This window comes from Falco peregrinus, chromosome 16 (genome assembly GCF_023634155.1).
Source record: "Falco peregrinus isolate bFalPer1 chromosome 16, bFalPer1.pri, whole genome shotgun sequence".
In the NCBI taxonomy this organism is placed as follows: Eukaryota; Metazoa; Chordata; class Aves; order Falconiformes; family Falconidae; genus Falco; species Falco peregrinus.
Window position 1 is genome coordinate 1915550 of NC_073736.1, and position 66751 is coordinate 1982300.

The following is a 66751-nucleotide window of genomic DNA, read 5'->3' on the forward strand; positions in this document are numbered from 1 at the left end:
CCCACCGCCCCACCGCCCATCGCTGGGTCGGTGCTGGCCGTGCCACCCCATCCCCGTGGTGGGACATGATGCCTTCTGCCATGCCCAGAGTACAGCTCTTGGGCATGTGCCTTAGAAAGCCACTCACCTTGACGAAGATGATGACAAGGGGGTTCCCAAAGGATTTTTTTGGAGCTTTCTTCTGCTGAGGCATCATCTGGGTGCTGGATGGAGGAAAGCAGTGCTGGCTGTAGCCCAGGGCTGGTCTGAAATGCAGCCAGGAGATGCAGCAGTTGGGAGGTGCCGTTCCCTGTACCAGTGGTCGCTGCCACCCCACCAATCTCCTGCAGCTTCCCTGGCTCCTTTTCCCTGGCCGCAGTGCTCAGGGTGGCTGCAAATCCCACTCAGGATTGGGATGGGGATGTGTGCGTGCCCACCCAGGTGCCAAGAGCCTGGTGCCCTCAGCCCCATCCCCAGAACCTGCTTCTGAACGGGGGCTGCCTTTCTCAGCTCATGCATTTGGCCAGCTCGGGGGGCTGCGAGGTGTGATGGAGGTCTTCCTTGGCTGCTGATTTATGCACAGCCTGCTTAAATAGGGCCATAAAGCCGCAGGGCCATACGCCACAGCTTGGTGATTTGCTGGACCCCACCACCCTTGCACTCCCTGGGGAACTTGCCCACTTCTGGAGCCAGGGCTGAGCTCTGGCTGTTTGGACTGCACGTCTGGAGCGCTGCAAATGGACCCAGGATGGTCCAGTTGGAAAGGGAAAAAAAGCCTGGGCACTCATCTCGATGGTCCCCGTTCCAGCAGGAGGCAGGATTAGCCCCAAGGATGGTGGGGCAGGACATCTCAAAGGACGTGTGTCAGGGGGAGGAAAGTTTGGGAATATGCCATTGCCTTCTCCGGACACCCTCTGCTTTTACAGCATCAACTGCATCCTTGGCCTGAGCTCCAGCTCTGAAAATCCCCAGCGGGTGATCGGGTATTTTAGCAGGAGAGAGTGGGGCTGGGGGGGATCTCTGGGGAGAGAGTGAGGGTGGACGATGCTCCAACACTTTTCCCATCCTCTTCCAGCCATCCGGCCGTGGCGTCCGCCTCCCTGAGGTCTTCTGCATCATCAGCTGCCTGGGCTGCTTCGGGCTCTTCTCTAAGGTAGGGATGTGGTGGCACCACCTGGCACGGCGCTGGCCCAGGCTGCCACTCTGTTGCCTGCTGGGATTTCCCAGCTCATTTTTTTTCTCCCCCAGATCCTGGATGAGGTGGAGAAGAGGCGCCAGATCTCCATGGCTGTGATTTACCCCTTCATGCAGGGCCTTCGGGAATCACCCTTCCCAGCTCCAGGGAAAAGTGTCACCATTAAAAGCTTCATCCCTGAGTCAGGCACAGAGGTTGGTAGGGGTCTCGGGGGCTCAGCGGCCCCTCCCGGGCTGCTCTGATGTGAGGAGCCTGGGCTATCTCTGGGATCATCCTCCCCATCTGCAGCACCCATAGGTGCTCACTGGAGCAGTGGGTGGTGGGTCAGGCTGCTGGGGGCCTCCTGCCCTGGGAACATGGGTGCCACCTCCCTCCTGGTCCAGGAGAAGAGCAGCAAGCAGTGAGGATGAGGATGGAGCCCACCCACAGGTGATGCTGCCCCATCTTTGCAGCTCCCTCAGCCTCGGGCTGGAGCCGCCAGCACAAAACTTCCCGGACGCTGTTTCCGAACGTGCCGGTGCTTGTCCGAGCGGGGCAGCACGCCGGGGCTGGAGCGGAGCTGGCTGCACCCCGCTGGACCCCGCGTTCACACCTCGGGGTGCAGCAGGCAGGGCTGCTGGGGTGCGTGGGGGTGCCGGGGCTGTCGTGGGGGTGTCATGGGCTGCAGCCTCCCCTCGGCACCGTGGTGCTCAGTTCTCAGCCTCGACACTCACCCCAGTTCAGCATGATGAGCGAGCAGCCGCAGCGGCACAGGCATGCAGCGAGCCCAGCCCTCACCTGTGGAGAGGAGATCTGACACGGGCACAGCGCCCGCGGGGCTCCTCTCGCCCACGCACGGCCCAGGCTCGCACGGGCAGAGCCTTTTACTTGGCTTTTTCTTCCTCTTGTGGCAAAGCTGGGGTAGAAAAATGGGTAGGGTCTGCCCCGGCACTGGACAAAATAACCTCAGTGCTGAGCACCCCAGGGTTGCATCCTGCCAGGGTGGGTCTGAGAGCAAGACCCCTCTTCCTTAGTACAATTTAGCAGCCAGCTGTCGAATTGCAAGAGATTTCTTCATCCAGGAAGGCTTGTGCAAGGGTTTGCAGGTTGCTCAACGCCCTGGCTGTGGGCCAGGCCGCGTGGATGGCGGCTGGGGGCGATGGGGAAGGAGGCTGCACCAGGGCATTCTTCGAAAGAGCTGCACTTTGGGGCTCTGGGTGGGGGTGAAAGCAAGTCAAGGAGATCAGTGAGAAAACAGGGAAAAGGGGTGAAAATAAATCCTGGGTACTGTATGGGCTGGGAGCTGGGGATTGTGCAGGATTTGTGCTGGAATGGGGCTGCGGAGCCCAGCCAAGCCTTATGCTGTTGGCTGGGAAGATGCTGCATTGCTGGCAAGGTGGCCTGGCACGTGGAGGGGGGGGATTTCCCCCCTCTACAGCTGAGGAGAGGGGCCAAGGCTTCGTCATGAGCTGCACAGTCCTATTAACCCTTCAGCGGTCACCGTCCCAGGGCTGCCTGCAGCACAGCAGATGTTTCAACCAGGTTTGGGAGACTCTTGTCAGCAGGACAGACAGGCCACCTGCAAATACCCGGCAGGTAACTCACTTTTGGGCCATCCTGGCTAGGAACAGGCGAGCTGGCCCTGCCAGGGAGGCTTTTGAGGAAGCTTTTGTGGTTTTCATAGCAAAAGTCATGCCCTCATCCCTCCTGCCTTTCCTGGAAGCTGCTGCTCACAGATGAGCTGGCAGACACCAAGGCGGGGGTACGTCCCTCTCCATCTCCTACCAGGGACTTGTGAGCGCTGAAGAAAAGAGGCATTTTGGTTAAAAATGCAGAGCCCAAACCAGTAAAGCCCACGGCGCACATCACTGCTGGCTTCCCCTGCATCCTCAGCGCTGCACAGCCCAAACCTCCAAGCAGGACAAGATGAGGTTTGTCCCTTCCAGAGGGACAAACTCTGGGTCATTAATTACTCCCACATCACCCTCGTGGGGGGCCAGGGGGGCGCGGGGGGGTGTTGTACCTCCTAAGCTGGGTTTTGGTGGCTCTCCCTTGGCAGCTCATCGAGCTCACGCGGCCCGTGGATGCCCACCTGGAGCACGTGGAGTTTCAGGCTCTGCTCCAGCGGCTCAGCCCCCACCTCATCCTGCACATCTTCGCCTCCGCTGTGCTGGAGCGACGGCTTATTTTCCTGGCAGAGGAGCTGAGGTGAGTCCTGATCTGTTTATTTAAAAAAAACAACCAAACAAACAATAAAACCCCTTGAAGGAGCGCAGGATGCAGCTCAGGTTGGGGTGGGATATTCCCTCGAGGGGTGAAATCACCTTTCCTCATGCAATGCCCCCATGGTGGCTCCTTGTCCTGCAGCGTCCTGTCGCAGTGCATCCACGCAGTGGCTGCTCTCCTCTACCCCTTCACCTGGGCTCACACCTACATCCCCGTGGTCCCCGAGTGCCTGCTCGACACTGTCTGCTGCCCCACACCCTTCATGGTTGGCATCCAGATGCGGCACCTGGAGCGGGTCCTGGACCAGCCGATGGAGGAGGTATTTCAACCGGGTGGGGGAAAGCATCTGGATGGAGCCAGCGGTTAGTCTGTGACGCTGGGTTTGGGTTGGCTCCGAGGCTGGAGGCTCTGGTTGTGCCCTTTCCCCATCCAGGAAGGCTGGAGATTGGGGCTTCTCAATCTCCTTTCCTGCTGGCCCCTGGGGCAACACCTCTGCATCCCCCTGGGTGCTGCCAGCCACCCCAGGACCCACAGCCCTGCCCTGGGGGGCTTGGGGAGCTGCTGTTGGCCAGGCTGCCTGTTGGCATCATCCCAGCCTTGCAGAAGTGGGGATAAGCCACCAAGCCTGCAGCAAACACGGTCTCTGGGGGATGCCCTGGTACCCCCTGCCCACGTCCCTCTCCTGCCACCCTCGTGGGCTGCGGACACACTGGTCTGATGGCAAAACGGGTGGGAGGGAGCCCAGATGCCTTGGTAGGGCTAAACACGTCGCTCTCTGCTCTCTTCCAGGCTCTGATAGTTGACCTCTGCGAAGGGAAGATCCTCCAGGCGGTGGGTCCCCCTGCGCAGGGCGCGGGGCTGCGGGTGGGCTTGCTGGCCTGGGTGGTCCTGGGAAGGGCCTCTTTCCCCTCGGTGCCAGCTACCACATTTGGGGGGCAGACACACCTCAGTGTCACCCATCCAGGGGGAATGTCCCATGAAGGGATGTCTCCGACCACTGCAGCTGCCTTGTCGTAAGCCAGAGCAGCAGGGTCCCTGTGCTGGTCATCCCACTCCCTGCATCGCTGCAGCAGCCTGCAATGATAATTAATTAATGAGTTCTGCAGAAAGCCCCACTGATGGGCTGCACCAGCTGCTGGTCACGGCCACCTGAGCTGGGTTCCCACCGGTGCCGGGTCCTTCATGGCCCCGTTGCCTTCTAGGTCGGCGATGAGGAGGAGATCTTGCCCACCAAGCTGCAGAATGAGATGCTGACATCTCTGAACAGGCACAACAACAACAACAACATACACAGTAAGGACATCCCTTTATATATGTGTAAAACACACACAAGCTGCCCTCCACACATGACTGGGGCCCTCAGCAAAATTATTTTCCTAATAGGACCTGGCCTGGGATGTTTCTGCCCCCATTTGCAACAAAATGCCACCACAGGAGGGAAACCCTTTGGCCTTTCCCGTCCTGCGAAACACGAGAGCAGGAACAACTAATTCTGCTGAAAAAAATCAGGTTTTGCTGATATTTGGCCCACAAAGGTGCCACCACCTTGGAAAGCAAACACAGCCAGTGCTCCCTCAGCAAGATCAGTCTGATCTTTGTTTACTGGCAGAGGGAAGTTTTAAGCCATTTCATGGGATGGAAGCACAGACTGTGGACCAGCCAGGTTAAAATAAGCCTGTCCTTTCTGGTTCAGAGGTCCCACCCCACCTCTTGTGCTCCGTGTCCTCTTCCAGCATCCGAGCAGGTGAACACGCTTGTCTCTGAAGCCTTCGTGCAATTCTTCGTCCGAATGGTTGGCCACTACCCCTCGCACATCAAGTGGAGTAAAAATGGCTCGGGCACCTTCCAGGAGCGAGCCTTCTGCAAAGCCATCACCTCCAAAACCAGCCGCAAGTTTGTGAAGAAATTTGTGAAGACGAACATGTTTTCCCTATTTATTGAGGAAGCAGAAAAGAGCAGGATCCCACAGGAAGGTAAACAGCCCCCTCTCCCCTTCCCGCTTTGGCTGGGTGAGCTCTGCAAGTCCTGGGCTATTCGGGGAAGGGAAAGATGCCCTGTGCCCGGAGAGGGATGCAGCTTGAGGCTGAGGATGCTCAGGGCAGCGAGTAGAACCCATGTGCTCTCACGAGCTGCATTTCTCTGTCCCTGTCAAGCGATCAAAAAAAAAAATCCCTGGGCTCATTTTAGATCTTGTTGCTTGACCAGGAACAGGGCAGGCTTGCTGAGAGCTCAGCATTTCGGCAAACATGCCAGTAGCAGCGCAAATATTTGGCTTGGATGCAGGCAGCAGCTGGGAGCTGGCTCCTGCCTGCAAGCCCTGCCTCATCCCTGCCACCAGCTCGGGCACAGACCTGCGGCCGCTGGGCTGGTCCTTCCCCTTCCCGGGGATGTACAGGGCACTGGGCAGAGCTGAGCCTCCTCCCAGCCCAGGACAAGGACAGACGGGGTGACGGGGGTTGAGGAAGCCACCCAAACCTTCCACCAGTGGACAGGGACATCCTGGCCTGGCACTTGCCACCCCCAAGGTGGCCAAGGTCTCCAGCCCCCCTGCAGCCCGCCCAGGGGGCTCGAAGCCCAGCACGACTTTGGTCGCCGCTCACTCTGCCCTTTTAGGTCAGGTTTGATCAGGCAGACACGGACCTGGGTCTGCCGGGGTTGGGGGAGAGGGATGGCACAACCCCAGCCCTCCCATCGCATTCCCAGCCTCTGTCACCTTCTCGGCTACCCACATCCCCAGGGTCTCCTGCTCTTGCTCTCCCTTGGTGCTTGGAGAGGAACCACAAAAACTGGAGTGAGCACAAGGGTTAAAACCTTACACTAACCCAGCATAATAAAGCTCTTTTTGGGTGGGTGAGAGGGGTGGGAGCGATCGCAACCACCCCCTGGGTGCAGTCACCCACAGCCCAGCCGCCTGGCTCCCGGGGGGCATGCGCACTCCCCAGGACGCAGCATCCCCAGCCCCAGCGCTTCACCAGCAGCCTTCTCTCATCCACAGCGTATTTCCAGCAGAAAATAGCAGAGTACCACGAACAGAAGAAGCACCGACGGGACTCCTGAAGTCCAGCCTGGGAACACGGGAGCAGGGCTGGGACCGTGCAGGTCCCCGCCAGCAGCACTGTGCTGCGCAGGCTCCACAGCACGCCGGACTCCGCTGGGTCTGTCCACCCGTTCTTGCCCATCCGTGACTCATGAGATGCGTGGGCAGCTCCAAACACCAATTTCTACCCTTTCTTTTTTCCTCAGGGCATCGCTGCACTGGAAAACTCTTTTGCACAGAGCTAGCAAGTAGGCTGTGATTTCTTTTCCAATCCTGCTAGCAACAGGGATGAACCGCCACCGGCGGTCCCATCAAAGGTCGTAGAGTAATGGTTAGAGAGAAAGAAAGAAAGAAAAAAAAAAAAAAAGGTAGGAAATAGTGCTGTTTTTAATTAAAACAAACCTAGGTTTTGCAAATAAGTAACACCCTATTGAACAAGCTTCCGAGGTTTCTATTATTAACTGTTTCACTTTATTTTCTATCAAGAGATGTTCATTGTTAAATACCAGCAGGAACGGTTGCGGTGGATTTTAGCAGTTTCCTCTACAGCAGCTGTCTGCTTCACTGGTACCACTTGGAGCCCAGTTTAGCTCTTTAAAGAAACAAAAAAATTCTTTTCCAACAGGTTGTTTATTTGTGCTGTAAGCAAACTGTGAAGGCCACAGGGCTGTGTCGGGTAGGAGAGGGAAACAGCTGAATGACAGCTTTGGGCAGGGAGGAAGTATTTGTTAAATCCAGTAGTAAAACATGTCGACATCCTCCTCATTTCTGGTTTTGACGCCAACTTCTTTCAAAACCCTGCAGTTCATTGAAGCACTGTCTGAAATGTGATGCTTGCCGCAAATATAAAGCTAAATAATGGTCCTCCCCCATTCCTAATGCACTCATCCAGGGAATAAATATTTCAGCAGGGGAGGCTGGTGCTGGCTGCAGCACTGCCCGGTTCCTTCCCACACTAACTGGGGCCAGACACTTCACTCAGCAAGGGCTGGAGGCAAAGGCGAGAGCTTCATCCTCCTCCCCGGGATGTTACAGCCAAGCTGCCACATCACTCGGTACCCACCAGACACGTGCAATTGTTATCAAAAATACAGGTTAACACAACTTTCGCAGTGGTACCAAACGCCGCGGTGAGAGATTTTACATAAACACTAAAAAAGCATCAGGATGTCTGCCAGGCAGCTTCGGCTTTCAGAGCTGTTGAACATCTAACGAAAACAAGACGGCTGTAAAGGGCATTTATTTTAGAAGTAACTATCGGTGCAGTCATGCACAAACGCAACACAAACCGAGGGTGCAAACTGGACAGCAGCAGAACACTCTAGCCCTGCCGAAAGAAAAGGGTTGATTTCTGTCCAGCCCTCCCCGTGTCTTTGTAGGGGGGAACAATAATTATTTATTGGGGGGGGGGGGGGGGGGGAAGGCTATTTTTGGCACTGTGGGTATTTTCTCTGGCTCCACAAGTTCCCCCTCATTGGCAGAGAGAGGGTTAGTGGTTTAACTACAGGAACTTCAAGGTTAGTGGTCTTTTTCTGTGTTGTTTTTTTGTTTTCGTGTTTGGTTTTTTGGTTTTTATTTGGTTTTTTGAGTTTTGTTTGGTATTTGGGGGGGGGGGGGGGGCTTTATTTGAAAAAGCTCACCTGCCAGCAGAAAATTTTGTATGCAAAATCAAGGGCACGTACCAAGAATTGATCCTTTTCAAAAGACTGCTTGCCTCTGCCTTCTCCTGCTTGTTCACTATCGTTTTGAGAAGGTGCTGACCTTTTTTGTTCCAAAGCGTTAAAACGGTCTGAGAAAACTGGAAGTGGTCCTGGCTGTGGTAGTAGCTTTTTAGAAAAGAATTAGAAATCATGTAAGGGACTGGGTTGTGGGGTTGCTTCACTTTCTATTACATTTTTCTCTGGCAGGAAGTATTCTTTAGCTGCTGAAAACATACACAAAAAACCAGCCCTTAACTTTTTTTTTTTTAATAAATGTTCAAATGTAGCCAGTGCTACAGGTGTCAGCAAGGGTTAACTACAGTGAGTTAGAAGGGTTGGTGCTACTGTGAGTGACCACTGGTCAAAGAACAGGTTGAAATAGGATATTAAATTACTTAAAGCACTTTTCCTTTCAGTATTGTTATGGAAAAAGGGACCTAGATCCACTCCCTGTGACCAGCCCAGGGAAGAATCCCTTGGGAAGCACATTGGCTCTTCACTCAGTTTCTCAGTTGGCTACAGGGAGACAAAAGGAGCAGGTTCAGAGCAACAGGAGCAACTGGGCACTTCCCTGGCACTAACTTCACTCCCCACCATCCAGCAGCAGCTTCAGAGCTACAGGTGGTGGCCGAAGATGCTGGAGAGAAAGAAAACAAGCCCAGGGGCATGACCTAGCCCAGGGCCTCCAAATCCCCCCCCACGCTCTTCTCCCATCTTTCCCTTTAATTACGCTGTTGCTCTTCCTGACAGCTCTGTCCTCCTTTCCTAAGCCTGTGTGACTAATGTTGATCCTGATCAGCAAGTTTAAAGGGTTTCTTGAGTTGGGTTGGCCTGAACATTGAAATGCAGCTTGGTATTATCATGCCTGCTTACTCACCTGACTGGTGCAATCTGGCAGGAGCTCTGGTGCCCTCCCTTTAATGCCCAGAGGGTGGCCAGACTGCCTAGGGAAGCATGCACATCACATGGTGAAGAAAGAAGACACCGTCCTGAAAAAGCAGATGCTGAATAAAATACCCTATTTATTTCTTTGAACTCCATCTGCCTCTCTTAAACTACCTGCTTGTCGGTGAGGCACTGCATTTGCTGCTAGAGACACTGGGCTAAAAACTGAGCTGGTGTTGGCGAGGAGCAGGGACGCATCCAGCTGGGCTCAGGTCACATTGAAGCGTATCAGCAAAACTTGCAACGTATTCTTAAATTCTTCTTCCTGTTCAAGATTTGTCTCACACGTGATCTAAGTCTACAACAGTAAATAAAACAGTGCCAAGAAATGTTTCCCTGAACTGGAAAGTGCTCATTTATTCTGCTAAATTGTTAACATGGTTCCCAGCATAGTATTAGTCAGCTCACGCTCGTGCAAACAACTCCCAGGCACTGTTTGGGAGTCAGCTCAGGAATCGCTCCCAATTTGTGGTTCAGTTCCTGCTACGCAGCTGCCCTGCTTGGAAGATAAGTTTCACGTTATGGCATGTGTCACCCTCTGCCACCTGGCCTCAGTGCCAGCAAATAGTCCTGGGCATATTTAACCTCCCAGAGTCAACGCAGTCGTCATTGCTAAGTGCCCTCAGCCTGCTCCCGTGCGGTAACACACACAGCTCCCACCTCAGATCGCCTCCCACCCGGCTATAACCCCTGAAAACTGCTGCAGGCTTCACCTCCTGCTCTCTGGAAATAATTAAATTTCTCTGCAACTCCGTTCCAAACTCAAAGATGGGCACAGCAGCACTGGAGGTACCTTGTGCATGCAGGGTAGGAAGGGAAGAAGAGAAAAATACCAGTAGGAAGCAAAACCAACACTTAGATGAGACAGAAACAGGCCCTGTGGTTTCTTTTCTGTTAAACTCCTTGCCAAAGCAAGGGAATTCCTTCTACCAGTTCCTGGGAATTTCTTTTACCAGTTCCTAAAGAGGCAACAGTCCAACACCAAGTGGAAATTTTCAGCTTGCCTTTAGTTTTAGGGGAAGACTTGCTTAGCAGAGAACAGGTTGTATTTGTTTCGAAGGGAGTACACTCGGACACAGGTGTTCCAGGAAGCTCAACAGGCTGCTGTTGCAAAAGATCTTCCTTCTGAACGCCACAAAGTGAAAAAGTGTGTCATCAGATCAGGCTGAGCCTACAAGAAAACCGTTCACCTTCTCAACTCCTTGAGCAGCCTCAGCCCTGCAAACATATCTAAGATAACCTACGACCACAAACAAGACAGCTCTGCAATGTGCAGGTGCCAGGGGTAAAGTTAATTTACTCTATTATTTATTACAGGCATTTATACAATACCTATATCCACAGCAACACTTTATATGGCTTACGTTACCAGCAGTAACTATTCCCCGGTAACACTGAAGCTCCACCAGGATAGAAATGGAAATTTTTTTCCTGGCTGGCTGAACACGGAGGGCATTCAACCTTTCAGGTGGCAAAAAGCTCAGGAAAAGGTGCCCTACTGCATTTCCTGAACATCAGAAAGCTTTAGCTTAGATATGTTTTGTAAAGGAAAGTTTGGTCTAGACAGCCCTTTAAAGACTTCAGTTCTTCCACCAGTCTCAAGTTATCAGTGACAAACTATTTGGAGCGAGTTAATCTTAAACCCCTGACAACTGAGAGCATGATTCTCTTTGTCTGCATTCCTAGAAAACCACTTACACCCCAGGGAGGGACCCTCCACGCAACTGAGTTTTGCACCCACTTCATGCTGACGAAAAGAGAGATGGTTTGTGGAAGGGGAGAGAGGCCCCCAGCATCATGAAAACACTTCGGTTTTTGCCTTGCAGACTTTGCCTTGCTCATTCACCAGCAGCAGGGGCTGGAGGGTCTAGATCAAACCTTCACCCAGCTGAATACAGTTAAACCTAAACAAACTAGTTACAGTTGTAAGATACAGCTGGAATTTAGGTGATACTATAGAGACAGCTGCCACCTGACACACCGGAGATGCTCCCAGTCCCAAGGCACTTGGACCCCAATGTTTCCAGGACACTCAAGAGCCGTGTCCCAAGGATGCAGGCAGGATGCAGGCAGGATGCAGGAAGAAAACTCTCCTTCAGGCTTCAGCCTGGCAGGGACCCTCTGCAAGCCCCCAGGGCCAGGTCACCCAGAGCTTGCCATAAAATACCTGCTCACAAGCATGCAAATGCCTGGGAGCTCAAGGGCAAAGCGGGAAGCCTTCTTTAGCTTCCTCCTCACCCTGCAGCCGTTTCTCCTCTCCCCAGTGCCCCAATCCCGACACCCTCAGACTCACTCGTTAAAACAGTATCACCCCGTGCGAAGGAACCAAGACTCTTCCACCTAAAGAAAACACAAGAGAGAGTACGTCCACACGCTAAACGCTCAGCTGAGGACAGCCTCTCTGTTCCACTTCCAACACCCCAGACAGGGGCCAGCCCCAGTTCTTCCCTTGCAGAGACAAGGGCCCTGGAGCCGTGCTCCTCCTGCGCTCCCCGCTGAGCCCCAGCAGCCCTGTGTCTTTGCAAGGACAAGGACACAGCTTCGGAAGACTGACCTCTGTCCATGATAGCCTGACCTTAGGGAGCTGGAAGAAGGGGTTTAAAAGATCTCCAGGAGCTGAATTCTCACTCCACTTCCCGAGCACATTTGCTAATCGCTCTGGTATCACAGGAAATACATGTCACCAGTTCCTGTGGCCAACTGGGAGTTTGATTTATTGGTGTTGGGGTTTTTTGTTTGCTTTTTAGCAAGATGTGCTTAATCCCTTCAAAGACAACACAAGCAGTTGTCTTCAGGTACTGCTGTGCTCTGGGTTCTCAGTAGACAGAGCCGTTTTCTTACCGTCTGGAGTGAGAAGCTCCATGGTTTTCACAGATTTCAGCCACCAGGTTCCTAGTGTTCCCCACCATCTCTCAAACAGCTCCTCGACAGCCACAGCAGATCCTGCTCTGGAGACACACTTTGCTCTGTACAGCATGGCCAGGCATTCTGTTCAGGGTCTGAAGCTCCCCTCAGTGCCAGGGCCCATGGCACACATTGCACTGCGCAATTAAACCCTCCATCAAATCTAATTTAGCCTCCCTGATGCAGTTCACCACATTTAAAATGGTATTAAAATAACAACAACAAAAAAAAACAAACCACCCCAAACTTACTGCACTATTTAGCAGGAAAAAAAAACCCACAACCAACCAACTCTTGGAGATCCTGGAATGACACCACTATGCCCATAAAAACACTAGAAAACTGCTTTCTAAATCGCAGGCAGAATTGTACTTCAGAAGTCTAAGTAGGACAGAGCAACACACACATCTGAAGACAACTGTTGCTCTCACAATTCTTATTTATTAAGAGCAGAAAGGAAGTTTTGCTTAAGTTTTGTACATAAAAAAGTAAAGAGTAAAATTTTATTTTTATAGTCTTTCCACTGAAGAAAATTGAGAAATAAGTTGTCTTTTTAGATAATGTTTATTTAAAAAAATAAAATTAATTGACAAAGATACCACACTATTTTGCATGCCGCTCATCCCTTCTGCTTGCAGAACCCTGTTCAGTGTGTCATTCTTTATTAAGAAACCGCTTTATCAGCAATGCATAAGCAAAAAACCCACATCAGTCTGGACTCAAACCTTGACAGCTGCTTCAGCTACACAAGCTAGTGCGATATCTCTGGTTTTACCAGCTCAGGTCTTTAGTAAATAAATTTCAAGTGGACACTAAACAAGTATTTCACTAAGAGATGATGAAATATTAAAATTAAAAGCAAGTTGTATTGCAGCTGTAATCATACTACATTAGAAACTTCAGTTGTTGGGGATCCATTCACCATATATAGATTATTTTGTAATCAAGGTAATTACAAAGACAGAGCATTACTCCCTGCATGCTTTCCTGGGCTTTGAACCAACAGAGTTGACTACATGTAGAATTGACTAGGGTGTACTTGGAATTCACTCTCTCAGGCAGGAGACTAGTTAAGGAGTGTTACTGATAACAAAGAATAAAAGTTATACAACACTGATTATTATAAATTACTTTGTTCTTATCTGCTTTTTGCCTTAGTCTCCTACATATCTTCACATCTGTTCATGTGGAAAACCAACTCCTTATTTCTCCTTATGGTGACTCCCCATTCGCTAATGGTGATTCGAATGCATGGAGGCAGACTTGATTCGGAATACGTGGATGTGCAGGTGGGCAGCAATCTGATTGCACACACTGACACAGTATCGCAGCAAATCAAAGAGAGAAAAGATCTGCCAAGGGAAAAAAACCCCCACAAAACATGTTACACACATTTAGATCTATGTTTTCAGAGTGTAACACCACCCACATACATCAGAATAAAACCACTAGGGTCTTCTTTCAACAAACTAAATCTTCAGCTCTGTAGAAACGATCACTCAGTGACAAAAGAGTTGCTAGGTGTGCTGGGCTTTCTTCCAGCTTTGTAAGAATACAGACTCTTAGTTCTAGAGTCAGAGAAGGGAAAACAGTTACAGTACCTATACAGATACTGTGAAATACCCCATTAACTCTGAATGATGTTTTATGTATGGTTATCACCAATTTTAATAAAATGTTAACACTGCATTTTGGTAGATAACACTTGAGATAAGCACATATGAGTTTAACTTCAGGTATTTTTTCCTAACGGGTGCTGCTAGTACTGACAGACAGACATGCTTTCAAGAACTGAAGGGCACAGCCATACTACGCTTGCACTGCACATAATATATTGCCTTGCTAACAAAAACCCAACACAAACCTTCAAAATATTCTATTCTAAGCTTTGAATATTTGCTACACTGCTTTAGAACTTGTTTAAACTACACAAGCAAACCATGTTTACCTCTTTGCATGGGGTCTGTTTAAAATCAACTCAGTCAAGTAGGTTCCCAGTCCCATCACTGACTAGGCAAGTCAGCTAGGCTCGGCAGCACATCACGATTTGTGAAAGAGCACGCAAACGCCTGCAGCGGTTACGGACAAGCGAAGTGAGCCCATACTCACCAGGGCAATCCAGAGTACAATATACTCATCAATAAAGCTGTTAAAATACTGGTCCAGAAACAATAGCGCTGGGCCTATGAACGCTGTGTCGTGCAGGTGCATTTCGCTTTTGGTCATGTGTGCAACCTACATTAAAGAAAAGGGAAGTTTAAGAAAAAAACATACAGCAGAGCCAAGGTAGAATGATTTCAGAATACAAAGTCAAAAGCGCTACAGTTCAGGCCACGTCACTGTAAGATATCAAGTACTTCAGTCGAAGCAGCAATACTATTTTAACCATGAAAGTCTACAGCTACATGAGATGCAAGGTTTGCAGAGAAGTATCTTTTACTAGAACAAAGAATGTAGCTACAGGGAAAAACCTAACACATTTTCCAGCCCACAAACTCTTCTTCCTGCCAGAAACAAAACGGTGAAATGGAAGTAGACTGGTAAACTTTAAGGTTTAGGAAAGGCCTGGAAACAAAAACTCACATCTGCTAGATCTTCAAAAATCAGAGACACTTGGTGTTCCCCTCACTCCACCACACATTCCCATCCCGTAAGGATCCACCACCTCTCTCTGGTTACAGTTTGATGATCACATCTTTTTGTGTCCAAGTGCAACCTCCCCACCCTCCCACACACGCACAGAGGCTGTCCTACACCACATCCTCACTTTCACCAGCCCAGCTGTTGATGTGACTGTGTAGTAAACTGGTCCCCGTAAGAAAACTCGTGGTGGAAGAAAAGTTTATGTCCAACACTGATCCAGTTCACGTGGCAACACAGCACGTGCCTGCACAACCGAGATGGTGCAGGGCAGCAGTTGTTTAATCCCTCATTCCCTCTGTTCAGCTGGGGCTCCTCTCCTGATAACATTGCCATCTGTTATGAACCCGTGAATAATTTAAAAAAATTGGAGAGAAATAGCAGTTAAGTTAAACCCTGAGCAGCTGTTCCAAACCTCAGCAGCTCTGTCAACCTTCTCTCTTTCTTCCAAACTTTCCTCCCCTCTGTACCTGCATATGAGGGGGGTTTCAGCCATCTCTGTTCCAGCCCAGCTCATCAGACACACGTGTAAATACACTGTAAAAGAGTGATTAAACAGCTGGGAAAGGGGGAGAAAACTCAGGCAGCTGTAAGCTGTTCCGGCACTATAACCATGGCATTAGCTTAAAGTTTACTACTCCGCTTTCAAACAGAGGAAAGGATCTGCTGCACCTTCAAGCTACTGAAAAGAAGTAAAGCACAAGTATCACTTGAGTACCCAAACAGATGCAAGTCAATCAATGGAATAACCAGAGGACTTAAATCTACAAAACGTTTTACTGCAATAAGAAGAAATTCAAAGGTTCTGGCACACTTACCACTAGTTTATTTGTTATCTTAGCAGATACAAAACCAAAAGTAAGTATATATAAGCAGGGATGCCTTTCAAAGAGCTGCACTGCAGATTTCTTGTAGATCATTGCAGCTAACGCGATCACTGACCCAATATGAAGAAAAGGTGAAAGGACACTTGTTCCCTACGGTGAGATTAAAGTTAAAGCATTAGGTTAACAAAACATGCATGTTGCAAAGAAACCTCACTAAGCCAGTCACGTGGGTGGTTTCTAATTAAAATCACATTAAAAACATGTCTTTGAGCACTGGTATTAACAGGAACAAAGTGTGGTGAAACTCGAGTGAGCATGAGCTGAGCATGTGGTTGAACTTTTGTTGTGCTGGGGAAGAAAACAAGGTTTTAGGCAGCAAGTAGTGCAGTTTTGACACCTGCCACACAGGCAGTGGCTAATGCTTTTAGCAAGTAACAGGAGACACTACTGCCATCGCTTCCTCTGTGCCAGCCAGAAAGCAACCAAACCAGGCTTCTAGGTAGCAAATAATTATTACAGCGGTATAGAACTGCTTTTTGGAAAACTCCTGGTGCTCTGGAATCAATCATCACCTTCACAGACACAAGGTACCTGTGCAGATACCTCTACCTGTACTTCTTCACTGGTAATATGAGTAGTACAGATCTTGTAGAAGGATCAAAACCATAATCAATCTTCCTGATAAATTCCCTTCTGAATGAATTTTTTTGCATGGGATTTTTCTATGAACTCTTGGGGGTGGTGGGTGGTATCTGTGTAACCTGTTTTATATGAATAACTCGGAAGCAAATATCAAAGTAGCATGAGTACATTTAATCACTCAAATTTTAAAACTCTTGACTCCTAAAGCTACTATTCTCACAGAGACCATCTTAACTGGTTTTCCCCAAGTCAGCAAGGAACTGAAAGGAAAATGTTTCACATGTAGGAGGTATTATGTTACATAAAAACAAAGGCATGGCTGAAAAGCCATAGAGTGCTGAAGAGTAACTAGCAGAACAAAGTACTTACTGCTATAGTGGATCCATTTTTGCCAACTCCACCTGTGAAAATCACACCAAAGTAGTTTGTACAGGAGAATATTGTTCCTGCGACAGTACAGAGAGCCGGGAATATTTTCACTTGAATATTCAGTATTGGGATCTTAACAGAAGAGAGACAAGAAGTTAGAATATGCAAAAGCAAACTAAAATTGGGCTTAATACTTCTGGTGCACTCAAACACTCCACTTTCCAACACCACATTATTTGCTGTTCTTTCTCTGCTATACAGAGATTTCAATTTCTACAAGGCACAGAGAAATGTGCATTTTTCCAGTAATCCTCCCACCAAGCTTCCTATAAAGCCAGACTTATCCTCATTTACCTGAAAAAAAAATCAAAAGCAGACAAGCAGGCAGAAACCACAAACTTGCTAGCTAAATCACTCAGCTATTACATGGGACAGAAAGGCATCAGGCATCTTTTCTGAAGCTGGTTGTAAAACTCACAGCTGCAGCCCAAGATCAAACTGGGCAAAGCAAGAGCCGTTGGAGATGATTAAACCAAGTCCCTTGAGAAACTGGATCCTATCTTACAGGCAAGAGAAGGGAAGCAAACAGAGATCAGACAAGACATCTCAGAGCCCGTCAGCCTAGGATGGCAAGCAACGAGGCTGCTAAAGAAGTGAAAAATGAGCACAAGCAGCTTTGAAAGAAAAGCAGTATTCTTCATTTTTTTAATGTTTTCAAGCAAAACAGGAGAAACTAGATGAGAAGGAAGTTTTAAAAATACCCACAAGAAATATGGAAGCAAATGTATAGATAAAGTTGGGAAGTTTTGGGTAGTTCCCTCTAAACAACTACTAAAAATCTTCACAAACTCTTGATTTAGGAACTGAAGTCATAGCACTCAACTGAATAAACACACTTGGCCCCCCAACAACCAGGCGTCCAACTACATACAGAAGCCCAAATGAAGTCAAGTTGTTTCTATTTTCCTTCAGTTACACTCTCAGTGTAGCTTTCAGCAGGTAAAGATCATCAGTTCTCCATTGCACTCAAATTAATCTCTCAACCTTTTCAGGTATTAATTAAGAGGCAGAGCCAGCTTTAACTCTTCATGCCTTGCTCTCAGGCAGCCTACAGATGAACTCCCAGACCACCTCTCCAAATCACGGCCCTGTGAGCATATTTCTCCCTTGCTCAGACTGTGCTGTTAAATCAAAAAAAGATAAAGACAGTAAAGAAAGAGTAATGACAAGTAAACAAGAGGCATACATTGCCCAGACTGGAGTTCTAACTGTAATCAACCATTAATGTTACTGGGCACGGGACTCCTGAAGGTCTCTCCTCAGCCTTAATGAAGGCAGGTACCCGCGCTGCCCTCTGCCTCAGGGTGCTTTGGCATTTAAGGAGTGGGGTGAATTTGCTCTGCCACAGGAAGAAAACAATGGCAAGCTTCTTACAGGAGTCAAAAGACATTAAGTTCGACATTTCCCAAAGGCAAGGGGAATCTGCTGGAAAGAACACCGTGTGAACTCCCGACTACTACTAACACATCTGCGAATGCTGCTTTGGAGAGGCAGAAGGATGAGATCATACTGTTACGACACCCAGTTTGGCCAGTTACGCTTCATTAACACTCTCTTTTTTGCTTCCACGAATAGCTGCATCAGTGATAGGTATCACAGTGCACTTACCTGGCAGAAACAATTAACAGGAAACAAAGCTACATACAGAAATTCAGCAGAGGAAAGCCAAAGGAGACATATAAAAAGGCCAGCGCCTGCTAAATTGTTTTGCATACAAAATGGAAGCAGCAAGGCCAAAAGTTGGAAGCAGCAAAGGCAAGCAAATATCACAGGGGTGAGGGAATGCCCTGAGCAGAGGGAGAGAGGAAAATCTTCCTACAAAATGGCACTGCAGCCCCAGACTTCTCAAATAAAAGGACACTACAGGGCAAGCCACAAGACCTCCTTGTCTGGTATTCCATAGATCACTGCAGTCCATGCAATTATTCTGACCGGTAATTGCACAGGTTTCACAGAAGTCAGGTGTGTGCAGAACTTCAGAAGACACTGTCAATAATGCAGAAAAGTATCACAAGCCAAACGTTTTGCAAGCAAATTACGTTCTCTGTTAAACCCCTTCTCACTGACTACAAGAGAGGCTGCTTGGCACAGCAAGCTTCTGAATACAGGCACATCCTGGTAGAGGGAGCATTCCAGCTTTGGGGAAAAACAACACGTGTGTGTTAATAAAAACAAGTGGCAGCAGGCAAAGAAGGGATTAACAGTGCCAGAGCCTGGATTAAAGTCAGTCCGGAGTCACTTGCCAGAACAATAATGTCAGGTCTCTGGACTAGATGCCACCAGAGTTTTGTGCAGCATTAATTGGGATTTTGAAAAAATACATATATAACTGGGAAACAGCTAAGGGCTCATGCAAGCAGCATGTAAGAGACAATGCATCTCTAAGTGGACTAAGACACTTCCTCAAGAAGCTCCTTGGCTAGCTCCATCACAAATACCACCGCCAGCTGGGCAGCTGAGTCCAGGAGTCTCCGCACAAGCTGGATCCCAGCTGCAGTTGAAAGCTGTGTCTATATGCACTTCAGTCACACTGCAAGAAGAGTAACAACTCATAGCTGGCCAAAACCAAGCTTGCTTTGTACTCGTGAAGCATTTATGCTTTTAAAGATGACATCGTGAAATAAAACTCAAGCAAATGGAGCGTTTTTCTCACTTCAAACAGAAAAAAACCCTCTATATAATCAAAGCATCCAACAACTTGCACCTAAGCTTTCTCACTTTACTCACATTTTCCAAACGAGGATCACAGCTGCAGTTGTACTCACCATCCACCAGAAATTACCAAGCTCCAGAAGCCTTGCAGAAGAGCATTTTAACACACTTTAAAGAGAATCTACACTGACAGAAAGAAGGAAGCCAATACAGGTACACACCATTTCGGGGGGGGGGGGGGGGGGGGGGGGGAGGGGCAGAAAAAAAGCTAATGGAAGCAACAATTGACAAAATACATCATTCTGCATTTAGCCTGTTCAGATTGTTACGCTTTTTGCGTGTTAGCATAAGAAAGTGGAATGTTTGAGTTCACAACCACATTTTATTCCATTATTTTTCCCCCCAGATAGAAACAAACCAAAAAATAACAAACCACCAATTTTGATGTCACAAAACATTAAAGGATTGGGGAAGGGGGTAGGGTAAGGAAGGGCTGTGTGATATATTTTGCTCTGCAAGTAGCAAATAACATTTATCTCTAAACACAAAATCTCACACACTGAATGAAAAATCTCTCATTATTATAGGAAACCTGATCAAGTTTGTAGAAATGCCTCCATTAATCCAACAAAATAGCTTAATCTTTTGGAAGCAACTTGACCAAATGCTGCTGCAACCCAGAACTTCTAACAGGTTTCACGATTTTGCTGAAAAGGGTTATTTAATAGGTTATTTAAAAGAGTTATTGATTTAAGTTATTAAATAACAGGAAAAAGAGTAATTTCTAAGTGCCTGTAAACACCACCTTGCACTTAATTGTACCAGAGGTTGCTGTCGCAGCATTTTTTGCCCCTTTTTTAAAAAAAAAAAAAAAAAAAAGGGAAAAGCTAACAGAGCATGAATTGGGAAATCCCCATTTGTAATGCAGAATAGCAGCTGCATGGGGATGTTGGCCACGCTGATCTCTCTGGAAAAGTTTGGTACCAATAAGCTGACTTGTAGCCTCATCTTTTTTAGAATTAATTCTATCCACACTCATTGTCTTAAGACAGCATTTCCTTTGCAGTTTACATCATTAATTGGGGGGTGGTTGTAAGCCTGAAAGCACATGTAGCAAAATTGGGGTAGCCAAAGTTAGCTCCTTTTCCTAGAGACTCTCTACAGTGTTAGAGGGTTCATTTCTCCAGTTACACGAAGCTGATTAGAAATTAATTTATTATTATTCAATTTAGGGTGACATGTTTTAGTGATTTTTTGGCCATCTCTTGGTTTTATTGCAAATCAATATTTCTTTATCCACCTTAAGAATTTATCAAGTACACAAAAAAAGATCAATAGTCTGGAAGGAAAACCTTCCAGGAAATCAATGCTTTAGATGTTTCTTCCAGAAATGTGGTGATCTTTTTTATTATTAATATATGCACATATATGCTTTTCTCTGGCTAATGCCATTTTGATAGCCCAATGTGGTTTTGGTAATGCAAATATAAAGTCAACTCATGACAGCCCTTAAACTGCCAGCTGACATGGCCTCATAAACCTATGTAACACCTGCAGGATCTACATACAGCCAGCTTGCTTAATTAGGATGATCTTTGCTCCAAAAAAAGTGACTTTTTTCCCCCTCCCCATACAGATAGGAGTTGTCAGCCATATCCAGGCCAAATTATCTACTGATGGTTACCAACTGCTCTCCAAAAGCTTCCCCCATATCCTCAATCCAATTTAGTACTCCTCCGTTGCTGATCTAGCTTACTGCATGAGGCTCAGCCAAGTTTTGGCCGGCTCTCTCAAAGGAAGCTGGGCTGCTCTGAAGGTACATTTAACTTTGTGCAACCTTTGATAGCTCTCTACCTGCAAACACAAGATACAGAATAACAGCTTGTTTCAGTAACACTGATAAAATCAGAATGCACAGTTATTGCCATGTGACTTATACGCCAAAACATGTATTGCCATTTATGAGGAAAAGGGAGACTTCCCCTCACAAATTAACCTGTGCTACTATATACAGGCAGTTCTTCCAGGGGTCTATCAGTCTATAAAAAGGATAAAATAAGAACATGAACAAAATTACCAGAGATTGCCAAAAAGGTGGTCCTCCAATCACTGCCAGTAAATGCATGATTATTATGAAGATTTGTACTTCAGTCACATCAATTCTGATTAGGTACAAAAAGCCAAAAAAAGCAAAATTATTGAAAGCAATTTCAAGTCAGTTATTTGCAAGCTCAGCAGCTCTCCTCTATCATGCACAGTATAGAAACTCCAAAACACTGAGGAAAAGAAGAGACAAAATTTATAGATACTTTAGAAAGCAAAAATATATTTTAGTTTTATTATTAAAATTAAGGCCCGTGCCGTGCTATATGTTTTGGTTTATTTCACAGTGCAATAAAAATCCATTTTGTCAAGAGGAACAGTTGGAACTCTGAACTGCCCACTGCCAGCTGCAGAAATAAACATTCAGTTTTAACCTGGCCCACCAAAAAAAAAGAATTTATTTCAGACAACAAAATTCAGGGGAAATATTTTTAATCCCTATTTTTTTAATATGAATAGTCTCTCTGAATAGCATCAAACTTTAAACAGCAAAACAAATCCCTGAAGAGTTTATGCAAATGTATACAGTAGTCAGCTGCACTGCTGAACGTTACACAACTCTGTCCCCAGCATGCAGCAAGAAGAAAAACCATTCCTGGTTCTAGCGTAGCTAGTGTAGTTTGTAGAAGGGTAAGAAGGAAAGGCTTGTAGAAAAAGACTGAATTTAAGACTTGGTTTTAAAGGGCATGCAAAAGTCTTGGAGCTAGCAAGAAGGAAGAATGGCTATACAAACCAGTTCCAGAAATAGAAGTAAAGAAAAATACAAGCGAAACAAAAGAGGATGGACTTGCTGGTGTATTCCGTGAAGCCATGTAACACTAACTCATACTGAAGTATTGTGCCAAAAAGAATCCTTCGAGTCAGTGTGAAGTATTTATGGCATATTGCTTAACACTGATTATACAGTTCTATCTAGAAAGACTCAAAACAGCTTCTTGGGAATACATGCTGTGCTGTTACAAAGACACTCTTGATACCAACTGCATTGGCGTCGTGGAATAACGGTTCAGGGGTGGGTTTTTTGTCTGTCTGCTTTAAATGCGCTACAAGACCATATAATTAGAGTTTAATATCAGATCAGTGTGCTACCTCAAGTTCTCTACAGCCTTTTCTCCAGTTTTGGAATGGATCCTCTCAATTGAGAGCCTCCAGTCTGGCCAAAACCATAATTTTGTTTCAGCAGCAGATCAATACTTACAAGGTATAGTTATGAGGCTGCATCTAATTTCCTCGTAGAACATCGCCCAAAGCACAGGAAAGCAGAAGGGCCACGGTACATGGCATTCAGTGCAATCTCTTATTTTACTACAGATTCTCTGCATGGCGGCTGCTGCTTGCAGCAGGCTGCAACAACGCTGCAGCCACCTCCCACTGTGCAACCTCACCTTCCCATCAGCCAGGCGACTTTCTGAACAACCCCCGAAGCGCAGGGCACGCGCCGATTCTGCTGTCGACCGCAGGCAAACAGGATACGAGGCACCCAGCCCCCGACTATTGCAAAGCACCACTGCTCCCCCCTTACAAAGTAAGCGAGCAGCGGAGCAGCAGAAGGGAGCATAAAGGATAAAGATGGAGAGCAGCAATACCCACAAACTGGCCAAACTCTCAGCGTATAATGGGGAAGTTTAGCCAAGGTTGTCAGAAGAAATCTAGAGCAGACGACAGTTTCCTTTACATGCCTTGGCTTTGCAGATTTTCTTTTCACTACACCAAATGTGGAGACACAAGATACACAGGAAATAGCCTCAGGTGTCCTCCTGTACTCTCATTTGTTCAATAACAATCCTGCCTGGGCAATCGGAACTGGCTTGGAGAAAAAATTAATTTCCAAAAAGAGGAAAGAATGTTCTATAAAAATTCACATTTTCAGTCCCCATACAAACAAATTAAGCCATTGAGCTACCTTGCAAAAGAAAATAAAACATTCAGCCATGCAAAAAGAGAAATAGCATCTGATTAAATGCAAATTGCTTCCTCCTAGCTTTTGGAGTCAGCATGGAAACGTGTTTTCAACGTGTCCAAATGAGGAAGGGCTGAAGCAGCACTCTGAACCCACACAGGTTAAACAGGAACGCGTTTTAGCCTGTTTCACTACCACTGTCAAATGACCTAAAAGAACATAAAGCAACTGAGAAAGCTCACAGAAACAGTGACTAATAACTAACGTAAGTAACCCAAATTTAGAGCTTTCCTTGGACAGTAAACCAGGTTTCTTTTGGCACCAGTAATCTTAAGGCAAAATAAAGTAAGGTCATATACTTAAAAAAAAAAATTCAGATCATAAAAGACAAGATATTCTGAAAGACAGTGTCTTACACAAAACCAAGCACTAAACCAAATCCATGGAACCAGTGCAGGGATCCAGGTCAGGGAGAACAGCATTATCTTCTTTACACAGGCATGGTACAACCTTTGCTCCATTGCCTGTAGCTCTGCTCTCCCCAACTCAAATAAAAATGGCATCAGGCAGCTGGAAAGGCTCAGCAATGAACTGCAAGTATATTTGGTTAAAAACTCCTCCCTGACTTATTATAAGAATCTCATATTGCAGAACAAATAGCAGTCTTAACTTCAACGCTACATAGAGAAGATTGTTAACATCAAAGGGCTCCTTAAGACAGAAGACAAAGGCACAAAACCAACCGAGGAAAAACTAAACACCTAGACTGTCACCTAATTAAAGCACAAGTTCTTTAATACCAAGGATGAAAAAGGACTGTGAACTTCCTACACTCATTAAAACCACTGTTAGATGACTTAGACACGCTTGACACCAGTAGAGTGCATGCCTGATTCTGGCACTATCCAGTAATATTTTTTTGCAGTATGTCAAATGGCCACTACTTAATTTAAGAATACAGGAATCCAGACAGGCAGCTCCTCAAAGCCTGACCAAAGGAAACAACATTTGGAAACAGAAGCTGGGTGAAAGGGAAAAGCAGCACACTGTTCCTCTCTTCATTTATCTTGAATTTAAAAAGACTGTGCAACTACAGCATAAACTGGACTAAATCCATGTTGCTGCTAAAAGGAGCAGTCATCCCAGCTTCTATGAAGACCTACCACTTTCTCCCCCCAAAACCCACCTGCTCGGTCCCACTTTCTCCCCTGTGGCAGCACTACAGTCTCAAGCCATCACCTGGGTCGGAAAACTGCCTTAGCTAAAATAACCCAACCAAAAAAAAGGTTCCCGTTCCAGTTCCTAGCGCATCAGCTTTCCTTATCCATTCGATGTGGCCTCACAGATGATGGCAGCACGACGCAGAGGGCAGCGGCACGGCCGGGCTGCCTTGTCTGGCAGCTGAACAAAATCTGCTGAGACACTGCGACTGGGCAGCTACAGACCTGGGGGATGAGGGAGGAACAGGAGGAATAAATGGGAATGAGTTAAGGCAGCGGACTGCTACCAGTGTTCATAAAAGTCCTAACCAGCCCTTAAAATGTTAACAATAACATAGCTGAAAGAGTGCAATTAGAAAACAAAGCAGCAGTGCTTTTGACAAGATACTGAGCAAAGGTAATGCATGGCACCACCTGGAAAGCGTTAATCACGCAGTCTAGAGGGCATTCATTCCTACACTTTAATCATTAACTCGTATTCTATTAATTGCTTCAAGGCAAAACGTGCTAGTAATAAAAAGATCCATAAATTGCCTCAGTCACCATATTGTTTTTAAACTCTGGTAGAACTGGGAAGGTGCCTAATAAAATGACCAGGCAAAAGCAGGGCTGTAGGGAAAGTGGCTTGCTCAGTTTGGATGTAGATCAACTAAAGCCTTTCTGTACTCCCCACACTGCTCTTCTGAGGGAAAACACATATAGCTTGCTTCAGTGGTTAAGGATATTATTTGCAAAGCAGGGTGATAACGCTCCTGCCTGAATACTGCGTAAACAGTACTGTATTTTTTCCACATAAAGTTCCATTGCACATTGAAGTGCCTCTTCCCATGATAAGGACTACAGAAAATGCAAACTGGAGTAGTGGATCGTCTGCCAGCTAGTAGTAACAAAATATTTTAACTTCAATGAAAAAGATAGGCCCTACAAGGAAAAAAACCCACAGCACTGGGAAACGAAAAATGGGAAAAGGCCTGTGGTACTGCAGATCCCCCCCAACCCCCATTCAGTTACTGCACACAACCAGTTCTGGTGCCATAAGCAAACCTGTAGGAAAGCAAAGACATTTCAAAGCAAGAAGGGAATTGGCAAGTTCAGAGTCTGATTCTATTTTCTCCTTGTGTTTGTATTTATTTACTCTTTTAAATGCTACAGTGGACATCCTAAGCTCTTTCCATTTGTTTCTTCTAACAGCATGACTTCTGCAGCTCAAGCAAGGGGGTTTCTTAAAGACTCTTAACTGAGATATTTTCAGCAATCACTTGAGCCACACTTCCCCTAACCCCATAGGTTTTTTGCCCGATGTTTCCTGACAAATTGAGTCATGTCAGCATTGCCCAAACAGTTTATGTTGCCAGAATGATGCAGAGCCACAGTGCACAATATGTAGCGGATCCCCGATAGCTATGAAATGAAGAAAATGAAACAAACCATTTCCCCCAGGACATGCCCACACTTCAACAGATGGACATAAAGCTATTGTAACAGTTCCTCAACAGACACAAAGCAGTCCAGTTCCAAAGATCACTTCTTCAAATAAACTTTTTCATCTTCTAGAAAATAAACAGAAGACCCTGATTCAAGTTTTTAAGATCACCAGGAACACTCAGGCAAAGAACCAACGAACAAAGATCAGACACTGAAGACAAAGCAACAAAGAACTTTTGTTGTCTCAATATTTTAACAAACTAAACATGCGGAGACAGAACATCTAATTGCAAAGCTGAGAAAAACATTGAAAATGACCCTGAAAAAATAAGGATTCTGCAGCAAACTGATGTTAGGAAAGAACAATAAACAGCAGCTCTGCAGAACTGAAGATAGCAAGCAGGGACTAGGTCAACCAATGTCAACACTGCACCAGCTACCTGTGTGAACTAAAGGCTGTAAACAAGAATATCTAGGGGTGTTAATTCAAATAAAGTCATGGAAGCATAAAAGTTGTGCGGTTTTAAATGCACATATAATCCCTCGCTCCCTGCCTACCTAAATTCACAAGACAGCAGAATGCCTACAAGGCTTCAAAGGACATTCTGAAGTTCTTGCAGGAAGACCGACATGGATTTTACTGTGCAGGCTTCAACACATTTTACTCTGCCTTTCCTTGTCGTGACAAACTTCAACGCAGATTACTTGCTAGTTTTCAAACTACTGTACAGTTTTCTGACATAATAGGAGATTACCAGGAAGACTATTATTTTAACATTTCCTTTCCTATAAAAGCCTGAGTATTGCCCAGATTCATCTTAAAGACCTTTATTCACAATTCCTTGATATGGTTGTGCTAAACTGTATTAAAACTGCCCAATTCTGGTCTCTAAAAAAAGCACCAAAATGTGAGGTAAAACATTACAACAAAAGTCACCTTCCAGCAGTACGAGTACCGAAGGGTGACACTGCAGAGCTGCAGGGAGGCAGGGCTGAAGCTCTTCAGAATTCTGCACATTTACACTGCAAGTTAGAGTAAACCTGTTTTAACTTGATTCCCCAAATCCTGTTGTTTTCCATTGTTTAAAGCCAGCAGGTTCTTTTAAATAATTTCTCCATAGGCTAAAGGCATAAGCAAACTTCATTAACAGTTTAAGACATTTTTTCTCCTCCTTGATGAATAAAAAGCCTTACTGCCCAGCACACACAAGTACAAGGTTTACCCGTGTTGCAAGCACTGTAAGCTATTTCACTTCTGTATTTTGCCAGATCATGTAGTATTTGAGAGGGCTACATTATTATACCTTCTCATTACAAATGTTTATCACATCTAACAGCTTTCAGATGAAAAAGAACAGCATGAATACACACTTCCTGTAGCTTATCCATCTCAGATGGTGCAATACTGAAACAAAAATCTCTACCATCTGACCTCAAACTGTGTAAAATAAGTGTGATGCTTTGTGTGTTCTCAGTAAATGGCTTAGAAGCAGCAGTATCTTCACTTATTAGAGACTAAAACAGATGCCAGATGGCATCTGAAACTACGTACGTGAGAATTTTAGAAGTTGATTAAGTCTACGCTGTAATTCAGTATGCCTAAAAACTGATTAAAACTAGTGTATATGAGTGGACTTGTCACAAGCAAGCACTTGGCATGCTGTTACTGGAGCAAAAGTCACAAAATGGCCTGCCTGGCTCGTCCACTACACACACCACTCCTACCAAGCACTGCATTTATTTGCGAAACAAACTCCTTCTTGAATGGCAAAGGCATCCTTTCCAAGGGTGGAGACCACAGGTAGAGTCTGTACAGACTGACACCTTGTGCTGGTTTTGGCTGGGAGAGAGTCCATTGCCACATCTCCATCAGCTCCAGGTCACCTGTGCAGAGAATCAGACCTCCCTCTCCTCCAACAGCCAGCCATCTGTCCTCATCCATTTTAAACAACTCGCTGTCCTTACAGAATTAAAGTTGCTTCCTCTTGCAGAACTATCATACCAAGGGGTGATTTCAGAAGTCTCTCAGTGTTTGGTACTAAGGGATTTCTTTTCGCCCTAAGTGACTCCTTGGGCAGAGTCATAATGCTGTTATCACAACAAGCTAAAATCTTGATTAAGCTCTTCCTTCCCTCAAGTTATTGCTTGCTACATTACCATTTCCTGAGATGAAGTATTTCCAGCCTTTCATAGACTGTCAACAAAGTATTTAAAAATCATGTCATCTGACTACCTTCAGAGCATGCCTAACTGGCACTTGGCTTAAACTGTCAGATGCAGCCACTGGATACACATACAGCATGATTTAGCAGACTGCTGATATTGTTTGATCTAAAGTAGAGCTGCTAATTAAGGACTAACAGCCTTGTGAAAGCAGAGATTGGGCTGAACCACTACATGAAAAAAACAAATCAGTGCAATTTACATCAATGCAAGTTTAACAAAGGGTATGTAAACAAACAACAAAAAAAAATCTGGTTTATTTCAAATCTGATGCAATTTTAAGAAGGCTATCAAAAAGCTATTCTTCTATCCTCAAATATTTCAAAGGAAAGTCATGGCTAATACGCCGGGCAACTGTGAAATTTCAAGGAACTCAACTTGCTTACTTTCAATGTCACCATTTTATTGGCAGTGGTGGGGCAACCCCCACCACCACTATACACTGTATTAAAAAAAGCTGAAATAAGGAAGAGAAAGTCCTTTCTAAAGGCAGTAAACCAGAGCAGAGAAGGATATATTTAGCACAGACATAAGGAAAAGCATTTTGATAATGAAGACAACCAGGAAATGAAGTTCCTTAACAATGAAGCTACAAGCACAGTTAAGTGACTGGACTACACAGATGAAGTGGCATAGTTCAAACCTGGTGTTTTTAACCAGTAACTGGTGACTTTTATGCTATTGCATATTGCTATTGCTATTAAATTATTGTTTAAATGCTATTGCACGGCATACAGTTCCCTGAACTAGCCAAGAAATTCTTTTTTTCTGGTGGAAAAGTATTTAAACAGCAATAACAAAAAAGTTTCTACAGCTTTAAACAGCTGTTCCGACAAAATTATTCTACACCCACACTTACAGAGCTGCTTCCACAACCCTGGTTAGCTTTTAGGTGAAGCCAGAACCGTGACAAAATAAAAATAAGTGTTTAAAGCAAACTCTTTTTAACTGGCAGTATTTGCTTTGTTTTCAAGTCAAACACAATGCTTTCAAGAAAGATTATTTCCAGCCAGATTGGATTTTTACTGCTCATTCACATTTCCCAAACATTTTCCCCCTGGTATTAAAGCACTTGTGAAATACCCTTAGACAGATGCTTTTCATATACCAGTTACTACGTGCATGACAAAGGCGCTGTGTCTGCTTAGTCCATGCCATGGTTTGCCAGGTAGCGTTAACGTTCACTTTACCGTGTAGTTCCAGAACCAGGGTCCCAGAGATCCTGTGAGAAGCTGGATTGCTATTGTACAGAGCATAGACTCCGTAACATCAAATCTACGTACGAGGGAAAGAAACATTTCAAAACATTTTCCTGAGCACTTCAGTTATATGGAGCCATTAGAACGGATCTTCAGTCACAGCACAAAGAATAAAGTCCAGAAAACTAAGGGTGCAGCACTGAGACAATTTAAAGGGTAAGTCAGAGGAAGGGGATTAATGACCACGATAAAAATGAGAGTATTAATGAGTTAAAAATATTGTAACCCACATACTTTTTTTTAATGCATTTAAAATCCCATTCAGAGCTTCTGCAATTTACAGTACCACTGCAACACATGGGCAAACAATCATTGGTGTGTGCATGAGGAAACAAAATGAACTTCCTTGCTCCAAGTCACAGCAAATAAAATTCATGACCAAACATAATCCAGGACCTCTCATCCTCCCTACCCTATGTTCAGATCTCCAGATAACACTGAATATATTAATTTGTCATCTAGAGATGCTACTGCGTATTTTTTGTAGAGCAGACTGCGTCTTCAGTTCACCACCTCCCTCTGCTCACACGACTCCTTGGCTTCTTGGCAAATAATGCTGAAAAGAGTCATGTGAGCTCTGGACCCCTACTCAGCAGTAACTGAACTCCGTCCTGTATGTATTTATTTTTCACCCAACAGAAAGGGATGAAAAAACATGCTGTAGCCAACAGAGATACAACTACCACACATAGTCCTTATAGAAGTGGTATAAATCTGCACTTTACCGTAACTATAAAATATTTTAAAGTGTGATCAAATTAAACTACATTAAACCATCTAGTAACATGCCAATTGATTAAAAAGGTACATCAAGGAAACAAGAGTTCATTGTGATCACACTGACAGAGATTAAGAAGTGCAGTTATGACAGGCAGTCCTGTGCTTGATGAGAGGTTACACTGAATTTCAGCCTGATAAGCATTGTCAGTTGAATTATCACAGCACATAATACGGTATACAGTTAGAAAAGGTAAGATTTGGTATTTTAGGGAATAAAGGAAGCGAAAGTCACATATACAAACACCACAGCTAACTCTGGTACTTTTGAACAGCTGCAGTTTCTCTTCCTTTTTTTCCTACGTCACTCAATGATATTTGTAATCCAGACATGGATTCATTTTTTAAACATTATCTGGGAAAGCTTAAGAAGGGGCCGTTGACCTCAGCATGTGCTTAACTCTATTTAGATGTTGGCAGTGACAAGTCTTATTTTGTACGCTGCCTGCTCTGCAAGTTCCCTTGTCAAGCTGGTGAGAGCCTTGAGCCAATTAACACACAATTGATTAGTCATGCATCCAGAATATACTCTTGTCAGTGCTAATTTATTAAGCATTTTCCACTGGCAATTCTTAAGAGATCCTGTTTGATTAAACTAGCCATTAGACCTTACAAAGGCCACCACTGAATCAAGTTGCAGAGTTTAGAGACAGCTGCAGTCAATTCGCTCCTTGCCCAGCATCGTGAGCCGAAAGGATTCAGTTCGGAGTTGGGAGATTTCCTGAGCAAGTGAACCAAGAACAACAGGAAACAGGTACTTACACTGAAGATGGCTCTGAAATCAAGTCAATCACTAGAAATACAGCTTCTTGTTAATATTCTGTGCAACTAAGGGGGGCCTTTCTGTCCCATCCTCCCCCCTTCCCCACATACAGAATTCCTTGTAGGAGTCCCATATAGCAAAACATAGTAGAAAAGAAAAACACTCTTGCCTCATCAGAAAATAGAAGTTATGAGGCTGGAAAATTCAAGGGGGTATGTCTACTATTTAATACTCTGTGTAGCAGCACTCTGGTCTGAGAAATGATGATTCTTCCATCTGTTTTATCTGTATCTACTAAGCATGCAAGTGGGATTACTCAGGCTGGGCAATGAACTATGAATCTGAGCATGAGACAAAGGATTGTTTTCTTAAGGGAACCACTGCAACAAGAGAAGAATGTTCATCATCACAACACAAGAGAAAAAAAGGTTAGAAGTCACATGCTAGAAGTCCAAATGCTTAGTTTTAAATTATTACAGAGTTTAATCTTAACTCATTCTAACCCAGCATTTTCACTTGGACAGGACATAATGAAATACAAATAACATGAATAAAGCAAACTGTACAGAGGAATGAATGAATTAAAAATATTTCCAGCTACAGGAAATTCATGTTGAAGTAAAAATAATATTAAAAATGAGCCTGTCCTTTCCTTGTTCTAATACACTTATATCAATATGTAAATTTTTCCTTTTGCTGCTCACTCATGTACGTGAAAAGTTGTACAGGTCAGACAACAGCCACATGCTTCACCTCATTACATTGAAGTTCACTATTTCACAGGGCAGTAAGAACATCTTTCAATGATAAAGGCAAAACAATCAGCAGCAGCAGCATCTCTGCACATGACCACCGGGTTTCTGGCTTAAAACACTGGTAAGGGACTTGTGAGAGGGAAAAGGAAGAGGATGATCACGTGGAAAACCTCCCACACCATTTACATCAGCCCTCGGCAATTTCAGCTGTATGTATGAGTGCTGTAGCAAGGCACTTATACATATTTATGCGATGCACACCAAGCACTACAGAGAAGCTGGCAGGTGGCAATGAGTGACTGAAGTGCACAGAAGGCAGGTTGCAAGCAGCAAACTTAACACCTACCACAACCCTACTTCAACACATCCTTCTTGCAAGCGTAGAGAAACCAATTCCCCTGTGACATTAAGAGGGACTCTTATTTGCAGAGGGAAGTTTGAAGCTCAGAAATCAAGGTGCTAAAGTTCTTCAAAAAGTGTTGGAAAAACTCCTAAAATGGAAAGTTTTAAGCCCTATCTATAATCACGGGGATTACTGCCTTATCTCCTAGCGTAGCCCTGAGATCCTAAAGCTGTTCCCAGGAGCAAGAACTCAATGTGCTAACTCTGACTTGGAAGGCTTCCATCTCTGTATTTTGGTATTTGGTGTGAATTGTCTATCCAAGACAACAAACTCACTCTTTCTGCTAACTGCTAAAGAGGCATCATTTTACCTGCTTTCTGAAATACAGCCTCATTTACTATCTCGCCTTTATACCTCAGTGGCAGTACTGGCAAAAGGGCTCAGCAGGTTAACCAAATTAACCTTCTCCCCTTCCTAAACCAACCCATTAACAAGTGGGCTCTTCTGCATGTACCACTGCTACAGTGTCACTGAACAAGAATGTTCCCCCAAATTCTCCAACATTCCTCAATAATGGTTGTTTTGTTAGACAAGCCTGAATTCTTTTGCTTTCTCTGGGGACTATTCTTCAAAGAGTGAAGACCAACCTTTAACTGTTCAGTTATAGAAAAGCTGGTAAGAACTGATCCTTCCTTTCAGCGTTTACTGATGTGCCTTTATGAAGCATCCTTAGAAACTAATTTCTATCTCATTGTGTGTGTATAATTATACACACACCCCCTATAACTTCTACCATCACCAACTTTCCTTTTTTCCAATTAAGAAATGTTGGACTAAACCAGATAATGCAGTAACTCACAGGAGAAACGCTGGAGACCATGGTGCAGCAACACACTCATGTCTCTAGGTAGACCCTTGCTGAGTGTCCACTGGGGTTTTAAAATGGTTTGGCACTTCCCCCAGTCCAGCATGGCCAAGCACACAAGGTCATGACCTGTGCATTACCAGAGCTTTTTGAAAAGCAACCTGTTTTAAGACAACACTCAAGTTGCAATGCAGAACCCAGCTCAGATCCGACAGACTATATAATAATAATGATAGCTGTAGCTTCACCTCCAGCCACCCTGGATTGGAGACATCTGGAATTTAGCAGTCAGGCTGTCTGTGCACTGACCTTGTAAGGCTGGATACAGCACCGAACCTGCGTAGCAGACATCTCCTAATATACTTCTGGAAGCCAGAACAGTGAGCACGTACAGTACCGAATCCAAGTGGATTAAGTTTGGATCTGCAAGAACCAGAGCTAGTAATCACTCCTGGGCTCCAGCTAACAGCAGGCAAATCCCTCTCGGGGTTTGTGCACCACATTCCCTAACGCTCTGGTTTCTGCAGCGTGTTCCTGAAATACCAGATTTGCATCTGTTTGGACATGTGGAAGCCCACCGGGGCTTGCCACTTTGATTTTTGTGAAATGCAGAAGAAAATTCACTTTTTCCAAACCAGAGAAGCCCCAGCTACAGAACACCTACAAGACTAAGCCTGAAACAAAGCTCATTCTGTATTGAAGCACAGCAAGTCTGCAATCCAGATAAACCAGTTACTGATCTTAAAAACAGGACATGAGAACAAAGTCATTATTTGGACTGCTTCGACATTGAATGTTTTCCTACAATTCAGAATCACCTTTTTGTTTCTTCAAACGCGCAGTATATTCCTGCTCATTCATGAGCCCGTTCCCAGATCAGGTGTTTGGTTTTAAACAAAACTGCTGCATACAAGTCCATCCATGCTGCTCCTCGCTGCCTTTGTGCTGCTGATGTTACCATAGTGACTTTTACTGCAGCCAGCCCAACTTTCTTTGAGACACTTCTCAACTTCCTCACAGGGAACTTCTAGTCAACACTGACCTCTAGCTATTTTTTTGAGCTATTTAACCAACTCAACACAGACTTGCTTTCTGAAGTCTGCATCAGCTGCCAAGATCTAATAAAGTTACGTGATCATTTAAAGATGGAGAAAGATTACAGGATCTTACCGTTTCAACTGATTATTCTACAGTCCCAGGGTTGTGCAGGGCAGCTCCCCACAGTTGTCAGTAGGAAGAAAAAGAACTAGCACAGTCAATTTATTCAGTAATTGGGCACAATTAAATAATAGGTTTCCTACTCTACCTGCAACGCTCCATAGGAATTTAGCAGAAGCAATCCCATTTCTTCCTCCCTCAGGGTGAACACTTCTGCTCTGCAGATAAAGTTTGACACAAAGTGCACTCTGTACAGCTTCACTGAATTGTCAAGGCTGGTACAGTGACAGCATGTATGAATTGGACATTCTGTTCTGCAAGCATACACTTAATCTGACACTAATTTGTCTTTTTTTTTTTTTAAAGACAATGGATTTTTTCAGCAAGCCAAGTTGATTATACATTTAACTGTTCAAGTTCGAGCTGTGTGTATGGAGTAAAATACTAATATTTCCCTTTAGCGGTCTGCTGCTCTTCTCTGAGCTATTTCCAATTTGCTTATTGAGCAGATCTCTGTAATGAAATACAACTTCTCAGACATTGCTTATTGTATTTCTGTGATGAGACTAGAACTACGTGCTCTTTCTCGCTTCTCTGGAACGGGAAGCAATTTAGAAGTGCTGTCACATTGCCTAAAACATCACTACAGTTCACAGCCCCCTCTGTATTTTTGGCATAGGATAAACAGACAGGAAAATGCTACTGTGCACTAAGAACTTTTCAGCTCCTTTCAACAGCTGTCTCTGATTCCACTTATTCAGGAGTAAGAATACCTAAGCCTGTGTGCTCCAGTGAATCTGAAAGGGTAGATAAAATACAGACTTATTTTTTTTCAGTTTTATGACTGGTGAAATGAAAGCTTCAGAAAAACCTAGTATGAAACAGTAAGAATCATTTAATTGGACAAATAGTCTCAGAGTTTTTGCCACAGAAATGAACGTCAGCTTACGGCAGTCTATTAACCTTCTGACACGGAGCAAATGAAGAAACAAATGTGTTTACTAGACAGTGCTGTCTGTTATCTAAAATAATAATACATATTTGTGTGCTTATTGCCTTCCCTAAATTAGCTACATAATGATGGATCACCAAATTCTCATAATATAAGGCCACGCAGACCAAAAGTATCTGCTAAATAATGTTGTCTCCAAAATATGAAGACTCTTCACAAAAGCAAAAAGCAAGGTTACAGTGAATACCAGGACCAACATACACACTTGTCTAGAGCACAAAAGCAAATCGCATGATTTTGGTACTTGCATCCATGAAGTCAAGCACATGCCAAGGTTGGGGTTTTTGTGTTCTTTGATCGATAACAGGAACACTTTAATGATCAGGGCCCTGTAAAGTTCAAAGTGAGCTAAAAGCATTCAGTATTGAGACCTTTGATATAGCACAAATGTGAGAAGCCTAAAACAGTAAAAGATTTGAGCCAGATGTCTTGCTTTCAAGATTGAAGTATCAGAATAGTTTCAGTCAATCTGCGCTGGTATAGTCAGGATTAGAACAGAGGTATAGATTTTTTTCTTTTCTTCCTCCAGTAGACATTGAAAACTACTCCAACACCTTAAATCTTTGACCAGAAACAGAGGTTTCTCAAAAGAATCTGCATTAGTACCCTGCCAATAAAAACTCTTATAGACAAGAGGCCCACACTTGTACTGTTTTAGCAGTATGCGGGTGTCTACAGATCAATAGACTGTAAATAAATGCTGCTTGTTGTAGCATTGTTTCAAAATCCCAGACAAACTAAAGGCAAATTTCAGAGGGTTCCAGATGCAAAAATCATTCTACGGTGTATTCATTTGAAATATATTTGTTAGACCTATAAAAGCAAACTTAGAATGAATGTACATTTCCACATGAAGGCTAGTGAATCCCACAGCTCACCGAGTCCTTGTGTTCTGTTTCCCCACATATCCTCACCCAGCAGTAAATGGGATTTCAGCTGTTGACTTTCTTGGCATTGCAATTTTGGTCTCGTTACTGGCAGAACCACGGTCTAAACTAACTAGAAGGGATTCAGAACTTCAAGTTGCAGGAGCAGTGTCAATTAAGCCATAACTCTTAAAATATAGTGTATAATAGTAAACATTAATCATCATTAAACATCATCACAAGTCAAGCACTATCAAGAGAAAGGCAGTTAACTGAATACTAAAGCCAGACTGCCACCATCTGACAACAGCATTCCATTCTTGGGGATGAAAACCCAGGTAGATTCCCTTATTTAAGCTGAAATCACATCAGAAGTTCTTAATTAACAAATATGACAAAAGGCTACTTCACCACTCCTAAAACAAGTTAAGTAACATTCAGTATTAATTGCAGATCAAAGAGGTAATAGCTGCCACAAGCTCTAAGTGTGTGTATTTGAATATAAACAATTCACTACTGCTCTAAGGATCTGAAGCACAATCACATCAAGTGCAACCAGACAGGAAAGCCGCCTAACTTTCAGTTTTATTTTCAGCCAAGGTACTTACATGCCAAAGCGCAGCGTTCCAGAGACGTACGTCTGCCAATGTGCGCAGTAAAACATGAACGTTCCAGCAAAACAACAAAAGAACATCCAGTCAGGGTTCGTTCCCAGCTGCACAGCAATACAAGTTCCCAAAACCACAAAGACTGCAGAAGAAAATCAGTCACATAGTAAAAAGGTAAAGCGTGTATGTGTGTAAAGATCCTGACCAGAAACAAATCTAACAAAGGGACCCAGAGGAGAGACAGCACCAAGGTATCCTGATGTGTTTTATTTCACAGACATAAGAGATCAGCACTTCCATTTTTAAAAGTACAGACTGTAAAATGTATATTTAAATTCTTATTAGTTATCAGAAGTCCTCAATATTGAGGGTTTCTTAGTCGCCTACATTTTTATTGAGCTTAATGGGATTAGACATCAAGGGACTCAAGCAATTTATGCAATTGCAGCCTGCTGCCAGAGTTTTGTGGTTCTCGTGTATCTAAGATTTGCTGGACATGTTTTTCCCCCATTTCCTGAATTTTTATTATGCCATTAAGAAAATCCAAGGTCTGTCATTCAAGATTCATAAGGTATCTTTCCCCTCTACCCTTCAAATACACAACTTTGATAAAGTATCCATAAAAATTTAAAGTGTAAGAGTTTTAAATTCAAGTACCCAAAAGCACTTGATCATTCTTTTACAATGGGGTTAAACTTCAGGCTGGCTCAGTGAACTCGACCCAGCTATGAACTGATCTTGCTGATTCTAATCTTAAAACTCAGACTTGTACTGTCCCATTGGCCACTCAAGAATTGTCCCATTCTTGGGGCTGCCTTGCAATCACTCCACACAGATTCAATCTGAAATACTACAGGAGAGCACTTTGACAGCTTTGTGTGGAAGATTTTTTAGAACCAAGACTCTGATAAAGCATGCACAGAAGACTGCTGGCTCAAATTGAACCAGTCACATGCTTAAATTTTAAATTTTTTTCCCCAGTGTAATACAAGATGACGTTCAGTTGATCAAGAGTACCGTTATGGAAAGAAGGCTGACTGAAAAGCTACACATTCATCAATATCAGTTGTCCTCTTCTTCAGAAAAGAAGCATTTTTCTGTATTGCAGATTTGATCCCTGAAACAGAGTCATTTAATCCTCATACTTCAATTAAAAATGACAATACCTGTGGAAAGTGAGTCACAGCCATGATCAAAAAGTTCTCCTAACGGAGTACTGCTGTTTGTCCTTCTTGCTTGTTTTCCATCTATAGCATCCAGAGACTGGTAGATGAAAAGGCCACATGCACAAGCAATGTATGCCCAGGGAGGTGCCTAAGAAAGAAAGTCAATGAGAGTAAAAGATCTTTTTTAAACCTTAAAAGAAAAAAAAAGCAAAGCCTCAAGCTGACCTATCTTACACTCTCATATAGCAGTTTTTCATTTGCACACACTTCCTCATCATGCATGGACTTTTCGTTAGCTGGTCCTTGCAAGGACAGGCAGGCAGGATTATGACATGAGAAATGTAAATAAAACAGTGACAAGAACTACTAGCTTTGATTAATAGGTAAAGAACATCTTACAAAGCAGGAAGCTGCACTGTACATCTGAAAAAAATTCTATCACTACATTTGCAAAGTGGTGCACAGTTAAGTTCTTGTCTTGCTTTTGTTTCCAGTGGGGGTATGTCCAAGTGATCTAGAAACTCAAAAACTTCTTAGCCCCTGTGCAACTGTGGCACAAACACTGAGCTCATCTTCACAAGACCTCAGGGAGGTGTCACATACTAAAACACTGCCAAGTACAGGGTATTACCAGGCTGCAGCAGCATTTGAGAACCACGTCATTGCAAAGCGCTCAAAGTTTTAGAGTTCAAGCTTAGCCATCAGACTCTGAGATCTGTAAAGTTTCAGTGCTCTGCAGCACCGCACCTCCTCCACCACCGTTTTTTCCATTACTGGGTAACAGCAGCTCTGCCAAATCGTGTTAATAACCCTTAGTATTCATATCCTGTATTGTAGTCTTTATTTCTACAGAAATAGGAACAATACCGAATTCCTGATAGACCAGAGACTACAATTCAAGTTTTTTTCAGTATCTGAGGCATAAACCATTATGACTATAAAAGCCAGAGAGGTTTGCCATTAGATTGTCTCAGTTTACACATCCATAAAACAGATATTACTGGATATTTAGCAATCTTCACATTTGACACAACTTATAGAAGTGATCATTTATGAGCAGCTGTATTTTATAGACCATGCCAATGAAGTATTAATACAGCTAAGTAGCTTAATCAAGCTGACTTGCCTCTCATAAAGCTCTGGAGCCCAGCTTGTTTTGGCCTACACAACCATGACTCATTTGCAGCACATCAACTTAAATTGTATTTCTTTCTACAACTTGCATTGTTCCTGCTACAGGATTTTACTAAAACAGTTCATTCTGCCTCAAAAGCTGGCACCACGCTCTGCTTTCAGCAGTGTATCTATACAAACCAGCACAAGGAGAGAAGTAAGGGGGAAACGTGTCACCCAAAAGCAGAGGATCACGTTTAGACAAGGTTTTGATGCCACAGAATTCCATCCCATGATACCATTTCTGTTTCTTGTGTACAGATTTTATTTACAATGTTTAGGTTACCTTCAGGGTCATGCAATTTTCTTCTATAAACCTATAAAAAAAAATAAATCAGACCACTGGCTCTTCTTTCTTAAATGCTACTTTCATCAGCAGCATAGGTGTTTCCACAGATGTTATTTGTATCTGCATAAGATTTCACAGTTCCCTCCTATCCAAATCTTTTTTTCCTTTTCTTTTTTATAGGAAAAAAAATAATAATCAGCTACCATTCCATTGCCAGCACATTGCTAGCTGGGGTCCCCTCAACTAAGCAGGCAGTAGAACTATTTTTATTTTCTTTTTTGCTACCACTGAAACTGTAAGTCATAGCTACGCTCTCTTGGCTACACTTCTCATCAACAGGAAGAGACAAGTTGCTTTTGAAAAACACAGAACTAAGACTGAGTTAAAAGGAAAAGACAATTTACATCTGAAAGCAACAGTGCTTTTTGAAAAAAAAAAAAAAAATCATCTGTTTCTGGAATTTCAAAGCCCGATTTTCTTTCCCAGACAGCTACTTGACACTTTAAAAGCACAAGCTCCCAGCTCCACCATCGAGATGGCACCCTCCCTGTCGTGCCAGCACACAGGGCTGCAGTGCCATATGGCAAACCAGATCAGGCTGAAAGCTAGCTCAGCAAAGTTATTTTTCATCTAAAGCAAGAATACAATCTCACTCGCTTCACACAAAGTAACTCTCAAACTGGTTAAAATACAAACCAGTTTTAATACAACAGACTACAGCTAACACTGACTTTTTGATGCTCTGAGCATACTTTAGTGTGTACTTCAGAAGTTTAATTACCAACCAAAATACAACTGTACTCTAAATTTTAAATTATGCTCTGGTTCAGTGGCCTATACTATCTGCTAAGTTGATGAAATAGAGACAGATTGAAATCTCTCTATCAAACTGGATTTCAGAGCCTCAGCCCCACGGAACAGTGCTATGGAAATAAGCAGCAAGTTAAAACCAAGCCATACAGCAGTGCCGTGGGCCAAAGGAGAAAGGAGCTGCTCTGAGCATTCACTGCTCCAGCTTAACATTCACTTTTTATCTTACACCTGCCAAATTCCACAAGTTATTGTGAAACTATCTATTTCAACAGATTTCTAGAAGAAGCAAATATCCTTTTGCTATGTCATATGCAGAACAGGGACGCAGTGCTGAATGTGCCAATCTACACGGGTTTTTTTAGAGTCTGGTTGGAAACTAACTGTATGCCACTTGACTGTGAAGCGTTTTCACCACCTCAGCTGGGAGACTTGGTTACAAAGGAGTTCAGGTATTTTAAAAGCTAGAACTCATGAGACATTCTCCAGCTATTTTAGTGTAATACATTTTCTGTTCCAAATAATTCCCTTTTTCAGCACATAAGATATGAGCAGCTTTAAAGATTCCACATTCAAGTGGCAAAACTTTTCCAGCGCATAAAACTGGATGTTTGTCGAGTGCCTTAAGGGGTAACTACTGAAAAGAGAAAAGTCTTATAAACTAGTAAGCTGAAATGCCTCGTAAAGACACTTGTATCCCTGAAACCAGGAATTACAGGAAGTTAAGACAGTTCTCCTGAGGACAGGTCAGGAGCTTTTAGTGCATTCGGAACAAAGAGTAAAGCCTTCTCACAGACTACTCGGGCGACATGCTGCTCAAGAAGACAACTTTGTATTCCCACAGTTTGTAACACACTGTACCTAAGGTTCTGATCCAAGCTGCCCTGGCAGTTCACATTACCAGGCCCACACGGGATGAAGAAAGGTGTTCCTTTGTTTTAGTAAGCTGGGTTTAGTCACACAGCCACAGAGGAAGCAGCCCGCCTTGATCTCTCAAGCTGCACCACTTTGGAGCTCAGTCCCTTGACTGAGCTCAAGTTCCTCGCTGTGTTGCAACTCTAGCTGGGCTTGCAGGCAGACGCAGCTCGCTGCCAATCGAGTCACCTTGCACTCCTCATTGTGTGGTAACTCTAGATCAGAAAGCTGGAGGTGACTAACCTAGTCACAAGCAGAGAAAGTAAACAGGCAAAACCTCATGCCATGCAAGATGGCTGCAAATCCATTTCTTAATTGTCTGCACAGGCACTCAAGCCTTGTGGGGCTGCAGCTTTTGTGAAGCGGGTCCTTCATAGCTGCAACCAGAACAGCTATTTTGGTACTGGATCCTGTTTCACATGGTGCATGTTGGCCAGAGGTAGTGCCGTTTCACTGAGCAAGCAGCGAGCTAACCCCAAAATACGTATGTGTTCTTTCAGCACGCAGGCACTCGCACAGAGGCACGCACATTAGACACCTACAGAGAAGAGCTTCAACGTATGAGAACTGCAGGCTGGTCAAGGAGAAACAGTTCTCCACAAAGATGAGAACCCACCAGAAAATGGTGCTACTAGGTGACAGCAACTATGAACAAAAATTGTCAGAGGTCCGTAACTTACCTGTTCTGTAGCTGTTGGGCAGTAATATACTAATAGCAGAGTTGTAAATATATTTATTAACAGTCCAATGATGGTGATCAGATTCGGGGCAATCCAGGCTGGAACTCTTCCAACTAACCATTCCCAGTAACCTTGCATTAGGGGTTCAAGCAGGGATCGTCCAGCACTCTGATATTTGTGTTCTTCTAACCGTTTCAGCTGGTGCTTTGACAAGGGAGGTGTAGGCAACTGAACTAGTTTGCTTAACACGCATCCAGCGGCAGGACCGTGACCACAGCCCGCAGGGGATTCCAGGTGCGACTCCCCACATCGCCTCTTTATGTTTCGATGCCCACTCATGGATTGGGTGGCCTCAGAATTTTTATTTGTCAGGTAGCAGCTGTTACGGAGAATCATAAGATCCTGCAACATAAAGAGTTGAGACATACTGAAGGTGAAGAGCACACATAAGATTTTAAGATATCAAAAGCTCCTAGCTGCTGCTCTACGGAGCATTTCATTTGCCATCAGCAAAGCAAAAAGATTTTAGAAAATCTCTCTCTCAGAAAAGATAGATATTTGGGGCACCACTGAGGGAAAAACAGAAAACAAGTGCTGTCAATGCAGTTATAAAATGGTATGTTGTACTTGTTCACTTTCCTTGCTGCCTACTGAAGCAAATATCCTGCAGTCACCAGCCTAAATTTTATCGGCAGTAGAAACCAACACCACACCGCTGACTTACGTTACAGACTGAGGCAGAGTCAGTCCCCTCACTCTCTCACAGGACAGCTAGCAATACCCAACAAACCTCTAACACTTGGATTATCAATTGATGGCACTAAAAAGAGCACAAATACAGAGAAGTCTTAAGTTAAATTGGTTTGGAGCAGCTTTGCCTCTTTGGCGAAGCTTAACAACCACCTAAAGACAGTTAAAAGCATTATTTTTTTTTTCAGATCACTGCTCTTTATTTCAGTTTTGCTGTGGCTTTTTACTTCTCTGAATTTAACCCCATTCAGGTGAAAGTTCATCATCTATTCACCTTTCAAGATAAGCAAGAGCTACAGAGCTTTAGCTGGTCAAAGACAGCCTACAGCCACCAGCACAAGGCAGCTGTGAAAAGAAGACGCAGGGTCAGGAACAGCATTTTGAGAACAAAAAAGGATCCTCGCTATGTTCCATCTCTCTTGAAGGCAGGTGACCAGAAACACATAACTCTCCACACAAACTAGAGGAGTAGCAGTAAAGAAGACTAAAAAAGAAAAGTTTGCCATTTATCTACAGGATCCAGCCACAAAAAAACCCCAAAACAACTAGTTGCAAAGTCCAGCGGAATAGAGCTAGAGAGGGGAAGATGGCAGCTGCCTGTCAAGCCATCAGCAACGCACCTATCAGGTAGGGAAAATAAGCTCTGTAAATCAAAGGCCAATACTGGCACAAGAACAAGTACTCTCACTTCCACTCTCCACAGCTTAATTAAGGCAACTTCCGACAGTGAAGCACCAGCCTCAGAAGCTCTGTCAGTGGGAGGAGAGGAGCAAGCCAGCAAGCAGGGCCTTGCTTATGCAGGAACTCGGTAAGTTTGGGAGCAGACAGACTTGCACCTATTCACTTATCAGGAACTCAGGCTTAGCCACCTAGGAGGTCCCTGTGGGCACTGTCCTGGATGACCAGAAAAATGAGTCCCGAGGCAGAGCAGTGTGCTTATCCTCTCTTCCCGAGGGGCTGCTCCCCCAGAGGTGAACTCCGCCTGAGCCAGGAGAGAAAACAGCCAGAGACCGTCTCGTCCTCCAAAACAAACAACCCTGCACCGCCGGCTTCCGCAGGACTTTCACCCGGGCCCGGCCGCCCAGCGGCAAAGGCCCAGGGAAGGGGAGGGAGGGCAAGGGCCCCCTGGGCCCGGCCAGCCGCCTCGCCCCCCACTCGCGCGGGCTGCCCCCGCTTCGGCCAGGACCCACCGCACCCAGGCCGGGCGGGGGGACCCCGGCCCAACCCGCAGCACAGGCCCCAGCCCGCCCTCAGGGATCTCCCCCCGGCCCACAGGGCGCCCCTCTCCCCCAGGGACCCCGTCCCACCCGGGAGGAGCGGGCAGAACCGAGAGGCCGGACCCCAGCCCCTCACACAGCACCCGCCACCGAGCAGAACCCGGCATTTACCTCAATCTCCCCGCACCAGGCGGCGCTTTTACGCCTCTTTTGCGACGGCCGGAAAGGAGGTGGGCGGCGGCGGGGCGGGGCGAGGCCACGGGGACGGCGCGGGAGCGGCTGAGGTAACGGGGGGCGGGGGGACCCACCGCGCACAGCCTCCCCGGTTCGCCCCTCAGCCGCCCTCCACCCCTCTCCGCCTCCCCGTCACCCCCTCAGCGACCCCCCGCTGGCCCCTGGCCCCCGCCCCGGTCCTTCGTGCCCCCAGGCCGCCCTCCCCGCTGCCCCCTGCCGCACCTAACGGCCCGCCGGCCGGCCTGGGGGCTCCGCGCGCCCCCGGAGACCCCCGGTTGCCTCAGGTGACCGCCCCTCCCCCCCAGAAGACCCCCAGTCACCCCCCCAAGGAACCCCCGTCACTCTCCCTCCTGCCCCAGGGACCTCTGACCACCATCCCCCATGGCCCCCCATCACTTCCAGTGACGACTCTGCCCCCCGACCGCTGTCCCCCATGGCCCCACATCACTTCCAGTGACCCCTCTGCCCCCCAGCCACTATCCCCCATGGTCCCCCTTTGCTTCTAGTGACCCCTCTGCCCCAGGGACACCATTGAGCCTCTGTCCTTTCCCCCCTCTGCGCTCAGGCCTCCCCTTTCCCCCCCCCTCCATCTCCCCATCCTTCCTGCCCAGCGGCTCTCCTAAACATTCCCTCCATCCTGGTCCCTTTTCCCTCTCCCTCACCCCGCCCGAGCTTCCCCCCCCAGTCCCTCTCTGTGACCTTACAGTAACTTCATTTCCCCAGCTCTGATGTGGGAAACTGTCTCCCGTGCTTTTCTGCCAGTACTCACGTATTTTTAGATGCTTTTCTCTGGTTAGGCAGGTTGGACTGACGGGTAGCGTGCATTCATCCTGGACGCTGAGCTCCTCGGTCAGCTGTAGCGCCGGGCTGGTATCCTGGTATGCCAGGTTTCTAAAACAGGCATTGGTACATCCTTATGTCATGGTATCTTGTGCCTGGCTTTGTTTGGTTTGGCACCCTGCCCTTCTGCTGCTTCCCCAGCGAGGTAACAGGGGCTTAGCCAGGGCATAACGATCCTTGCCTCAACTCTCTGGAAACTGACCCCCATATCCAAAAGATTTAATAGCAACTTTTTTGGTGTCACTACCATGAAAATACTCAAAATGAGTCATCTGTCATTAGCCTGCAGTGTGAACAACAAAGGCGACACATTTCCTACTTTCTTCCTTCTAGTTGTTTTGAGGATTAGCAACCTTTAACTGTTGTTATCAGTTTGACCCTGACAATAAATAGCGCAAATGAACAGGTTCAATCCCTTTCTGACTCATCCCTATCCGACCTTTGTATTTACTTAGGAACGCACAGGGCAAACTGCTTTGTCTTTCTTCCTTCAACACAGTGTCTGTTGGAGCATTTTGCTGGAGAGAAAAAGGAGTATCCCCGAGTACAGCTTTATCTCTGTCTTGCTGAGAGCGCAGTGAAGAGGCAGGTAATTTCCCTTTCCCCCACGTACTTGGACTATCTTTTCAGCATTATCATTATAGGTAACATTAACTTTCTGCCATTAATGGTTTTGCCTACCTTTCTTTATCATTTGTAGTTTCTATTCTGCATGCTCAACCATGTGCAGAATGCTGCTGCACACTTCCTGAATTTAAAGGAAAACCTCAGAGATGGTTAAAATCTCCTTTGCTTTTGAAACACTTCCTTGACTTGCTCTGGATGATTTGATAATGCCTGTTGCAGAAAACATCTGATACTTAATATGGGGCTTAAAAAAAACCTAACTTAGGACACAGAAGTGCGTACAGATCAGAGGAAATACGTAAGAAAATCATAGTTACATTGAAAAGAGAGGCTAGCCGTTGTCATGATATAATCAGTTGGCAAAGGACCTTGTGAAAAAACAAGGAGGCTGAGTGTTTTCTTTCTCCCCCTTGAAAACAATAGGACAGGATGAGGTGTTAATTTATTTCAGGACCTTCCAGCTGGCAAATGGCAAGGCAATTCCATCCTGCCTCCCAGCGATTGGAGAAGCCTTGTTATGTGCCTGTGCTTGCCCAGACGCTCGTTCGGAGCCCTGAGTTGGCAGTGACAGGGTGTATCTGCAGCACTGTGAAGTTCGGATGGCCTCGAGCAGACGGTGCCATAAATGCACACAGCGCTTTGCACGGAACAAAGCCTGTGTTTGCTATACACAGTCTGCCCACGTAACAGTGTGAAAAAAGACTTGATTTCACTGAAAAAATTTAAACAGGAAGGAAGATGGTAAGAATTCAAGGAAGATCTTGACAGAGCTAAGAAAGATAATTTATGGGGGAAAAAATTTACAGAAGTTTTACATGTAAGGAGGGTTTGTCAGGGGTTTATGTCTGTGCAGGTAAGAGGACCAGAGCTGCAGTTTTCTGACAGAGCCCAAACCAGCTCTAATCCTGGAGCCATTGGGATGTACCAGCCCACAGCTATATGCGCAGTAAGAAGTGCTTCACTGGAGCTCTCAGGTTGCAGCTGAAGCTACCACACTGCTCTTTAGGCCTGACCACATGAAAACGACCATAATTTGTGTCCAGGCCATGGCTTTGGGCGAAGTGACAGCACAAGCTGTGGAAATGCCCAGCCTTAACAGACTGAGGGCTTCTCTGCAGTGGGGCTTGCTCTGGAGCAGACACTGCTGATGAGCTGCCTGTGTGGCCACATTTATTGTGTAATAAGAGCAATATCCAGGGGGGAAATTGGGAATAGCTGTTCTGCTTTACTAAGCTCACCTTAGTCCACGTAAATCAATCTGTGTAGGCATGCAAATAGTCTCCACAGGTGGAAAATCTGTGTGTGAGCCTTACCCACACAACTTCAGTCACACTGCATCCCGAAGCTGCACCTGACCAGCACCCAAACGTTGCAGACACCTGTGCAAGCTTATGAATATCACCAGGTAACAGGAAGGCAGCACAGAGCCTCCCCTGTGATGACTTCTGCAGTGTGTGAAAACGGCAGCTGCCCATGTGAAGAGAAGATGGGAGCTGTGGGATGTCTGTGTCTCCTATGAAGACAGGCTGAGAGAGTTGGGGCTGTTCAGCCTGGAGAAGAGAAGGCTCCAGAGAGACCTTAGAGCAGCTCCCAGTACCTACAGGGGCTGACAGGAAAGCTGGAGAGGGAAGTTCTTACAAGGGCCTGTAGTAATGGGACAGAGTAATGGCTTTAAGCTGAAAGAGGGTAGATTTAGATTAGATATTAGGAGGAAATTCTTTACTGTGAGGATCACGAGGCACTGGCACAGGGTGCACAGAGCAGCTGTGGGTGCCCCATCCCTGGAAGTTCAAGGCCGGGCTGGACGGGGCTTGGAGCAACCTGGTCCAGTGCAAGGTATCCCTGCCCACAGCACGTGGTTGGAACTAGATGATTTTTAGGTCCCTTCCAACCCAAACTGTTCTATGATTCTATAATTACATTCAGGTTGCTTCAGCACCTGTCCTGCCACATATTTAGTGTAGCACCAGCATCGCACTGGGATGCCCATCCACAGTGAAATGGGAAGACTCCATGTTCTGTCCTCTTCCTTATGTGAAAGCAGTGTGCTGGTTTTAATTGCATTAGAACAGTTGGGGTCATATTTTTTTTATTTCCTGAAAGCCTCTCACTTCAAGTTAAATCTTTGTGCCAGCGAGTCCTATATATCAAAAAGTCTTAAACACCTGTTTTTCTGCATTTCTACCATCCCACCGTACACAAGCTTCACTCCTTAAACCTGGAACATAGGAAAAGCATACTGTGTCAGGCCAACAGCCCATCTAATCCAATGTCCAGTCAGCAGCAATGACTAACAGAAGATGCTAAGAATTAGGAGAACAAATGCTATACAGCAAGAGGTATAGAAGTACCTCACACCCTGATGATTTTCCTTTATATTGCAAAGATTTAGGGGAAAAAAATGAAGCGAACGTGGAACTTCACCAGAAAGATGACTTTGGATTCCTCTTGAGGTGACTTCATTTGTTGCTCTCGTGCTCAGGTATGTGGCATATCGTTTGTTTGTTTTCAGGCAAAAATCTGTTAGCTCAAAAATAAAGTTAAGGTACTTACGGACATTTAAATGCTAAAGGAAATGTAAAATCTGAGCATCGGACTGATTGCTTGAAGTTTTGCATCACATGTTAAGATCTGTAACAGAATGCCACGCAAAATATGCATTTCTCTTTCAAATTCCCAATGTACTTATACAAGGGATGGGATTGCAAAGATATTTTCATTACTGTTTTTACTGCATTACAGTAAAATGAAAGTCAACGTCAGAGAGCAAATGTTATACTTAGCTTAAAAATGAAAGCTTAAGGGTAAGAAAGCAAGCAACTTCAATTCTACCACTCTTTTCTTATTCACTACTTCTCCTGTTAGACACCTTTATCTGCTACCTAACATCTTCCTTACAAGCAGGTGAACCTTCAGTTTTCCGAGTAGGTAATTGTACATTCTTTTCAAGGGTTATCAATTAAAGTTGCCTTTTGTTACCTCTCAGGAGCATGTCAGAGCTCGTTGTTCTTGTTTGAAGCACTAATAGTGGCCAAGTTCTAGTAAATGAGCAATTCTCATTATGCATTGTTATGTGTTACGTGATAAATCTATCAGCCTGGCTTTCCACAAGCTCTCCTAGACATGCATGCTGGCAAAGGTCAGCAGAAAGATATGCCCAAGGCCTGCCTGTGACCAAGTGCCTGCTGTGCACAGTACGTCCGCGTCACGTGAGTGCTGAGGTCTCCTAAGTAAGATGCAAAGGACTTGATCAGCTCTGATCTGTTTGCAAGATTCGTGGACTTTAGTTTCAACTTCTTTTTTCCTCCTGTGAGACTTTCTAGTCTTGGTGCTTCCTGTCTCTTTTCTTCCTTTTCTCCTTCTCCTTTCTTTCAGTCTGTCACACTCTAGGCAATGCCCACCTCCTAAAACTTCTCAGTGCCACACTCCTTCCTATTTTGTCACAACATTATTCTGCTTTTCTCACGTACTGTCTGATCTTTGCCTGGACATCCTTGGATCCACTTTCTTTATGATTTGCTTTTCACCCTTGTCTTATTTCATATTCCATTTACAGTCTCCAGTTTCAACTATGGTTAAACACTTTCCGTACTCTTCTCATGAGTGTAAACGTAAGGGAATGCCGTCAGGAAAACAGCATAAAATGCAGGGGCTTAAGGAAGAGAAGGCTCAGGTGGGATCTCGTATCCTTACCCAAAGGAGGCTGCAAAGAGGACGGAGCCAGGTTCTTCTCTGTGGTGCCCAGTGACAGGACCAGGAGTGATGGGTGTAAACTGAAACACAGGAGTTGGTCTGAACATCAGGAAGCACTTTTTCACTGTGAGGCTGACAGGGCACTGGCACAGGGTGCCCAGAGAGGTTGTAGCATCTCCATTCTTAGGAGATATTCAAAAGCCATCCTGCACGACTGGCACTGAGTGGCCTGGCATGAGCAGGTGTTGGACAAGATGACCTCCAGAGGTCCCTGCCCACCTCAGCCATTCTGGGATTTGAAAGCAGCTCTGTTTAACTTTGTGTTTGAAGCTGATAGAAAATTACTTCCTTCTAGCAGCAAGTAAAGAAGAGTCACAGTTCTTTCTGCATGAGCTCACCAGGGTGACCCAGCTGCACATTATTGTTCTTAGAGAACTGGAGGGAGAAACAAAGATTTGCTGTCAGGCTGGGACTCTCAGAACTGGATGGTGTGAGGACAGTGTTAGCCATTTCACTCCACTGTAAATGGGCCTTTTCCTCCCACCTGTAAAAACATACTAGCTGCTACACTGCCACCAGGAATAAGTAGCCCTTGAGTTTGAAGGCTGTAGCTGGTAGCAGTCAGCTTTTGCTCCTAGATATCTGTGAGCTTATTTAAGTGATGCTTTTAACAGATGTTGAGTCACACAGCATGACAGGTAGTAAATGAGTGCAGATATTAAAGTAATTTTAGGTAATTTCCTCCACGTCTGCCCAGTCGATTATTAATGGAAGTTAGAGGCTCCACAACAGCCACTATCAGTTAAACTGCCACTACTTGGGTGCATTTTTTGTCAGCTTCACTAACTCTAACATGGTGTTATGACACAAGGGCAAGAAGCAAATAGAGTCAGTAACTCACAGTGACCCACCCAACCTTTTTCTGACAGCAACAAATGCTGAGACATAGTAAAGTGACACTACTGGTTTCTTCCTCTGATCTTCTAAGGCTTTCAGAATTAACATTTCCAGATGTTTCTATTTATGATGGCTTCTGTGCCGTGAAGTCAAATGTTCACTTTGGGTTTGCAGGACAACACTGAGAGCAATACAGAATTGCTGTACTTGAAGCAGCTTGTCTCGAGAAAAGGAAAAGTTTTGAGAAATCTTAGCAAACCTTTGTATTTGATTCTTCGCAGTGTTCGGAGTTAGAAGTCTGCACCGAAATGTGGTGGTTTCAGCAAGGCCTCTCTTTCTTGCCTGCGGCTTTGGTTGTTTGGTCAGCTGCGTCTTTTGTGTTTTCATACATTACTGCAATCGTCCTACACCACGTCGACCCTTTGGTGCCCTACATCAGGTCAGTAACATTCGTACCGTATCATAGTATTGAACTGGCCTCTCCCACGCTGTGAATTCTTCCCCAGCTCCAAACAGCAGTTCTTACCCAACAGCTCCAGTCCCAAAACTACTAGCTGTTTGTAGTTATTTGTGTGTAACACTATTTAAAGCTGTCTATTTCTCTGCAAAAGTCTAACCTTTAAGCGGTAGCTCTGTGAACGTATCCTTAAAATGATGATGAACAAGAAAATTGGGGGTGCATCTCCCACCTTCTGTTTGTAGTGAAGCCTCTTGCTGTCACCAGGTTTGGTTGCACCAGTAAATACATACTATAATCTATATTCCCAACTGCATTGCATCATTGCTGTACATATGACCTTAGTTTTGGTCTTTCAGTTTTCCAGCTTCATTTTCCCAGTCTTAATACTATATTCACCTTTTATGGAATCAAGATTGATATAAAAGCAATAGTTATACCAAGTGTGTTCATTCCTTGTTCTAAGGATAGCATGTCTTTACCTTGCTTATTTCTACAGCTCTAGAAACTAGAACAGTATAGTTTGACTAATGAAAAATTCAGGGAAAAATGTCTAGGAGGGTTTTTTCACAAACCTGTTTCTTATGGTTCCTTTGTAGATTGAAATAAGTAAAGTTGTGTTGTAAGTATTTTTAGTATAGATAGATACATATCACTTCATTTATCTCTTCCAGTGATACAGGGACAATACCACCTGAAAGATGCTTATTTGGGATCATGTTAAATATTTCGGCTTTCTTGGGTGAGTATAGAAAGCTGTCTGTCCTTGGAGAACTGCAGGCAGTTCTGGAATGCACAGAGCTTTAAACAATCTAATTTCCTTATTCAGATCATTATATGGCCCATAATTCTCGGTCAAATCCTAAATTCTAAGTAATCAATCTTAATTCTCTTAAACAATTCAGAGGAAAGCGTATATCAGGGATGTTCTCCTCAAAGCCAGCATGACAGCTGCAGATTCCAGAAAGCCAGAAATGCATTTTTAAAAAAACAGACTAGTAAAAGAAATAGAAATTCAAAATCAAGGCAGTCACCTTACTTGTGCTGCGATTATAGAGAGGGGGAAAAACAACCTAGTATGTCTTTCAAATGAAAGAAACAAGAAAAATCTAGTAAATTTACCTGTTTACCATTGTATTATTTTAGTTTTGACTTCCAGATCATTAAGCTTTCCTATTTAAGCGCACCATAAGACAGTTTTTGTATTTTAAATAGTTGCCTCTGTCACTCAGCATCTTCCCAGTTAAAAAAGGACTGTCTACTTGTCAGCTGAAAATCTTACTGCAGTTGGGTTCTTCATTAACAGGTATGGCTACCATGTACGTCCGTTATAAACAAATTTATGCTTTGAATCCAGAAAAATCCAAGATCATCAAGCTCAATAAGATTGGCCTTACACTAGGATTGATGAGCTGTTTCGGACTTTGCATTATTGCAAATTTCCAGGTTTGTGCTTTGCTTGCAATGTTCTGAAGCTGTCAAGTTGTGTGGGGGTTTGTTTACTGAGATATCTGATAAAATGGGGATTTTACTGAAAGCAAAACCTTCTGGGGCAAACCTGGTTTTTTGTCAACTTCCCTACAGAAAACTGTTAAAAAATGTAAGGTTTTGTTTATAATTTCTTACTTATTTCTTATTTGCTTTATCCACTGCGACTTGTGAGCAGCCATTCGTGACATTTTGAAACATTAAAACCCCCCACAAGTTTTGCAGAAAGCAAACTCATTTTGGATCTCCTTATAGGAGATTTAAAAGCCCTAGTAATCCAGATTCAAAATACAGTATAGTTGTGGTCTTTTACTCCAGGGAATCAGGTATCAAATAGTAAAAAAAACATGTACAAATAGAAGTAATGCCAACAAAACCACCCAACCGCACAAGAAGTACAGCTCTGAAAAGTCTGTCCTCTTAGGTATATTTTCCTTCAAACCTGTGCAATTGTTGGAAACACTGCAACAGTTACCAGCTTTTTAATTTCTCCATCCTGGTGTCTATTTTTATTCCTCCCCAGTATTTCCCATCCTCTCCAAAAAAAAAATAATCTGGTATTCTCACCTATCACGCCATCAGCAGGGCCACATTCTATGTTGTTGGCTGCTACATGCAAGACAGTTGTACAATTCCCAGCCTCACTGTGTTAATTACCTGCTGGGTTTTTGGGGATGTATAGTGGTGCCTTTGGTGTTGAGAGGCTGCAGTGTCACCTTGGTCTCCTGCTGGATTATGGCCAGGGAAAAGCAAAGAGGAAAAATTCTGGGAAAATTTTCCCTTCTCCTTTTCCCCAGCACAGCTCTCCCAGTGATTCAGCAGCCCTGGCCTTAGAAACCGCAGCACACTCCTGTTGGGGTGGGTTTTCTTTTGGAGGCTTAATTCCGTTTACTTTTCTCTGGAACCCTAGCTGTTCCTGGCGGGCACAGCCTCCCCACTGCACCCACCATGCAAAAGCCTCCTGGCTGTGTTCAGCTCCATGATTTCCCTCCACCACTGGTCAGGAGAGGATACATCTACTTTCCATAGATTTCAAGATAATCAAAACATAGACAGTGCATGTTAATTTGTTAACTGTTTTGTGTAACATTTAATCTTGAACAAGACAAAAGTTGGAAGTGATGTACCTGCATATCCAAGTGATACTGAGGACTGGTTGAGGGCCACACCAGAGACAAAAGGAGCTTAAAGCCCCCTGGAATCTACTAGTTACTGAAGACAACATGTGTGAAAATACATGAAGACAAACAAAGGAGATACGGGAACAGCCATCCCACACAGAGCTCCAGATAGCGCTCACTGCTGCGCGTCAAAGCAGTAGCACAGGGCTCACCCTCACAGGAGATTTAACTCATGCTGTTCAGCCAGTACAATTGCTTTATTCTAGCTGTGGCTAGTGATCTTCTCTCCTGTAGGGCAAAGATTTCTCTCTGATGATACCTCTTTGCTGAACAGCGCAGGATTTTGGAGCACACACCTTTGCAGCTTCATTATTCACTATTTAAATTCCCACCTCTTACGCTGTGGATGCAGCGCCTCAGATTCAGTTGTGCGCATAAGGTGCACATGGAGATTATGAGGAAAGAGTGACTCCAATTCCTGATCTTAATAGTTACTCAGTAAAATACACAGACAGTCCCTTGCTTTGGGCATAAATGATCACCTGCAGGACTGGCGAGTAGGGAGGCTGCCCTGCATCGTGCAGTTGGCAAGGTCACACTTTCTAGTTTCTGCCTTCAGGTGCCGTGCTTAGCCAGGGATGAGAGGAAGGACAGAACACAATGTGATTTTTCAGGGCATGAATTTTAAGTTGGGTGTTTTTTTCTTGGAATAACTTCTAGTTTTAATGATTACTATTTGACAGCTCATTCTCCTGTAGTGGTTTTTAAGTTAAGAAGCATTACTGCTTGATTCAGCCCTGTTCCCTCCAAGTATTCAAAGATACTAATTTGTCAAACAAGGCTTATTCAAACTAGAGTAATTCAGAGAAGCGCTAAACCTCATTATTTTTAATCCTGTTGTGGGTACTAGAGCTGTGTCGTGTTTATCACATATTGCATTGTCTTTCATAGATGTGCAGATTCCTGGGATAGAAAAGCTCAGCGGACAGCCTGTTGTCACTCATTCCTTGCCCAGCTGCCAGGATTCCTTATCCACTTTCTGTGTTACTGTCCCGTATCATGAACGATAACAGCTCTTAAATTCCTGTAGTTAAGCTATAGCTGTGACCTGTAACTTAGCCACAAGGACTTAACGAAAGCAGCAATACAGGGAGCTGGCAGGGGCTGGCTTCCAGCCAGCTCTGTATGGGCTTTCCAAGAAAAATCTCCTGTGCACTAGCACGTTCCAGGACTGCTTAGCTTGGGATGTGAGAAGGTAATAGAGAGGGTGGAGTGCCAAAGGTTTACAGAAGAAAATTGTTCCTAGAGTGTAAAAATTAAATTTAAAAATGAAAGCAGGTTCTGTACAAGCAGTGCTTTCTTTCCCTAGAAATGTATTCTGTACTACATACACGTGGTTGGAGCCTGCCTGACATTCGGAGTAGGAGCCATTTATATGCTGGTTCAGACCGTCCTGTCCTACCTGATGCAGCCAGAAGTTCACAGCAAAGACATCTTTTGGATCCGTCTGACCGTGTTGCTCTGGTGTTGTTCCAGCATTGTGAGCAGTATCCTTTTTGCTGTGCCGTGTCACTGTAAGACCGAGCAGCCTTCACCAATGACAGTATTTGCATCTATGTTAATTTAACCTACCGATGTGAAAGGCTGTGCCACAGAAGGCCTGTCGCCTTTACGTGCGGCTCCTATCGTGCTGTCTGTGTGTATTCTGTATCGTAACCTGGGAGCTTTAGGGGAAAGGGGACCATCAGGTGAAGCTCAAAAGTGAATCACTGGATAATAAAAAAATGTAAGAGGGATGGTTACCACCCTTTCTGCTCTCCTTCTGCACACCAGAGACTAAAAACGGCAAAATAAAAAGTTTATCACAAAGAGGTCAGGCCGTAGGTTATGAACGATGGGGAGAAGGGGCAGTGTGTGTGAGAGATGGGTTGTTTAATGGCGGGGGGGGAGCCAGGTAAGCAATAAGCGTCTGCTCCCTGGCAACAGGAATGCTGCAGCAAATGTTACAGTTGGATACAACTAAAAGAGAAGTACAGAACGTAGCATAAGAGAAAATACTACTAACAGAGCCGTGTGCAGCCAGCTGGCTCCCAGAACAGGTTTAAAGCACTGGCATTTGTCAGAGACACCATTCTGGTTGCCAGGGTTGAATCTAAAGAGACAATTGACCTCTGATCTCCTTCCCTGCCCATCCTACACTCCAAAAGGCAGGACATTTCTGGCTGGCATTCCCTACAGCATTCCCTCCATTCTGGAATCCATCTTCTCCCTTACCTTTGAATTCTGAGTGCTGGAAGCATCTGTGGGTTTTACAGAAACATGGGCAAGCCCATCCAGAAAAGAGAGGGCTTCTTCCTGTCCATTTAACAATCGGGAAACCAAACCACAGCTGTTCCTCTGCTCAACCCAATGGACCTAAACATTGTATTTAAAAATTATGACTCAGGTTTACATCCAACAGGACTACAACACTAAAGTTACCAAATTTACATGGGTGCAAAAATCATTGCTTAAGTGTTGTCCCTTCTGCAGCTGAATCAAGGCCACCAATTTAATCCCCACCAATTCTACTTATTTCCAGGCTGGCAGCCAAAACCAATACTAAACCATATGCCCCATTTCCCAGTGACAGACCATCTTGCCTGGCTCCTGTTGCTGCTGCTACAAGATTATACAGTCTGCACCCATCTGGTAAGAAATGATAGTCAGGGCACAGGCTGGTTGTCTGGAAAGTGGCGAGAAGGACCCTTACTTGCTGAGGAGGCTTGGCGCAGGGCGAGGGGGTCATCTGTGAGTCGCCATCCCTAGCAGAAGGTTTTGGTGCTGGTGGAGAATGGGATTTCCAGCTTTGAACAGTTAGGAGCCAAATACAGTTGGGAAGACTAAAAATGGAACAGCGTGATCTGCTACAAGTGCCAAAAAACCACAAACCCCGTAGCCGTAGAGGTTTTTGAACCAGTGCAGTCTAACCAAAATTAGAGGGAAGTAAAGCTTTAGAAAGCTGTAGAAATAATGATATATACATACATGTGCGTGGAAGGAGAAGAAAAGAGAAATTGTCAGACTTATTTTCTAAACCAACATCTCATAATGTAATAAGGGAAGGATGGTACAAGGGAGATGTCTGTGGCCAAAGGTGGAACAGTTGCAACTGGTACTGGGCAGCAGAAGGAAACATACCTTTTATATCAGAAACAGTAGCCAGCAGGACTAGGGCGGTGATCTTAAAGATCTTTTTCAACCTAAATGTTTCTATAAAAATACTCCTAATCCTCTGCTGGAGCAAAACAGCAGAATTGCCAACACAGAAAGAGCAAAGCAGTTAATTACCCACTCTAATGAGGGAAGGATGACAGCCAGTTATTTTTGTATCACAATGATTAAATTATTTCCATTGCAGTAGTAAGTCAGGCAGGTAACTAACAGCTACTAAAGCTGTACATTTTAATTAGCAGAGAATTGGATATCTGGCATTCAGATCAGTAACCAGAGCTCCCTGGACCACTCAGATCAATTTCTTAATAAGCTTTGGAAGTCTGGCTTTTCAAATACATGTTTGTGCCAGTAAGTTCAGCCTTTTCACCACCAGAATTGATCTTTCACATCAGGAGGCTCTTGATGTTTAATCTCATTAACGGTTGAAGCCGATATCTTAATCCCATGAAAATCACATCTTCTGTAACTTAATGCTCCAAGTTCAATTTATAAAGGCAGTAGCACTGATGTAGCTTACCTTCCCTGTGCAAGATGTTGAGAAAAGAGATGACATCTCAATTGCTCCAGAAAAATCCCAGGCCTCTGATCAAATCATTGTCATGTGGGGTTTTCCCTGGGCTGCTGTACCGAAGCAGTTCTCAAACCTGGAGTGAACAGAGGGAAACAGAAAAGCTAATAACCCTCTCTGCTGCAAGTGCTGTAGTGTGCCAACCCATCACCCACATGTCAAGAATTCAAGGTGGTTGAGAAGTTGAAATGCCATCAGGGAAGGTGGTCTAGACACTGTTAGCCTAGAAAATACCACTAAAAACATAAACACAAAATGCTAAATCAGTATTCACATGTTATCATAGCTGAAATTATTTCATAAGGATGCTGTGTTTGATCAAGGAGGTATAACAAGATACAGCATACAGAGAACAGAAATAATTGATTTAGATTAGAATTAACTTTATCATGTGACAGTAACCAGGCAGTTGGGACAACCTACAAGTTGAAGGGGATGACGTGAATCAGTCCATGTCACATTGCATGCCCTTTTACAAGGGCCTGTAGTGACAGGGCAAAGGGTAATGGCTTTAAGCTGAAAGAGGGTAGATTTAGATTAGATATTAAGAAGAAATTCTGTACTGTGAGGGTGGCAAGGCGCCTGTACAGGGTGCCCAGAGCAGCTGTGGATGCCCCATCCCTGGAAGTTCAAGGCCGGGCTGGACAGGGCTTGGAGCAACCTGGTCCAGTGACAGGTGTCCCTGCCCATGGCACGTGGTTGGAACTGGATTTTTAGGTCCCTTCCAACCCAAACCATTGTATGATTCCGTTATTAGTGTTCATTATGCTGATGAGACTTTGTGGAAACACAGAGATGTCCTTACAGCCTCAGCCTGACACAATCCAAGCAGAGTCTAAAATTTCCAAGTTGCTCATTCTTGCTCTTGAATCTTCCTTAACATATTTCTTAAAGTGTTTGTTTCCTCAGTCATCTTATACAGCGGCCTGTATGGGACGAATCTAGTGCAGAAGTTGCACTGGGACCCACAGGAAAGAGTAAGTGTTTGAGTGGAAAAGATAAACAGAGAACAAAACCCAGCTACGTTATTTCAGTGACATATGCACCTGGGAACTGACTGCAGTTCCATGCTCCTGCTTGGGATGGCAGGGGACAGTGAGCTTTCCAGCTGAGCCAGCATGCAGCTACTTGCTGAAGCGTTGCTTTCAGCAAAAGTTGCAGCTTTAAGGGTTATTTTAAATTAATCTTGCTCAGGGGCAGCAGTTTAACTGTCTGAACGAGCTGTCAGACTACCAGCCTGTCTGGTCAGCGATTCCCAGTCACTGTTAAACAATAACTGTAAATAATCTCATATGCCGGTGGGTTGCAGCAAAGCAGCGTTCCTGGCTGCTGCCAGGTGGGTGTCTGGTGGAGCCAGGAGGAGAAAAAAGGCCAAAGGATACAAGTGGCAGAGCTGCCATCGAAGGGCCAAGTGTTGGGCAGCGAGGGATCCCGAGTGGGACAGAAAGGGCATGCTGGTAGTCACAGCTCTGCCCACCTCCGAGGTGCGACACTTCCTGGAGGAGAGATTACACAGGCTGGTTTTGAGGGCTTTTCCCACCCCTCCCTGTATTTAAAGCATAAAGGAGCCCCCAGGAAGTCTGCTGACATCCAAAGGAGGGCCTTGAACCTTACTTTCGTGAAGAGTTTTGCTGTTAGTCATGCCAAACTCTTGACTGAGCCTTCAGGTTTTGCAGGTGGCTATTAAATTCCCAGTGGGGGTCATCCCAGTTGTGTGGAGCAGGTGTCTTCCTGGTCATTCTCACTCTTCTGCAGAGTTCAGCACTTCATTCAGAGAGAGTGCCCATATGCCAAAAAATTTTTACTCTCCAAAAGGAAATAGTTGTGCATATGGGATGTCACACATGCAAGCTGTCTTTGTGCTGTCACAGGTTCAAGAGGAGCTTTTCACACTGATTATTTTTCCCCCCCCCCTCACTATTACACAGGGCTACACAGCTCACATCATCAGTACCGTCTCAGAGTGGTCGTTAGCATTCTCCTTCCTCAGCTTTTTCCTCACCTATATCCGTGACTTTCAGGTAAAATGCAGTTAACGTTAAGTGCTTTGCTTCTCCACGCTCTGAATAGCCCGACACGCTGCACGATGGGCTGCCCTGTATTATCGGCCATCAAGGCTGCCAGACCTCAGCAGCCGCAGCACCACACGGTCCTCTCCCCCTCGGCAGGCCTTGCCCCTGCTGCGTTGATACGCAGGCTCCGGCATCAGACCAGCTTTAACCAGCTTCGCTTGCGGGATCTGCCGCAGTCACAGGGGACGTTTGCTCTGGGATGGCAGAGCAAACGGTGGAGTCTGTCCAGGAGAACAGCTTGGAAGTCAGGCTTATAGTTCTGGAGCCGACCAACATTTTGGTGTGCCATCTGACTTCTGAAGTTGTTGCTGTCTCAGCGTGGGCAAGCCTGCTAACTTGAATTTTCTTTCCTTGTTCCTGTATAGAAAATTTCCCTGCGTGCAGTCGTCAGCTTGCATGGACAAACCCTGTATAACACACCGCAGAGCTTTGTGACTGACGAGCAAACACTACTGATAGCAGGGAGCATCTAATGAAGGTGAAGAGAACATGTTCTCAGCATAACTCAGGAATTTAGTAGCAATAATGGTTGATATTTCTAAGCATTTATTTTATATAAAAAAAATGTATGAAGCGATTGTATAGTACTTGACACAAAGGGCTTTGCTATTAATCCACACAGCAATGCAAATGTTATCAGTATTGTAAACAAGCCTGTAACATTTCCACACATGCCAATGTCATGAAAGAATTAAATGAAGGTTATTGAAGAGTTGTGTCTCCTCATCACTTCCACCACACCCAGTTTTACCCCCCGCAGCCCCTCACCCTGCGAGCTCCAGCATTCCCCAGGCCAAGTCCTTCTGGACACACGGAGGGAGCCCCCAGCCCAGAGCCGGGCTCCAGCCCCAGCCTTCAGGGCCGAGCCATGGCCTGCGCGCTGCTGGAGGGGAAGGTCCCCAGAGCTGCCTCATCCTTCGAGCAGCCCAGGAGGAAAGGGCTCATCACACCACCACCTCCTGCAGAGGACAGGAGGCAGCCGGACCAGCTCCCCTCTTGCCGGCGGGGCCCCCATGGAGGAGGAATGGTGCAGCAGCGGCAGAAACCTGCACAAGCTGCTCCAGGGTCCAACCGCCCCACTCTGAATCCCTCCCTCCGGTTTGGGCGGTGGGACAAGCTCACCCAAGGGTCCGCTCACAGCAGCCCCATTGCACAAGTCTAGGAAGCGTCAGACTCCGCAGCCCGTGTCCTGTTCACACTTCCAGAAGCGCATAGAACAGCCTGTCCTCATAGGCTTGATGTCCCCAGTGCTCCCTGAGAGCCTCCAGCCCACAGCCAGCTGCTCGTCCCTCCTGCTGCTTCCCCAAGCTGTCGGACGGCGCTGGCAGCACCCCAGCCTGACCCCACCGTGGGTCAGCGGGCTCCAGAGGTTGAGCTTCACAAGGCTCTCGGGGTTTGACACCCAGATGCGTGCCAGGGTGCTCATACCGAGCGTTTTCATAGCAACAGCCTCCCACGCACAACAGTTGTGTCCAGACCAAGCCAGAAGCCTTAAAAATGCACATTTGCTCCAGTTCTGCCAAAGCACAGCAAAGAAAAGGGACATTTGATTACACACAGACCTAGAGAATCCATGAGGAACAGCTGCCTTCGAGCCCTGCTTAGCAGGAACAGCTCAGCTCCCGTCCTACGTTATTGCTCAAGTCTACAGCTACATAAGCTCCAGCACGCACTCCCGCACCAACACAGCTTGTGCTGACTTCTTCCCCTCCCTGGAGGGGCAGGTAAAGGACCAGGAGAGGAATTTAAGCCAGAGGCCTCCTGGAAATGCCAGCAGCTGCCCTGGGAAACTTCTTTCTCCCAGATTTAAAGCTGGATGTCTCCATCAGTGCTTTACTCGCGCTTGCAGCCTGGTTCAGCCCAGGGCGCAGACAATTCGCGTTGTGAAAACAAGTTTTGGAGCAAGAAACCTGCCAAACTACTGAAGCCAGCGGAGCAGGAGGAGAAGTAGATACTCTTACCATGGAAGCAGAGACCCCAGGGGCTCTACAGCTTGGGGAGGATTTCCCCAAGCATCACACTTCAGCTGCTGATGGATCCCTAGGGATCGGGGCCTCCCTGCAGGGTTCCACACTTGGCCAAGTGCTTTCTAACAAGGCAACATGTAAACCCCAGTTTCTGGTTAACTGCTACAACGCAGAACATGTAACATTTCATCTAGCAGAAACCTTTGCCTTCTTTCAGTCTCATCAGGCAAATTGTTTACCCAGGAGATTGTCAGGACAGTGACGAAGTGCCGTGCATTGCAGGGCCAGGGCTCTGCCGGGAAGGAGGGAGGAAGCCCTTTTACTGGTACAAAACAGGGGGAAGCAAAACCCCCGTTTATCCATTCAAGCAGCTTCACAGGGCTTTTTTTCCCCCCCCCCTCTCTTTCTCCTTGGCACCTGGCATCACCTTCCTCCCTCTCCCCTGTGAATCGCTATCAAGCGCAGAGGTTGCTCCTGACAAGCACCAGGCAGGCTGTCCCCTACCCCAGAACCCCCAGGTATCTCTGCACTAACACCACCGCCATGAGCCAGCCAAACCCAACCAACACGTGGGTAACCAGCAGCCTGAGCTCCAGCAGGAATCCGAGTCCTACCCAAAATAGCACATTCCTGAGTTTGCAGCTAATAACCCAGCACCCCTCCCAACCACCCCATGCTCCCCCACCAGCTCAGCACCGCTTGCTAGGTTTCTTGCTCATCTGTAGATCCACAGAAGCTCGACAACAGAGCACCAAAGTCTTCTCTGTTTAACAACCTCCTCAATGCTGAGGAAACTCCCCTCCTCCTCTCCCACCCCTCACCAAAAGGACAGGGATGAGCAGCACCCAGGAACACTCCACACTCCTGACTGACCACTCCAGAGTTACATGCCCCCATTGAATCCACCCCTCTTCCCCCACAACCCCTGCAGTCCCACCAATGCAGAAGCGCAATTCTGAGGGCTGCACCAGGTCCTACCTCTCCTACTGAGGATTTTTTGGATGGTCAATGCCTCTGCAGAATGTTGGGCACAATCAGACTATGCCAGCTGAGAAAAGCCTGAAAGCTCAAGCAGTTGACCCAAGGATCCATTTCCCTCGCTGCTACAGGATTTATAGGCCCCTGAGGGCACTCACACCCCTCAATTGCCCTGACCAGCCTCACCTGGGACCCCCTCATATACTCTGCCCATGGCCCAGGAGCACCATGTAAGCTCAGGCTGAAACACCCAGTCCTGCTCTGATCTATGCTGTGAGCAGATGTGCCTTCAGCTCTACCCGGCTTTATTTTGTGCACAGGCCTCAGACCTAGACTGCAGGCAACTGTCCTCCAACCTCATCTTCCCCTTGGACCTCAGCTGTGCAGCCAGTCCTGTCCCCAGTCCCATCTCTACTGCTCCTGGCTGAACATCTTGGACAGACCCAGAACTTCATTCATGTCACTTTGCCTGGGGCTGTCCATGGACCCCGTTACCACCAGCCTGCTCTGCCTACCTGGCCCAGCTCCCTGTTGGCAAGGGCACTGCCCGTGCCCAGGTGACCCCCAGCTCATCCTTCCCTGGGGGGCAGCCCCACTCCTGCTGCTCCCCAACAGGGTGAGATGTTTCAGTCAATCCCCGTTGACTCAACCAGGGGCAGAGAAGGAGCAAGTTCATCAGCATCTCCATGTCAAAGAGTGGCTGCATTCACACCTCTTGTCCATGCCAGGTCCTGTGAACTTGCTCCTCCTCTGCCCCTGCTTGAGCAGTAAACTTACAGGCTTGGGCTAAAGAAACAGCCACCTAAATGACACCAGTGTCTTCCTGTGAGACCGTAATGGAAGACAGGGCTGGCTTTGTCACCTGCAAGGTGGCTCTATGGTACCACTCCTGAACGGAGCCCCACACCCTGCTGCAAGGGCACCAGGGGTGGCGGCACCTGCAGCTGCTGAACCCTGGAGGTGAAGCATGCCAAGGAGGCTCAGCCTTCTTGCTAAGACTGACAGGAAAGCTAACATAAGACAGCTACTAAAAATGAGACAAGCCTGTTGGAATGCCAGCAGCCACTCAAATTCTTGGTGAGTCCTCACCCTGCCCTACCACCTGGACCTCAGGTTTGTCAGATTGCGTTAACACTTGCCATGTGTGTCACCTGGAATGTTTCCAGGGATGGGGCATCCACAGCCTTTCTGGGAAACCTGTTCCAAGGGTTTCATGACCCTCCATCGTAAAAAACTTCCTTAAATCTAGCCTGAATCTACACTCTTTTAGTTTAAAACCATGAGCCCTTGTCCTATCCCTACAGGTCCTACTAAAAAGTCTGTGCCCGTCTTTCATATAACCCCCTTTAAGTACTGGGAGGCCACTATAAGGTCCCCCTGGAGCCTTCTCTTCTCCAGGCTGAACAACCCCAACCCTCTCAGCCTGTCTTCATAGAGGTGTTCCATCTCTCTGATCATTTTTGTGGTCATTTTTGTGATCATTATGTCTCTGTACTCTTTCAGGTATCCCCTGCTGCCCTCCATTCCGATTTCCTTCCCCGTGCTGGTCTCTGAGGGAAAGGCAGTGATGGGTTGGATGGATCTTCAGACCACTTCAGCACTGTGGACTTAAAATTTTCTGTCTTGCTTTTGAAAGCAGCCTCATCTCTCTTCCCATCTGCCAGAAGCTGTCTTCAGACCGCACTGTAACTGCTCCGCACCTCCCCGATCCACCACAGGACAGGCAAGGCTCTGCCAGATCCAGCCCTGGTATGTGCTCGCGCTGCCAACCGTGCCATCGGACATTGGTCACAACGTGTCCACTCCAATCACACAACTGCAGGAACTCTGGAGTCAGCTCCACTGTCCAAGACAGTTTGAAAGCTGAGCCTGCACATCCCTGATGAGGCGCACCCGCAGCGTCACTGGTCCTCTAGGACTCCTGCAACCCCACCCCCTGCAGCCAAGTGCTGGCTTGCAAGGAAAAAACTGGACCTGGCGGAGTCCAGGGTGCCCAGCTTCCTGGTGGCTTCTCACACTAAATAAGGTTGAGTCACCATCCCTGGAGGTATCTGAAAGACATGTAGATGTGGCAGTTAGGGACATGGTTTAGTGGTGGGCTTGGCAGTGTTAGGTTTATGGTTAGGCTCGATGATCTTAAGGGTCTTTTCCAGCCTACATGATTCTCTGATTCTGTAAATGGCTGGGACAGACCTCTGTGAAGATTTGAGTCCTCATACAGAAATGCTGGTGCTGTGTTGGGTTGTCCTCTAGCTGAACAGTAACAGCTTCCCCATGGATAGTTCTGGCCAGATACTCCAGGTCACAAGGTGAGGCTGATGTTGGCAACGATCATCTTTGCTTGCCAAACCATTTTGTCCAGCATTTGCTACCACCTTTGCTCTTTGGACCCAGAAATTCCTAAAAGGTCTTCTACTGATTCTTCCCCAGTATTTGCTTGAAAAATTTAATTTGTAGCCTAAATCTCTGGTTTTCATATCACTACGTGCTTCACACAACAAGCAAAGCATGTAACTGCAGTGCCTTCTGCCAGCCACGGCTGCACATAGGTACGGCTGCCAACAGCCGGCACCCCGGCATCCAGCCAGCGCTCCCAGGACTCTGCTTCTTCGTCACAAACTCATAACGGATCACAGCAGCTGAAGGATGAACATTTGCAGAAATAATGCAGAAAAACAGAATCCGTGCTACAGATGACATGTCTGGATGAGCTGTTCCAACAACCCACAAGGTTCTTGGCTGTTAGAAGTCCCTTTGCTCCTGCCATTGGCACAATGGTCCCACACCAGCACACCAAGGGGCTTCCCTTGGCTCTCAATGATCCTCCCAACTGCACACTGATGTTGTTCCAAGAATGACTCCTCTTTCTCTTCCATCTTTCTCTTTTATCTTCTTAGCTCGACTTTGTCTTTCTGAGTTGCGCCAAGTGTCTTCCACTAGACCTCAAGGAAATAGCCCATTCACTTTTTTTCACCAAATCCTACTGATCATATTTCTGCAAAACCTTGCCATGAGGACTCTCCTCCAAATTTTCAGTATCTTGTCACTGTCTCTAGAGAAGACAGGCTAACGGACTACTTTACTAGCGTAAAAGAGGTTCTGGAAGAAAGAAGATGGTGTGTCACAGAATGCCCAGTCTGGGATCCTCCCAGCAAAAGGAGAGGATCAGTGAACTCAGCTTCATTAGTTTCTTTGAAGATCACTGGAAAATAGAAGTCTTCTGGAAAACAGATGAAAGTCTTCTGTCAGAAGACAGTCACGGTAGGTGAGTGATGTCTGCTGGAGAAGTATCGCAACAGGTGACTGCAGCACCAGACACAAGACACAAGGCTGCCACTGTCCCCTTTCTACTGCTGCCCCATCACCGTGTCTGGCTGGGGTGGAGTGAATTTTCTTCATAGCAGCCCACGTGCTGCTGTGTTTTAGATTTGACGGAAGACAGGCAGACAGCCTTGGTGGACACACCAGTGCCTCGGCTGTTGTGGAATGGTGCTTGCACGGCACCAAGGATTTCTCTTTTTCCTCACTCTGCACCCCTCCCGGCAAGGAGGCTGGGGATGGACAAGCTGCGAATGGATGCAGCCAGGGCAGGGATATTCCGTGCCATATGATGTCACACTCAGCAAATAAAAGCTTAACGAAAGGAAGAGGATGCAGAGACATTTATTGTTCCATTATCTGTCTTCTCCTGGTAAACATGGATGCTGAGACCCAGGAGATGGCTGAACACCTGGTGCTGACAGCACACAGTGATTAAATTCCTTATTTTGCTTTGCCTCATACACCTCTTAATTAACCTGTTAAACTGTCTTTATCTCAATCCACAAGACTTGCCCATCTTCTATCTTCTCCCCATCCTGCAGGAGAAGGGAGCGAGCGAGCAGCTGGGTAGGTGCTTGGGAGTTGGCCAGGATCAACCCATCACACCCAAAGTGGGGAATATTCCAATTTTTCACACAAAACTATTACCTCCTCCCTACCAACCTTACTCAACGGGCAAGGCAAATATTACCAAATATGGCCAAACTTAGACTTTTTCACTTTCTGGGACAAGCACAGACGAGACTACCAACAGACATCTTCCTCACTGGTTTTAACGGCTGCTCAAAAAAATCATCACCTCCCATAAATCAGCCTCTTTGCTTTGCACATCTACTAATACAGAACACACAACAGCTGTGCACACCCGCTCTGTCAGCGGCTCAGCCTGTCAGGCTGCAGGTCACTGGTCCAACCACCACAGCCCTCTCCTTGTGCTCAGCCGTCTCGCACATGCCCCTTGCTCCATGATCCTTGGGCTGCATGGTAACGTGGGTCATCAGGCCCAATTCAGCCACATCGCTCTCCCTGCTGTGCATCAGCCCTTCATTAGGTGTCTGTCACCCTATGCTAACCCACGGGATTTCAGTCCAAAACACTCACTCCACACAGTGAACCCACAGATGCCCGTAATATCACCTGTACTTGCTTGCTCGACCACAGGCACTTGCCTCTTCTTCAGTAATCTCAATCATTTAAGAGTTTAGTTCCATTATATACCTTCCTTCTTCACCCACCTTTGCGTGTTTGGTGTATCATCTTCTCCCACACCTGGTCTATCTCAAGCTCTTCATAGCACAGACCATCTTTTTCTTCTCTCGTAAAAGGCTGTCCAGGCTCTCTAATCCACCTGAGTTTTTCACACTGTCAGGACACATATTAACAAGGAATACGGGGCTGATACAGTCTATGGGGCTCTCCGAAGACACCTCCAAAGAAACATCCTTCCCCAAAACCCCATAGATACACTAGGCATCCATGTAATAATAGAGATAAACCTTGCAGATGTAAATTTCATTAAAATACAGAAAATAAGAATAGTAGCAAACAGTCTCCTGTCAACAGAAATCACCCATGGAGTTCTACAGGGATGGGTGATGTTGAATGTAACCATAAACAGACAAGAACAAACACAATGACAAATTCTGTTGGCAAAAGTTATTGATGGCTGTAACAATAAAGACTGAAGAGCTGCTGAAGGGTCTTTCCAGGATTCAGTGACATGGACAACAGAGGATCGTGAAAGACATTGTACAAACACAGGACAGAATATGCTGGGGAAATACAGTACAAAGATCTATAGAAATCATAATGGCAAAGACATTTTGAGCAAATATTCTCT

At 45.6% G+C, this 66751-nt stretch overlaps 4 protein-coding genes across 13 annotated transcripts in view; 2 read left to right on the top strand and 2 right to left on the bottom strand.

Annotated features, from left to right (window-relative positions):
- The window catches only part of DENND2D (DENN domain containing 2D), an 11865-nt gene extending 4684 nt beyond the window's left edge, over positions 1-7181 (top strand). Inside the window, exons 5-12 of the mRNA XM_055819914.1 lie at positions 1055-1132; positions 1228-1368; positions 3213-3361; positions 3521-3698; positions 4169-4210; positions 4582-4672; positions 5113-5352; positions 6375-7181. Coding sequence (XP_055675889.1) covers positions 1055-1132; positions 1228-1368; positions 3213-3361; positions 3521-3698; positions 4169-4210; positions 4582-4672; positions 5113-5352; positions 6375-6436 — 981 coding nt within the window. The 3' untranslated portion in view covers positions 6437-7181. The remainder of the gene's footprint in view (positions 1-1054; positions 1133-1227; positions 1369-3212; positions 3362-3520; positions 3699-4168; positions 4211-4581; positions 4673-5112; positions 5353-6374) is intronic.
- A 5329-nt stretch (positions 7182-12510) lies between these two features.
- CEPT1 (choline/ethanolamine phosphotransferase 1) lies at positions 12511-44557 on the bottom strand. Of its 4 annotated transcripts, none has more exons than XM_027789831.2 (9): positions 44436-44557; positions 41466-41867; positions 37599-37746; positions 36433-36574; positions 21233-21317; positions 16444-16575; positions 15424-15582; positions 14075-14200; positions 12511-13317 (listed from the first exon to the last, which is right to left on the bottom strand). In XM_027789831.2, the coding sequence occupies exons 2-9, from the start codon at positions 41859-41861 to the stop codon at positions 13198-13200; spliced, it is 1308 nt and encodes a 435-aa protein (XP_027645632.1). In that variant the 5' UTR covers positions 41862-41867; positions 44436-44557; the 3' UTR covers positions 12511-13197. The 4 variants fall into 4 exon arrangements, with proteins under 4 accessions (XP_027645632.1, XP_005239658.1, XP_055676030.1 ...); XM_005239601.3 differs by lacking the exon at positions 44436-44557 and adding an exon at positions 43604-43683; XM_055820055.1 differs by lacking the exons at positions 21233-21317; positions 44436-44557 and adding exons at positions 29217-29301; positions 43604-43683.
- DRAM2 (DNA damage regulated autophagy modulator 2) lies at positions 42902-59355 on the top strand. 3 transcript variants are annotated; one of them, XM_055820057.1, is made up of 10 exons: positions 42902-43023; positions 44962-45095; positions 47520-47615; positions 50005-50162; positions 50855-50922; positions 51487-51626; positions 54159-54336; positions 57468-57550; positions 58502-58594; positions 59011-59355. In XM_055820057.1, the coding sequence occupies exons 4-10, from the start codon at positions 50032-50034 to the stop codon at positions 59116-59118; spliced, it is 801 nt and encodes a 266-aa protein (XP_055676032.1). In that variant the 5' UTR covers positions 42902-43023; positions 44962-45095; positions 47520-47615; positions 50005-50031; the 3' UTR covers positions 59119-59355. The 3 variants fall into 3 exon arrangements, with proteins under 3 accessions (XP_055676032.1, XP_055676031.1, XP_055676033.1); XM_055820056.1 differs by lacking the exon at positions 42902-43023 and adding an exon at positions 43628-43716; XM_055820058.1 differs by lacking the exons at positions 42902-43023; positions 58502-58594 and adding an exon at positions 43628-43716.
- Positions 59356-66552: 7197 nt separating this feature from the next.
- The window catches only part of LRIF1 (ligand dependent nuclear receptor interacting factor 1), an 11724-nt gene continuing 11525 nt past the window's right edge, over positions 66553-66751 (bottom strand). For all 5 annotated transcript variants that reach the window (XM_055819762.1, XM_055819763.1, XM_055819765.1 and 2 more), the window contains one exon: positions 66553-66751. This exon is cut by the window's right edge and continues 1339 nt beyond it. The gene's annotated coding sequence lies outside the window, so the exon portion shown is untranslated.

Excerpts from the sequence above, each read along its gene's own strand:
- CEPT1 (XM_027789831.2), bottom strand. The coding sequence starts at position 41,861 with ATGATTCTCCGTAACAGCTGCTACCTGACAAATAAAAATTCTGAGGCC. Across the intron at positions 36,575-37,598 it reads CTGTGACTCACTTTCCACAG|TCTTTGTGGTTTTGGGAACT; the intron begins GTATTGTCATTT and ends TTTCTTCTGCAG. Across the intron at positions 16,576-21,232 it reads CACCTTTTTGGCAATCTCTG|ATCCCAATACTGAATATTCA; the intron begins GTAATTTTGTTC and ends TCTTCTGTTAAG.
- DRAM2 (XM_055820057.1), top strand. The coding sequence starts at position 50,032 with ATGTGGTGGTTTCAGCAAGGCCTCTCTTTCTTGCCTGCGGCTTTGGTT. Across the intron at positions 51,627-54,158 it reads GCATTATTGCAAATTTCCAG|AAATGTATTCTGTACTACAT; the intron begins GTTTGTGCTTTG and ends TTCTTTCCCTAG. Across the intron at positions 58,595-59,010 it reads CCTATATCCGTGACTTTCAG|AAAATTTCCCTGCGTGCAGT; the intron begins GTAAAATGCAGT and ends GTTCCTGTATAG.